Source organism: Drosophila ficusphila, unplaced genomic scaffold, assembly GCF_018152265.1.
Source record: "Drosophila ficusphila isolate 14025-0441.05 unplaced genomic scaffold, ASM1815226v1 contig_758, whole genome shotgun sequence".
NCBI lineage: Eukaryota > Metazoa > Arthropoda > Insecta > Diptera > Drosophilidae > Drosophila > Drosophila ficusphila.
In genome coordinates this window covers 564,026-636,114 of record NW_025064700.1, presented here as the reverse complement: position 1 = coordinate 636,114, position 72,089 = coordinate 564,026, and the positions used below count along the sequence as shown (strand labels likewise).

General features: G+C 39.9%; 1 protein-coding gene across 1 annotated transcript; it reads left to right on the top strand.

The window, feature by feature from the left end:
• Nucleotides 1–19,479: 19,479 nt before the first annotated feature.
• On the top strand, nucleotides 19,480–24,582 carry LOC122320692. The gene has a single exon (XM_043208859.1). It carries the CDS (start codon nucleotides 19,480–19,482, stop codon nucleotides 24,580–24,582), a length of 5,103 nt encoding a protein of 1,700 aa, XP_043064794.1.
• The last annotated feature ends 47,507 nt before the right edge of the window (nucleotides 24,583–72,089 follow it).

Below are 72,089 nucleotides of genomic sequence, written 5' to 3'. Positions count from 1 at the left end.
TTTCTTGGTTTCGGTATGATGATCGAAAATGATCGTACCGAAAAAGACGATCAGGTACAACGAGGCACGAACCGCTCAGACTTCGATCAAGTTGCACTTGAATTAAAAGTGAGTGAACGAATCAGATCGAAAATGTCTGCATAGTTTTTATATAAATATGTTTATTTTAAAGGAAAAAAGTTGCGATGCATTAACTTAACCAAAATACAAAACTTCATTTATTTCTTCATTATTAAAGCTCAAAATTAAAATGGAAGTAATCAACAAAATTAATGCTTCAAATATAAAAGAGCACAAACTTCACTGAGATAAAAAAAAAAAAACTTAAAAATAAAAAAAAATTTTCAATCTTAATCACTTTAAAAACAATAATTAAAAACAATAGATTGACTTACGAAACCAAATTCTTAGCAAGTGCACAAAATAAATAGTTCGATAGCTTGAATCGAATCACCAACCAGCATGGCCAGTTGGTATGATTGTACTCGAACTGAATGTAAGCAAGATTCTCAAACATTCATTGCCGCTCACACAAAACGGTTCGAGCGAACAAAATCAATCGGAACCGAGCCTAAGTGATTGGAACTGAATTTTCGCTTTGAGCACGTTCGCTTACGATCATACGTTTTTGTTGAACCAATGTTTTCAATCACAAAAAATCCGACTAAATGATCGAGTATGATCGAAAAAATTGTGATCGTTGCAGCTCTCTGGTCCCTACCATTGCAAAATAGCCATACCATGGGATTTGAGTTGCTAGCAGAAGCGAAGAGTACATTCGAATAATGTCTTTGCAAGTTTTTTCCCACCTGCTGGCCTGGTGTTTGAGTTACCAAGGCTTGATCCAAATTTTCCATCATCCTACACCTCCTCTCCAAAAACGAATTCATGGCAGTCCATGTTGGAGGCTAAGCAATGGGCAAGACCTCTTCCCATTTTTCCAGCGACCTCTGATCCAGCTTGTGAGCGACGATGTGAATCAAAAGTCCATCCAAAATTTGCTCCGTAGTAGCCAAGGTTCGGATTGCTCGAAGATGAGAATTCAGTAAATCGCTGAGCTCCCGTAGAACCTTGGCAGATCCCTTCTCGACACCCTTCAACCCAAATATGTGCCTGGAAATGTAAGATTTTATTATTAAATCGGTTTATGAGTAAATTTAAAGCCTTCTGGTTATTTGCATTTGACGGTTCGAGCGAGCGTATGGTTCCCAAAGCCACGCCGCCCAAACTAGACCGTATTATTTCCAATCGGAGTAAGATTCATAAAACCGCGTAATCTCCCAAGCTGATAATCGAGGCTTTCGAGACCGCAAAGGAAAATCTGGATTATTTGTGATATCAAAACACGTCGAATTGGCAGCTGTGGCCCCAGCAAATTGCAATTTGCGTTGCGCCGCTAAGCCTCGATTCAGCATAGCCTCCACATCCATTATAACTTCATCTCCTTCATCCATTATAAACTCCATCCGTGTGTCACTCGTCATCTCGGCTAAGTCCAGCCCCTCCAGCGCTGTCTGGCCAGAACCGAGCGAGAAAACAGGCTTCATTAAACTGGCTTATATTGTTCTCCACTAAGTAAATTTTCACCGCGTTGACTTGCCGCAAAATAGATTGCACTTTGGCCCGAAAGAATTCAATTTCACTTGGGCCATTTTGAGGCTGACTCTCGTTAACAGAATTTTGCATTTTATAAATCACAAAAGAAATAAAAAACAAAAGGTAATTTCTGAACGAGTTCACTTGCACGAAACACCCTGTGATTTAAAGCGCGAAAATGTTAAGGCTACAAGCGTCACAAAAAGGTTACGGAGCCTTTGTATAAGTTGTTTTTGTTCTTGCACAGATTTTTCCCGAATAGCAACAGCGAAAGAACTGATAAACACAGCGCGAAATGTACCTTCAAAATGCACAGTGTGTGTACGTTTGTGTGTTTGTGACCGAATGCCAGCAAACGACGACAAATGTTTATCCGATGTTAAATCAAAACGAAAATAAAGTTGCAGACTCCGATTTGAACGAATATCACGTGAACGAATATCACGTCGGGGTCACCAAAATGTTTGTAGGGAAGACAACGAATATGCCACCCTTGTAATTAACTAACGCACGAGTAGGTTAAGTTAATTTAAATGTATGTTTATTTGGAGCTGCAACTCTTCCTTTTTGTGTTTTCATAATTTGTGCGAAGAATGTATGTGAGATAAGTAATTGCTTTGACTGAGGTGGCGGCAGCCGAAAGCGCGGCTTCTTTATACCATCGTTCTTACGAGTAGAGATAACATAGATAAACAAACATAAGAGAAGCTTGAAGAGCGGATTCGAAATATGACTGCAGCGGTACACATATGGGCACCAAATTAGGTGATGGCGGTCTGCTCCGAACACTGCCCTAGGAAAGATCAAAAAATTTATAAGGAAATAATGGAAAAAAAATTTTAACGTCGTTGTTTTTTACGAGCGTGATTTTTGCAACATCGCCTTTTTTAACTACCATTTATTGGAAATGCAATTGGCACGGTATCGCATACCGAACTATCGATAGTAAAGTCTAATGTACCTTCTCTAACGATCGTACTCTGTTCCTCCTTCTTCCTTCAACCTCTATCGCCAACGGATGTGTAAAGCTTAATCTCTGTATCAATTATCTCTGTAATAAAACTATTCTACTCAAGCTAAATTACAACAGGTTATGGGACGCAGCACCCTTCCACTGCGCCAGAAAATAGTTAGCAGAAGATATTGAAGAACGAGTGAGATTAAATGGCAAATTTCAATTTGTGGTGAAATTGCCAACGCGCACATACACACACATACACATGTGCAAAAATTTGAGACTTCTGGAAATGAGACTGAAGGCGTCAAATTGGTGATAGAGAGAAGAACAGTGTTCGTTGCTTGTGTAGCTTCGTGAACTAATTGCTTGTGTAGCTAAAACTAAAAGGAAGTTGCTTGTGTAGCTTCGTGAACTAGTTGCTTGTGTAGCAAAAACTAAAAGGAAGAGTATTCGTTGCTTGTGTAGCAAAACTAAAAGGAAGGGTATTCGTTACTTGTGTAGCTTCGTGAACCAGTTGCTTGTGTAGCTCCGTGAACCAGTTGCTTGTGTAGCTTCGTGAACCAGTTGCTTGTGTAGCATCTTGAACCAGTTGCTTGTGTAGCAAAACTAAACGGAAATTATAAAGAAAAATGAGTATTGCAAGTATACGCATAGAGCCTTTGGGCAAGGATAATTTCGACACGTGGAAAATACAAATGCAGGCCCTGTTAGTCAAGAACGACTCGTGTAAATATGTGAACGGGACTCATTTAAAACCCGAAACAAATTTCACGCAGTGGATAAACGAAGATGCAAAGGCTAAGTCCGATCTCATTTAGGCCATGTCAACATCGGAACTAAGGCACACAAGAAACTGCGAAACTTCAAATGATGTATGGAAGAAGCTGCATAGCACGTACCAGTCAACGGGACCAGCCCGTAAAGCCGCACTGTTGAAATCACTGATCCTACTAAAAATGAATGCAGGCGGAGACATGAGAAGCCACATAGATATGTTTTCCGATTTAGTAGACAAAATAAACGAAGTTGATCTCATGAATATTGACGATCTGTTAACCATTTTGCTACTGTACAGTATACCTGAGGAATATGAACAGTTTCGAATCGCGATTGAAACGCAGGAAAACTTAATCTCAACGGAGGCACTGAAAATAAAGTTATTAGACGAATACGAGGCGAGAAACAGAAATCAAAGCGAGTCGACGCCCGGAGCATTATTGGCACACAAGAAGTATAATAACAGCAATCCGCAAGAATCAGGCACTAATAGAAAATTTAAGTTTAGATGTTACAACTGCGGAAAAGTCGGTCACCGTGCAGCTGAGTGCAGGTCGAAGCCAATAAAGAACCAGAATGATAGCATGTACGTAAACGCAGCTCATCATACAAGCAGTGATTGCAGTAGCTGGTGTCTAGACTCTGGAGCAACGTCACACATGTGCTCACAAGAAAATATGTTCGTGAATCTTGAGCATGCAGAAGGCCCGAAACTCAAACTGGCAAATGATGAGGCCACAGACATAAAAGGATATGGATCCGTACAGTTTTCGCCAAACAAAAAGTTCACCGCCAGCCTGAAGAACACGCTCTATGTGCCGGACTTAAGGACCAATCTCTTATCGGTCTCAAAAATATGTGATCACGGCTACAATATTGTTTTCAAGAAGGAGAAAGCTGAAATAATTAGAGCTACAGGAGGAGAAATAGTGTTCACCGTTCCTCGCAAATTGGACTTATACCAGTTAGAAGAAAAACTCGAATGCAGCCAGATCACTGAAGGTAAGCAAAACAGTATCAAAGAATGGCATGAACGTTTCGGCCACCTCAATGAGCCGGACCTAAAAGAACTAATAAGAAAAGGTAAAGTACAAGGAGCCAAAGTAAACCTCAAGGAGGCTCTTCCAATTTGCGAAGTATGTATCAAGGGGAAGCAGTCCCAAAAGCCGTTCCCAGTATCAAATTCAAGAGCAGGAGACGTACTAGAATTAGTCCACAGCGACGTATGCGGTCCCATGCGTACAAATAGCCATGGCGGCAGCCGCTACTTTTTGACATTCATCGATGATTTCTCAAAATGGTGCGAGCTCTACACGATCAAAAGAAAGTCTGAAGTGTTCCAGAAATTTAAGGAATTCAAAAACTATGTTGAACGGCGAACTGGAAAGAAGATCAAAACAATCAGGTCAGATAACGGTACAGAATACACTAATAATGAGTTCAAAAGTTATCTTGCAGCCCAGGGAATAAAGCACGAGTATTCCGTAGAATATACTCCTCAACAAAATGGTACAGCCGAACGTAAGAACCGGACCCTTGTTGAAATGGCTCGCTGCCTGATGTTGCAGGCCGCACTTCCTCCGAGCTACTGGGCTGAAGCAGTAAACACAGCAAACTACATAAGAAACAGATGTCCTTCAAGAAGCCTATGTGGAGAAACGCCCTTTAAGCTGTGGAACAATCGCATCCCAATTGTAAGGCATATGCAAAAATTTGGTCAAATTGCATATACACTGGACAAACGATCGAAAAGCAAGTTCAGCCCAAAATCCAAGGAATGTGTATTCGTTGGATACTGCACCGATGCCAAAGCTTACAGGCTGTACGATGTGGAAAATCAAATGTGAATCAAAAGCCGAGACGTCGTTTTCACAAATCTATTTGGGCACGAGTATAAGTTCGAAGAGTTCATTGAACCTCAGATCGATGTCAACATTGAGCCGGTAGCAGAAAATCAACCAGAAAGTGACCAAGATGACAACGAAAGCATCCAACCAGAAGATCCCGAGTCAGAGGACAATGAGCCAGACGATAGACAGCCAGTAAAACGTGGTCGTGGAAGGCCAAGGAAGCAGTTAACAGGTAAACCAGGAAGACCCAGATTAATTTACAATCAAATACTTGCAGACCAGATCAACACACCTAATCAGCAGTTTGAGTCCGACCAAGAAGATGTGTTCTACGAAGCTACTTCACTTGCAACGAACCCAAAGGAACTAACTGCGAGCGCAGCACTCAAAGGTACAAATGCCATCGAATGGAAGGAGGCATTAATAAACGAGTACAGGTCATTGAAAATGAACAATACCTGGGAAGTTGTTGATCGCCAGAAAGAACAAAGGGTTATCGAAACGAAATGGGTCCTTCGAACAAAGTATTTACCTGACGGAAGGGTAAATTGCCGTAAAGCTCGCCTGGTTGCTAAAGGATTCACCCAACGCGAAGGAATTGACTACGATGAGACCTACTCCCCAGTGTCCAGAATGAGCTCGATTCGAATTGTAATAGCACTAGCTGCGGAACTCGGACTGGATCTTCATCAATTTGACTTCAACAGCGCCTATTTGAATGGAGAAATTGAGGAAGAACTTTACATCAGCGTTCCACCCGAATTCCAGGAAATCTTGACTGCCAAAGAGAAAGAAATGTATGGACCTAAAAAAGTGTGTAAGCTAAAAAAGGCTTTATATGGTCTAAAGCAGAGTGGTCGTCAGTGGTACAAAAAGCTAGATAGTAAGCTAAAAGAACTGAACCTTAAGCCACTCGCCGCCGACAAATGCGTGTACCTAAAGAACGAACAAAACGGAATCCTGATCGTATCGCTTTATGTAGATGACCTCATAATTGCGACCAATAACACCCAAATGCTTTTACAGTTGAAGCGCGAATTGTCCAACAAGTTCCAGATGAAAGATTTGGGCAAACTATCGTATTGCTTGGGCATCGAATTTAAACAAAACAAGGACAAAACAGAATTTACCATGGGTCAGCCGAAATATGTTGCAGACATTCTCAAACGGTTCAATATGGAGAATTGTAAGCCCGTAAACACACCGATCAACACGAATGAGAAACTGTCAACCGAAATGTGTCCAAAAACCGAAACCGAGAAAGAAGAAGTTTCCAACGTGCCGTATCAGAGTTTAATAGGAGCCCTAATGTGGTTGGCAGTATCAACGCGCCCTGATATTGCATTTGCAGTACCAGGTGTACCGGAAAGTCCTTGCCGGTTTTATTCGGAAAGAAACTCGTTAATTGTTAGAATATGGTAAAAAATATTTTATTCAAAGTATTGCCCATCGCTAGCCACACATTTTTCCCAACGTTCTGGCAATTTATGGATGCCACGCCAATACCACTCTTGGTTCTTCGTGGCGAACCATTCATCAAGCCATTTTCCGACTTCCTCGTAGCTGGCGAAGTGTTGCTCTTTGAGTGCATGCGCCATCGATGAAAACAAGTAGTAATCGGAAGGCGCCACGTCTGGTGAGTAAGGCGGGTGGGCTAGGATCTCCCAGTTTAATGTGTCCAAGTAGTTACGAACCAATAATGAGTTGTGCGCCGGTGCGTTGTCGTGCTGGAAAACTAACTTGTCGTGTCGCAGCCGGAATTCGGGCCTTTTTTCGTTGATGGCCTGGCGTAATTTGATTAGTTGTCGATGATAGCGATGTGCATTAACTGTTTCGCCCGGTTTCAGCAGCTCATAGTACAGCACACCTTGCTGGTCCCACCAAACACACAACATTGCCTTCTTGCCGAATCGATTGGGTCTGGACGTCGAAGTTGATGGTTGGCCGGGGTCAACCCATGATTTTTTTCTTCTTGGGATTCTCGAAATAGATCCACTTTTCATCCCCAGTAACAATTCGATGCAGAAACGACTTCCTTTTGTGTCGTGCGAGCAGCAATTCGCACGTCACCTTTCGTCGCTCTCGCTGCGCCTCGGTCAATTCATGCGGCACCCATTTACCCGACTTCTGGATCTTTCCCATCGCACGCAGACGGTCGCTGATGCTTTGTTGGGATGAATTAAGTTGCTCTGCCATCATTTTTTGTGTTTGCGTATCATCCTCGTCCAAAAGCGCTTGCAAGTCGGTGTCTTCAAACGTCTGCGGCCGTCCAGAGCGTTTTGCATCGTCAGTAGAGAAATCACCATTTTAGAAGCGACGATACCACGTTTCCACAGTGCGGATAGCTAGACCACAGTCACCGTATATCTCGTGAAGAATTCTGTGACATTCAGCCGCTTTTTTCTTTTGATGGAACATGAAAATCATCACTTTCCGCAAATGGCCATTTCCAGGCACGAAATTACTCATTTTCAAAGGCAAAAATTGGCAAGACCACGATAAATTTTCGATTGTTGTTATGCACTGTTTTGACACTTATATCAGTGGCAAACAAAACGTCATAGAGGTTATTAGCAAAAACAACGCGTGTGGGCTGGCGACATCTATTGGGAAAACCGGCAAGGACTTTCCGGTACACCTGGTAAGTGCCCTGAGTCAATACAATACAAACTTTGGAAAACAACATTGGATTGCTGCGAAAAGGGTATTACGTTACCTAAAGGGCACTCAGGACTATTGCCTGGTTTACAAACGAAGTGGCAAAGACCTTGTAGGCTACGCCGATGCTGACTGGGCCGCCAACATTGACGATCGCAGATCTTTTTCAGGTTTTGCTTTTAAGTTCGCAGGTGCAGCAGTATCCTGGGAATGCCGGAAGCAACGGACGGTTGCATTGTCGAGCACGGAAGCAGAGTATATGGCTCTGTCTGACTCCTCAAAGGAAGCTGTTCATCTCAGAAGCTTTCTACAAGAAATTTTGGGCCAACTGAAGACGACCATCATCTACAATGACAACCAAGGAGCTGGCCAACTTACACGCAACCCCGTGTTCCACAAACGCACCAAGCATGTTGACATCCGCCACCATTTCATCCGAGAGCTGGTTGAAGAAGGAACTATTTCAGTAAACTACATTCCAACGACCGAGATGCCAGCAGACATATTGACAAAGGGACTCAGCGCTTCAAAACACAATACCTGCAACACAGCCTTGGGTATGCGTCTAGTCGATCAACACCTTACCAATTGAGAGGAAGTATTGGAAATGCAATTGGCACGGTATCGCATACCGAACTATCGATAGTAAAGTCTAATGTACCTTCTCTAACGATCGTACTCTGTTCCTCCTTCTTCCTTCCACCTCTATCGCCAACGGATGTGTAAAGCTTAATCTCTGTATCAATTATCTCTGTAATAAAACTATTCTACCCAAGCTATATTACAACACCATTGAACTGAGAAAAAAATTTCATAAAAATCGGACAACTATTTCATATAGCTGCCATAGGAAAGATAGAAAAATTTATATAGAAAAAAGTAAATAAAATTATAACATCGTTGTTTTTTTCAGACAAGCACCATTTTAGGAATATAGAGTTTTCTAACGACTCTTGAATTACGAATTAAATTTAAAAAAATTTTTTTTAAATCGGACAACTATATCATATAGCAGCCATATGAACAATAGTCAAAAATATGAAATAATTTATAGAAAAATCGTCATAGCTTTGATGTTGTTTAGCCTTTATGCGCCTTGAAATTTTTCAATTGTTTTTTGCCCTTTATTTCAAATTGATTTAGTGATACAAATTCGACGATCTGTTCACTTGATGAAATATTAAAATTAACAATTTTTTGTAATTTTGTTTTTGAATTAAGCCTTTGAAAAAATTTATCAAAGTCAAATATCTCTTAAGAGTACAAATCATTAATTGGGTAATTGTTTACAAGTGCGGTGCACGGTAAATACAGCTTTAAACAAGAAAGGAAGCTAGCTTCGGCAAGCCGAAGCTTATATACCCTTGCAGTCATCAAATATTTCGAACAGAATACCCAAAGGCTAAACAACATTGAAGCAACGACGACTTTTCTTTTAATTTTTCATATTTTTGACTATTGTTCATATGGCTGCTATATGATATAGTTGTCCGATTTTTATGAAATTTTATTTGTTATTCAAGAGTCGTTAGAAAACTCTATATTCCAAAAATCATGATTTTCTGATGAGAAATAACGATGTTATCATTTTATTTCCGTTAATTCTATATAGATTTTTCGATCTTTCCTATGGCAGCTATATGATATAGTTGTCCGATTTTTATGAAAATTTTTTTATGAAGCAAGGCTAGTTAAAAAACTTGATACTCAAAAAATCATAATCGTGTGATGAAAAACAATCACCTTATCAATTAATTTCCATTAATTCTATATATATTTTTTGATCTCTCCTATGGCAGCTACCTATATGATAGAGTTATCCGATTTCGATAAAATTTAACCCGAAATTCAATAGTAACTAGAAAACGCCATGTGGAAGAAATCAAGTCGATCTGATCAAAAACAACGGCGTTAGAATTTTGTATTTCAATCTCTTGTATGGGAGCTATCCTATATAGTCGCCCGATCCGGTCCGTTCCGACATATATACTGCGTGCAATAGCTACACACCTTTTGGGAAAGTTTCAGCAAGATAGCTTTAAAAATGAGAGACTAGTTTGGGCAGAAACGGACAGGAGGTCAGACGGACAGACAGACAGACGGACAGACGGACAGACGTACAGACGTATTTCGATTCAGATGGTGATGCTGATCAAGAATATATATACCTACTTTATGGGGTCTAAGGTGTCTCCTTCACTGCGTTGCAAACTTCTGGCCAAAATTATAATACCCTTTGCTCTGCAAGGGTATAAAAATAAAGAAAAATATGGAAACGATGTGGTTTTTTCTAAAACTTCGAAATCCGTTGGCGGAGAGTGAAAATTTTGCAACGTGTTTTTGTTATTAACATTTAAAGATGCGATTTGTAGTACAAATTCGGATCTGAGTGACCGAAATTAAATAGTATAATAGTATATGTATATGGGACATTCTTTTACAAATCGTAGGGGAGGGTGGTCCCATACCGACCGGTCGTACCATACCGACCCCCCCATGTTTCTCAGAGATGGCGATGCTAGCCGAATTGTCGGTAACTTCAGTGAAAAGCTGTTATAACACAGACATTTTGGAGATAGATAGCCCCTTTGACTTATTTTGTTTCACTGCAATTTTTCCGTTTGTTTTGTTTCAACGCCTGTGACATTTATTTTTGAGCTTTACTGAACTTGAGCTTAAATTTTTTTTTCTCCGCATAAAAATCGGAGAGTAAATTTTTCTGATCGTTGATAGTCCTAGCTTTCACTCACATAATTAGAATTACATCGCTCTTTGCGTCTTTAGTTAATGCCGAGCAGTTAATCAGAAAAGGTCGTGGTGGTCCGAAACCGACCGCTAGGTGATGGTCCGAAACCGACCCCCATTTATTGGCAGCTTAATATGTCATAGCGTATTTTTGAGGGAAAATATGAAAAAGTAAACAAGATTCAGTAAAGAAAAGTAACAGAAACAGCAAAAAGATCAGAAGAAAGCGAAGAGACAGTCATCAACGAGCAGCTTTCGAAAAACAACGCGAAAACAACGCGAAAACTTACTATGAGAAAGAGGACAACTCAGACTTCGTCAATTGACTACAGTGCCCTTTATTTCATACATTAATTTTTATTTTCTGGAAAGAACCTTCAATATATTTCTTAATAAACGTCAAAATCATTAAATTCTATTTTATGTTATTAAATTTTTCTGTTAAGAAATAGGGGGTCGGTTTCGGACCACTACTTTTGAGTACGACCAAAAAGTAGAGTTTTATATTTGCCTGAATATCTAACGCTTCAAAGCACCTACGCACTTACTAATCATTTAGATGTATAGTAAACTGATCCCTCTACATAGTACATTTTTGAACTGAACTGAAAAATTGATTTTTCTCACCTTTATCGCCTTTGCCTTTTAGGGGGTCGGTATGGGACCACCCTCCCCTACACCTTTTTTGCGTCACAATTCCGATTTTATTCAAAATTTTTTTCCAGGTATAGGAAGCAAAATAAAAAGACACGTGTATCGGTATTTTGCTTAAAAATTTTTTTTTTACAAAGTTATGATTTTTGACAATATTAATGGTTTTCTCTATCCTTGAACACGTTAAATCAATTATCTCTTGTTCTATTAATCGTATCGTTACAATTTTTTTATATTATTTAGTTCAAGAATTCAGCTTTCAAAAAGTAATTTTATTTTTTAATTTAATTTTTTATTTATTTATTAGTAACAAATTAATCATTATATCGACATTTCAATGCCGATCCCCACAACTTATTTAAATGAAAAAAATCAATGTATTATCCCTATGTTTCGCTTAATAAACAGTAAAAGGAATTAGAGTGGGGTCTTCATCAGATCAAGCGAAATTAAATAATTTTCGACTCTTCGCGCAGCGCGCGAGTTATCAATATTATTTAGTAGGTTCCTTGATATTGATCGTAGACCAATCTCCGAGCCAAATAAAAGAGCTTTGTTTCTATATTAAAAGTCAAACCACGAGCCAAATAAAAGAGCTGTGTTTCTTTGTTAAAAGTCAAATCCAGAATGAATGTCTTTATTTTATTTCTCTTGGCTCGAACCTTCTTGCCTAAGTACAAACTGCTGATCAAGCGGAGTGGGACTGTAATTAGACCGGATGCATATCTGGGGCTTGGACTCAGCAGTAGCCGCTATGTTTGTTTGTTTGGCAACTTAGTTGCCAATTCGAGTGTACGGTCTTTAGTTGCTTGGCGACCGAAGGGGTTTAGGTGGGGGACCGCCGATGGACTGTGCTGAGGCGGTAACTCCTCCCCCCTCAGTCTGAACGACCGACCATAACGGAGCGATGGTTGGTGTGAAGGAGACAGGTGAAGCAATGGTTGGTGTGAGGGTCGCAAGTGTTGTATCTGGTGTGAAGGTGGTCGTCCTTTTTGAACAGGCGGCCACGGCCAACACCACTATCAGCAACATGGTTAGCATTGTATACGTCGCTGTTGTGTGTATTGCTGTTCCAGTTTGTATTCTGCTGATTTGCAGTTTTGTTTCGATATCCTCCATCTCCAGCTCGTGTATTCCCAGCTCTTGGGTTGTTCTATTCTTCTTAATGGCTTCGATTTGGGGTATTTCCAATTTTAATTTTGTTGCGTCAAGTCTTTCCACCACCTCATACTGGACGTTGTTGACCATTGTTCTGCATCCTTTAAACGCAATTAATGCCGATCCATTCACCGTTCTCTCTTCTCCGCAGTCCGTTTGCAACTTCACATTCTCTCCATTGAAGATTGCGATATATCCCTCTTCCGGTTCAAAGATCCTGGTCCTGAGCCCAACATCCCTGTTTTCACAGTTCGCTCTTTTTCCGCTGATCAGGTTTTTTAGACAACTCTCATTTATCTGATTTACAATTTTGTTGTTCTTACATGTATATAAACTTCTAATTTTTTGACATTTGTTTTTGTAGTAATACATATCTTCGTTATTCATCACCACGTATTCTGGCGTTATTATAAATTCTGTCTTATTCATCGGTAGAGATATAATCCTATGTAAAGAATACATTTCTTTTTTAAAAATAGGTAATTTTATCGCAAATATTAAATCTGTCTTATTCATAATCGCTTTGAATTCTAGAAATTCGTACATATGTTCTTCCGATATTATGTGTATGCCCTGCTCTTCTAGTTCTTGTACGCATTTAGCTGTTTCCTGTTTATCAAATATGAATTTTGAAATTCATCCGATTTTTGCCAATAGCAAACTTTCGGCTACATCATTTATATTTAGTCCGAGCATGTCTATTGTCACTGAAATTCTATCGATGTATTCTAATCTATAGATTCTCTTATCTTCTTCTAAAAATGTTTTGCTTATTCCATTTTTATAATTGTTTATAAATGTCGTTACTCGACTTTGCTCCTCGTTAATATATCTCGTCAAATTTTTAAACATTATTGTGAATTTAGCTCCTGTCCTCTCTTGTAAATTCAAGCTCTCCTTCAATCTTCTTTCCTCTTCCTGCATCTTCCTTATCTCCTCTTCTAATCTTTCTGCGTCCTCCGCGTCTAAGTTTCCTGTTATGGATTTAACAACGGATCCTAATTTATTGATTAATCCCCTTGCTTTCCTCTTCCTGGGGCATATTGCCTCTAATCTGTTCTTGATCATCTGTAATTTTTTTCTGTAAAATTTTAACAAGGTCTCTGGTTTCCGAGTCTTCAACTACCTCAGTAAGTGTTCGTTCCAATTGTTCTATTGCCTCTTGATATTCTTGTAATTGTACTATGTGTACCAATGTTTTATGAGTTTGTATTATCTTTGCATCGCCTAGATTTATTTGTGCTAGTGGTTATTCTAGGTTTCAGGATTTCTTTTAACCTACGGGCAACTGTTTCCTCATCGAAGTTGTTATCCGTCCAGATTATTCTCAACTTATTCCTGAACGGAATTTGTTTCTGTATTCTCCCTACTCTACCTTCTTGTATGACCACCTGGATGTTGTACTCGTTTAGTGGTTTTTCCGATATTGGGAATCCCAACTGAAGATCTTCTCCAGCAGAGTGGATTGTCTCTCCGTTGGTTGCCCTCTCTGAGGCATCTTCTAGCACATTGAGCTCTGGTTGAATTCTGCTCAGTGCGTCGGCCACTACATTCAGAGACCCTTTCTTGTACACAATCTCGTAATCGTACTCCAACATTTGGAGTCTCCATCTTACAAGTTTGGAATCGGGTTCTTTGACGCTCATTAGCCATGTTAATGGCCTATGGTCCGTGACTATCTTGAACTTTGTGCCAAATACATAATGCCTGAAATGCTTGATCGCCCAAATTATGGCGAGCATTTCCTTTTCTATTGTGGCATAGTTTACTTCTACTCCTGACAGGGTTCTGCTAGCGTATGCTATAGGTCTATCCGTTCCCAAATTTCCTTGGGACAGGACGGCACCAATAGCATAATTACTTGCGTCTGTGGTGAGTATAAAAGGTTTCTCAAAGTCAGGGAACTGCAAGATTGGATCGTTGCACAGTAAGGTTTTGCACACCTCGAATGCATCTTTGTATTCCTGATCCATCTGCACTGCCTTTTTCCCTTTCAACTGTCTTGTCAATGGCTTTGTTATAGCCGCGAAATCCTTGATGAACTTTCTGTAGTACCCCAACAGGCCCAGAAACGATTTTATCTGTTTCCTAGTCCTAGGTATCTCGAATCTTTTTATCGCTTCGATCTTCCCTGGATTCGGTCTGATTCCTTGCTGGGTTACTACGTGTCCTAAATATTCGACTTCTGTCCTTAAAAATTCTGTTTTGTCTAGCTGCAACTTGAAATTTGCCTCCGCAAGCTTTTTGAAGACTTTTTCCAAGTCTGTTATGTGTTCTTGCAGGGATGTCGAGTACACCATAATGTCATCCATATATATAAGACAACACTTCCCCAGCAACTCTCCGAAGATATTGTTCATCAACCTTTGAAAGGTTGCTGGGGCGTTATTTAGCCCGAACGGCATTCTGACATACTCGAAGTGACCTCCTTCTGCCGAGAAAGCAGTTTTCGGGATGTCTTCTTCCTTCACCTCGATCTGGTGGTATCCACTCGCCAGATCTAAGGTTGAGAAATATTTAGCCCTGCCCAGACTATCTAGCACGTCATTAATCAATGGCAAAGGGTATCTGTCTTTAATTACCTTCTCATTAAGCTTCCTGTAATCCACTACCATTCGCCATTTCCTCTCCCCAGAGGCATCCTTCTTCTTGGGCACTAGCCAAACAGGCGCACTCCAAGGAGAGTGGCTATGCCTAATAATCTTTTGATCCAGTAGCTTTCCTAGTTGTCTTCTCACCTCCTGTCTTTCTTTGAATGCATACCTATACGGCCTGGCGTAAACTGGTATGTCATCCTTCGTTCTGATTTGGTGCTTGACCGCATTCGTGAACGACAAATGATCCCCTTCTTTATGGAATACCTTCGGATATTTTTTGCAAATGCGTTGAAGTTTCTTAAGCTCTTCGCTATTTAAGTGTTCTGTTCTGATCTTATCAAATGGTATCTTCGTGTTCCCATTATACATTTCTTCTATATTGTTGAGTTCGAAATGCTTGTCTATTTCGAATTCACAACCTTCTAACGGCTCCTCCAAAAATAGTTCCTGATCCGTTTCCGCGTAATTCGTTACCTCGACCAGGCTCTTTCCAGCCACTGCCCTATAGATTCCTTCTGATATAATTAAATCCTCCTTGACTATCGTTTTGTTTAATAGAAAATCCCCATCGGGTACTCGTACCGGTAAAGGAATAATTGTTCTTGTTCCTGCTTCTATTGAGTGGACCTCGCTGGGCCTATAGTTAGCGAAATGTATCTGCAATTCTGTGTCCACCGTTCGGAACCGACCTTTCTCAATATCGATCACGGCTTTCGCTTGTTGTAGTAAATCTATACCAATTAACCCTTCAAAGAATTGATGGAATTTGAAGAGTAATAATCTCATTTCTCCTATTCCTCCAAATTCTTCGAACATTGGTATGTATGCTTCTTTCGAAATCTTGTGGGATTGTGTAATTGTTTTAATGGCTATGGGGTCTTTCAACTCCTTTACATACTGCGCTTGAGCTAATTCGGGACGAATAAAAGAAAAAGTGGATCCTGTATCAATTAGTACTTTTATTGTTTTTTGTGGAGTGATTTTTATCATTACAAATGGTAGGGTGGAGTGGCCCCTCCTAGTTCCTAAATATCCTGTTGGCTGTTCGAGGCTGATTGCGAAAAATTTGCCTCGTCCTCTTGAATATTATGTAACTGACCACTTGTCGACGGTCGATTTCCGCCCCTCTCCGAGTTGTTAGTCGAATGATATGACCGTTTTGAATTGGCCGAGTTATTTGACTGCCTCGAATTGTTGGAATTGTATGACTGTCCAGAGAAGTTAGAATTCCGAGACATTCTGGTCTGGCCACTACCCTCTACGTCTCCAGCCGCTTGGATGGCTAGCTGGCCCTCTCTAGGCTTGCTGTTGTTATAGTTGTTGTTCCCATACCACTGTCTGCCCCGGTTATTCTGACCATAATTCCACTTATTATTCCTGTTCTGATAGCTTCGGTATGGTCTCTGATAGTTGGAGTTTTCTCCTTGATTGTCATTGTCTGTCCTGAATGGGTTACCCATCATTGGATACGGAAATCCAAATCCTGGCCAACCATTCATATTCGGTACCGGAAATGGCATTGGGAACTGCGGTTGGGCATTCGCTGCCCATCGGCATTGAGACCACATGCCAGTCTGGGACTCCGGCACCAGGTTGTTCTGTTTGTCAAGATCCTGTTTCGGGGCTTCTTTACCCTCTTTGGTCTGGGTTTTATTCAATGCCTGATCCTTCGTCTCTTCCTGAGTCTCTTGTAGGGTGCCCAAGTTCTTTTCTCTACAAGCAATCTCATATGCCTTATCTATATTGGGCACCTCCATGTTCCTGATAGTTCAAAGCTGAAATGAAGGCGTTTAAGGCCATTTCCTCATACCACTTGATCTTCTCGCTCCTCAACAAAATACCTTGCTCGTTGGATTTAGTTAAACTCACTAGGGCTTTCCTGAGGGTCATCACCTTCGTGTAAAGGGCTTCTAAATCCAATTTCTTTTCGTTAATATGCGTTAACTCCATAATCAACTCCTGCTCTGATCTCTTATCTTTGAAATGGGTAATCAATATTTTCTAAATTTGATCCCAATTTAATTCGGACTCGTCTAAGTCAAGGACTTTATCTGCTGGTCCTACAATCTTACTCCTTATCGCTCTAAGAGCGATTATTCCTATATTCGACCTTTCTTCTCCTTTTATGAGGCCCAGTACCTGTTCTACTGCTGCTATAAAACCATGTAACTTCCCTGGCTCTCCCTCATATTTGGGAATAATTCCTACCAGGTCTATTACTGTTCAAACATGAACACGCATATATACAAATGTATATTTAGGTAGCGGAATTGTAGCCGCACCAAATGTATCACATGTGTGCATACCTAAAACAACGAGATAAAAAGGTTGTAAAAGGACCCCCTGCGAGTGGTCACCACATGTTCAGGGATAAGTGCGATCGGAGTAATTGCTATCTCCTCTATCGTCCTTAAAGATAAGAATAGTTGTAAATCTCATGTTAGCTATTTAAGTAGAACATATTCTTAAATAAAATCAGTTTGAAATATCAACTCAACAAAGAAAGACGTATTTATTTGGACGTTCTTTCATTTTGGTCCTTCGAGCCGAAAAAATCTCTTGTTACCCCCCACCCGAGGTAAGGAACAGAGATATAACAAAAAAGCACCTTCTAGTAATAAATGACTAAAGGTAGCTTAAAAATTAACAGTGTCGTGTAAGGCGTGCTTGAGGCCCTTAAACATCAGCGATATTGTGCGGGAAATAAATGCAATTAGGCATTTAACGAAAAGTGAAAAAAAAAAAAAAACCAGCGACGCAGCACCTTCAGCTGCAACGACAGAGCGGTAACAGGACAAGCAGCGGCGACTTCAGCAGCAACAACAGCAACTAAAAATACCACTGCAACGACAGAGCGGCGACAGGACAAGCGGCGGCGACTTCAGCAGCAACAACAGCAACAAAAAATACCGCTGCAACGACAGAGCGGCGACAGGACAAGCGGCGGCGACCTTAGCAGCAACAGCAAAATGCGACTACTCTGGCGACGGCAACGGAAGCAGCTAAGTCACAATAAAATTTTTTTTTTTTTACATATACATATATCCCTAAGAAAATAATAATAATGATTTCGGAAAAAACGATAGATTTGCTAAAGAAGCAGTCCGGGATTATTTTGGAAATAAGACGTTTAGAAGCAAAAATAGGGCTAACAGAGCTAGACGTAGGACGATTAGAAGAGCTTAAAAAACTCTTTATTACTAACCATACTGCCCTTTTAAAGATCGGCGTTGTCGATCATGAGTATTTTAATACCAAGCAGTATGATATCATTATGATGGTGTTGGCTCAGATAAAGTTAAGGGTTGAAAAAGAGTCTCAGACAAATAAGCCAGAGGGACAGGTTATTCCCACGGCAAACGTTTCAAGGACCAAAAATAAGGAAATAGAGATTGAGTTGCCAGGCACTTCAAACGCGTCCAGGATAGAGCAGACATTTCGAAGTAAGGTAGGCATTTTGAAAGCATACTTAGATGAGACGTCTACTCTCATAGACAATAGTCCAGATTTCCTTACGATAAGGAAAAACAAAATTGAGTTTCTGTGGAGTAAGATACAGAACCTAATTAAACAGGGTAATACCTATTTCGAGAGTTCTGTGTTTGACGACATAATAAGCGATATCGAGTTTGATACGCAAAACATATTAACGGCCATTAAAAATCGATCCAGCGTAGTCAATAGGCATGCTGACGTGTCGATGGTGGTGAAGGCAGAGGAATTACCAACCCTGCCTAAAATACAGATTCCCACATTTTTTGGTGATTCCAAAGAGTGGGATCTGTTTTACGAACTTTTCACAGAGCTAATCCACTCAAGAGAGGATTTAAGTCCATCTCTTAAATTTAATTATTTAAAGTCAGCATTAAAAGGTGAAGCCAGGAGTGTTGTCACTCATTTATTGTTAGGCGGGGGCGAAAATTATGAAGCCACTTGGGAATTTTTAACCAAGCGTTTCGAGAATAAAAGAAAGATATTCTCGGAACACATGAATAGGCTTTTGGATATGCCCAATTTAAATTTAGAATCGGATAGGCAAATTAAAAAGTTCATTCACTCTATTAATGAGTCAATATATATTATGAAATTGAAGGCACAATTGTCCGAAGAAGTGGATGCCATTTTCGCCCACATAATCCTTCGGAAATGTTGAGGAACCTCACTACTAATTACAATAATCTGGTATATTTTATAGCATGTAAGATATTCTTTCTTAAGATGGTCTGGTCTGTCTTTGATCTCGCTCTCTTCCTCCTGACCACGAGCTGTCAACATGAAATAAAGCGTAAATTCTTATTGTGAAATAATTGAGTATTATTCTATCAACCAATTTGAAAATGGTCTTACAAACCATTTAGCGTGATCTATTCACCACCATTGTCTGGTCTTACAAATCATCAGCGTGATCTATTCACCATCATTGTCTGGTCCTTCGAGAGCCGGAATACTTCCGCATCTACAAACTGTTTGAGTATATCTACACACCATGGAGCAACAGACGCTTAAACGCCTTACCCAAGCACGTGGTCGGCTAAAGGCTACCATAACTCGCTTGGTCAATTACATTGAGAATCCACCTCCACAGAGCACTTACTCCGGAGTCGATGCCATGCTGGCACGGCTAAATCAAGCCTTCAGAAGCCTTGAGGAGATCACTGACGAAATGCACGTGTACGATAACGTTGAAGGTTTCGAGGATCCTACCGAAGATTTCCAATTGTATGAGGAGAAGTACCTGCGCGCGCTTACCTTATTCGCGTCGTTGAAGAGCGAACTTCAGCCAAGCGCCATACCTCAAGCGGATCACAACATGGCCACATTGCTGCAACAGCAAAGTGAGTTCTTGCAGCGACTTGCTGAGAACGGAGCATCTACCTTGGCCACGCCGCCGCCTGCTGCAGTTTGTTTAAATGAAAACCCGTTGCCGAAAATCCACATCAAACCCTTTGGTGGAGACTACAAGGAATGGCCAGCCTTCAAGGACATTTACGAGAGCACCGTCCACAATAAGACCCACCTGGGAAAGATTCAGAAGTTTCACTACCTTAAGTCTTTCATAGTTGGTGAAGCGGCCAATCTTCTCAGTCACATGTCCATTACGGAATCAGCTTATGATTCAGCATGGGAACGCCTCAATGATCGCTATGATCGCCCAAGACATATCGTGAACTCCTTACTGGACACTTTCATGGCACTGGCTGCTGCCCCCACCGGCGAGGTGTCTAATCTACGCAAACTTACTGATGGCGCCAATGAAATCATTCGTGGGCTAGATGCAGTTGGGGAGACAAGCCGTGATTGCTGGGTGATTCATCTTGTACTAGCTAAAATTGATCCCGACTCTAGAAGGAAGTGGATAGAGGACACCAGAGGCTCTGCGACACCAACCGTTGCAGACTTGTTTAGATTCCTTGATGACCGTTGCGAGGATTTTGAATTAAGCCAAGCTACATCGGCAATTAAACTCGATACTGGCAGCCACACGGACAAGGCTGCCAAAGCGAAGCGCGCACTTATTGCAGTGAACCGTGGCAATTGTAGTAAGTGTGGCTCTGCTGACCATCAGCTGTATAGATGCTCTCAATTTCAAAATCTGAACACCGAACATCGGCGCTCCTTTGTGAAAGGAAAGTCGCTTTGCTTCAATTGTCTACGCCCTGGCCACCGATCTGCACAATGTCAATCGAAACATTCGTGCAAGCACTGCAATGGCCGTCATCATTCTCTTGTACATCCTGAAAACATGGATTCCATGACAGTTCCTCCTGCGGACACTGTACAGGCCAGTCCTCAAACTTCTGGATGTAGCTCAACTTTGGTCGCCCAGACGCAAAACAGCACCTCATTAACACAGTCATCGGGACTCAAAAGAAGCACATTGCCCACAGCTTTGGTGTATGTCCAAAACTCAAAAGGGACTTACACAATTTGTCGTGTGCTTTTGGATAGCGGCTCTGAGCTATCCTACGTTTCTGAACGATGCATCAACGCACTTGGGCTCGCTCGTTCACCCTCAAGAATTCTAGTTTCCGGAATATCTTCCGTCAAGGCCAAAACTACTAGAGGATTGGCAACGCTGCATATCAAGTCAATGGTGTCACTTCATACGATTGTTGTCGCAGCCCATGTGCTGGGCAAAATCACATCATCACTTCAACGGGACGACATTGACGAAACAGCTTTAAGGATCTACGATGGACTCCAGTTAGCCGATACTTCGTTTAACACATCTTCACCTGTAGACATTTTACTGGGAAACGAACAAATTTGGTCCGTTTTGTCAGGTGATAAAAAATATGACACCGATGGAAATATTATTGCCATCAGCTCAATCTTTGGATGGATAATCACTTCAGTTGCAATGCCGCAACCATTAACCGCCAACACGCTCATGACTACTGTTGACATTAACGCCTCTCTTCAACGCTTTTGGGAGATCGAGGATAACACTGAGCATACACAACGAGACCCTGCGCACGAAAAGGTAGAGCAGCATTTTCTGACCACACATTCCCGAGACCCAGACGGCAAATACATCGTTGAATTGCCTTTTAAACACGAATGCCAAGAGTTCGGAGACACCCTGCACGGCGCTGTCTCACGCTTCTATGCTGTGGAACGTCGTCTGCAGCGTGATATGGAGCTACGCAAGCTATATTCAAAATTTATGAGCGAGTATTTAAGCCTAGGTCATATGCGTAAGCTGCCCCCTGAAGAATGCAACACATCAGCAAAAACGTTTTATATGCCACACCATCCAGTTCTAGGAAAGAAGCTGCGCGTGGTATTTGACGGGTCATATGAAGACGTAAACGGGCACGCTCTAAATGACGCCTTACACATCGGACCCAGCATACAACGCAACCTTTTTCATGTATGCCTTCGCTTTCGAATGCACAAGTTTGTGTTTTCGGCGGACATAGTTAAAATGTTTCGCCAGATCTGGGTTGCCCCTAAGCACCGCAACTTTCAACGCATCGTATGGAGAGAGGCTCCGAAAGATCCTCTTCAACACTTTCAACTCTGCACAGTCACCTATGGAACAAGCTGTGCACCGTTTCTTGCTGTCAGAGTACTGGAACAACTAGCGCGAGACCACCAGGATGAGTTTCCCACAGCCTCAAAAATTGTGCTTGAGGACTTTTACGTAGACGACGTCCTCACCGGCGCTGAAACTGAAGACGAATTACTTAGCCGCCGCGACGAACTCATCCAGCTGATGTCCAAGGCTAAGCTTGAGCTTGGCAAATGGGTGTCTAACAGCAGCGTCATCCGCCACACCCGGCAAGACGAGCTCCAAATAACCAGTGCGGTTAAAGTTTTAGGAATGCTATGGAATCCCCAAGACGACGTCCTGTCCTACAAACCTTCGCTTTCTACGGAGCCAGATGCTACTAAACGGCAAGTATTGTCAGATGTCTCACGAATTTTTGATCCTCTAGGTATTCTGGCGCCTGTGGTAGTACAGTTCAAGATCCTTTTCCAAGAACTCTGGCTGCTTGACCTGGACTGGGATTCAAAACTCCCACCGAAACTGGCTGAGTGGTGGCAAACCTGTCGCGACGATATCAACTACATAACCAACCTAAGGATTCCACGTTATGTACACAGCGAACCGGGAAAAATCGAATTACATGGATTTTCAGATGCATCTATAAAGGCATATGCCGCTGTTGTTTACAGCCGTGTAAGCAACGCAGACGGCACCTGCTTGGTGTCACTTATGGCAGCCAAAACACGCGTTGCGCCACTAAAGCAACAAAGTCTTCCTCGGCTGGAACTCTGTGGCGCGCTATTGCTCACTCGCCTTCTCCGAGCTGTTAAAGAAGGATTGCATCACAAGGATATAGTTGTGCATGCTTGGTGCGATTCCACGATTGTCCTTTCGTGGCTGTCGCACACCCCATCGAAGCTGAAGACCTTTATTGCGAACCGTACTTCGGAGATCCTAGATGTCATACCACGCAGCGCATGGCATCACGTTGGCTCAAAGGATAACCCTGCCGATTGCGCATCGAGGGGAATGCTAGCATCCAATCTCATGAACTATGAACTGTGGTGGAAGGGACCACATTGGCTACACCTCGACGATCTGCTTGCTTCAAAGCTGCGTAGTGGCAACAATCTCACAACAATTTTGGACACGCCCATAATGGATGGGCTGAAATCCTCTTCACTATCCAGCCGTGTTGAATCTGAACCTGAAGCGTCCCCGATTGAGTGTCTATCGTTTCGAGTTTCTTCCTGGACCAAGCTAATTCGCTGCACTGCTTATGTTTTACGGTTTATGCATCGAGGAATGAAGAAACGGATTCCGTCAAGCCTCACACTCACGTTTGAGGAAATCAGCGAGGCCCGCATTTATTGTCTAAGGCAGGCTCAAGGAAGCTTCTCATCCGATCTACACCTGTTGCAAAGGGGAAAAGCTGTGGCAAATTCATCAACACTTCGAACACTGTCACCCATGGTTTGCAAGAATGGCCTGCTTCGCGTAGGTGGGCGCCTCTCAAACTCGCTACTACCGGAGGAAGTCAAGCATCCAATTATTCTGCCGAAACATCATCGCATTTCTCTGCTTATTTTGGAACACGAGCACAGGATACATCTTCATCCAGGTGTGACAGCACTTTTCGTCATCGTTCGCCAACAATATTGGATAGTTGGCGCACGCAACATGATTCGTAAGCTTACACATGCTTGTCTCAAATGTTTTCGCCAACGCCACAAAACAACTGACCAATACATGGCGGACTTGCCAGCTGTTCGGGTACGTCAAGCATACCCATTTGAAAATACTGGGTGCGATTACGCCGGACCGCTTCTACTCAAGGTGCACAAGGGACGGAATCCACGAAAGGAAAAGGGATACATTTGTCTATTCGTCTGCCTAGTGACCTCTGCAATTCACTTAGAGTTGGCTACAGATCTCAGCACGGATACATTTCTTGCTGCACTTCGTCGTTTCATCTCCCGTCGCGGCAAGTGTACCCACATCTTCAGCGACAACGGTCGCAACTTTGTGGGAGCAAAGAAGGTGTTAGACGAAATGTATAAGCTCATCCTATCACTGCAGCATAACACTCAAGTAACCCAAGCGTTGGCCAGCGAGGGTATCAAATGGAGTTTTATACCACCGCACGCACCCCACTGGGGCGGAAAATGGGAATCAGCTGTTCGCTCCGTAAAGCTGCATCTGCGTCGTGTCATCGGGAATTCCATCCTCACATTTGAGCAAATGCACACCCTTCTGGCTCAAATTGAGTCCGTCGTCAATTCACGCCCACTCTTCGCTACGTCAGACATCGAGGTTTCCTACTTATCACCCGCACACCTGCTGATTGGACGCCCTTATACATCACTTCCAGAGGGCGATCTTGGCCACATAGCAGTTAACCGACTGGATTACTGGCAAAATGTACAGGCAATGCTACAAGGCTTTTGGAAGAGATGGCATCAGGAGTACCTCACTTCACTTCAACAGCGCCCTAAGTGGAATACGGAGAAGAATAACATTGCTACTGGGGATATGGCGATCATTAAGGATTCAAACACACCCCCCCGCCGCTTGGATTTTAGCGCGCATAATTGAAGTCTACCCAGGCAAGGACGGGCTGGTACGGGCCGTAAAGCTGCGAACTTCATCAGGAGAACTTGTTAGACCCATTTCTAAAATTGCCATCCTGCCTAATTCAGAAACTTAGTTTCAGGGTGGGCCGGGATGTTGAGGAACCTCACTACTAATTACAATAATCTGGTATATTTTATAGCATGTAAGATATTCTTTCTTAAGATGGTCTGGTCTGTCTTTGATCTCGCTCTCTTCCTCCTGACCACGAGCTGTCAACATGAAATAAAGCGTAAATTCTTATTGTGAAATAATTGAGTATTATTCTATCAACCAATTTGAAAATGGTCTTACAAACCATTTAGCGTGATCTATTCACCACCATTGTCTGGTCTTACAAATCATCAGCGTGATCTATTCACCATCAGGAAATTTAATAAAGAATCGTTAAATTTATATGAAAGTCATGTCAAAAAGACAAAAGAAATCCAAGCGCTTTCGGATGTGATGGAATTTTTAGAGCAAAGGCTCAATTCCATATCATCATTGTCACAGGGAGAGAAACCTGTAAAGAAAGTGGTAAATACAACGCAGAATAATAACAGCGAAAATTGTGCGTGTTGTAAATTACCGGGACATTATTTAGTCCAGTGCTTCAAATTTAAAAGAATGAACCCAGCAGAGAGAACTGACTGGGCAAGAAAAAATCAAATTTGTACAAAATGTCTAAAACATAAGAGTTTTAAGAGATGAACAAGCGAGCAGCTTTGCTTGACTTGCAACAAACCTCACCATACGTTACTTCATGTTAAAGTTCCAGAAAAAGTGAACACATGCAGGACAACGGAGAACGTATTATTAGCCACAGCCATAATTGAGGTCAAATCAAGAAATGGAGGCTATGAAAAATTAAGGGCTTTGATTGACAGTGGGTCTCAAAGTACTATAATTTCAGAGGAAGCTTCACAAATTCTCCAATTACCGAAAATTAAAAATTATACGGAGATTAGTGGAGTTTCCTCAGTAAAAACATGCAGTTCAAGGCACAAAGTTAGCTTGCAAATAAAAACAAATCAAGAGAATAAAAATAATTTGAAAGTAGATGCAATTATTCTTCCAAAATTAATGAAGGCACTACCAGTACAAGCGGTTAAGATTGACACGACAAAGTGGGACAAATACCGACTTGCTGATCCCGAATTTCATAAGCCAAGTAGAGTAGACCTAATAATAGGTGCGGATCTAAACGCGCACATTTTTAAAAGAGGAGTTAAGAAAATAGACGGACTCCTAGGTCAAAATACTGAGTTCGGGTGGATAGTGTCGGGCTGCACAAAGTCAAAAGGCAGTAACTCAATAGTGGCAACTGTGATCAAGTGTACGGATTTGGAAAGGTTACGGATACGAAATAAGAACTGCAAAGATAAATTTATTAGACGTAGAACTGACGAAATTTTAAAAGTAAAAGATACAGCATGGAATCATGTAAGATCTGAGGATAACCCAGCAGATATTGCCTCAAGAGGCATCTGTGCTACAAAATTAAAAGATTGTTCGCTGTGGTGGAATGGGCCCAAATGGCTCTCAACACCGGAGGACAACTGGCCCAAGTTACAAATAGATGATAAAGTAAGAGTAAATACGGTGATAGTAAAATCCGAAGACACCATTTCTAAGTTTCTGGATAAATATTCTAGTTTTCAAAAGTCGGAACGGGTCATAGCTTGGATATTACGATTTATCGCCATGAAAGTCAAGAAGATGTCATACCCACATTGGCTGACTGTAAATGAGGCCCGATTATTAATTATTAAAAAACAGCAGGAACGACATTTTATTGCAGAGATATTATGCTTACGAGCCGATAAGGAAATAGAGCAGAAAAGTAAGGTTATAGGGCTGAATCCGTTCTTAGACAAAGATGGTATTCTAAGGGTTGGTGGTAGGTTGCAAAATAGCAAGTTACGATTTGATGTGAAGCACCCGATAATATTAGATAAATGCCACGTGTCACGACTTTTAATTGAAAAGGCTCATAAGGAGACAATGCATGGTGGAATCAATTTAATGAGAAACCAAATCCAAAGGAAGTATTGGATATTTAGGTTAAGGGATTCTCTGAAGAAAGTATTGAGAGAGTGTGTCACTTGTGCGCGATATAGGCAATGTACAGGTAAACAAATAATGGGTAACCTGCCGAAGTGCAGAGTGAATGTAGCATACCCATTTTTAAATACAGGTATAGACTATGCAGGGCCGTATCACCTAAAATGTTCGAAAAATCGAGGTCAAAAAACTTTTAAAGGTTATATTTCAGTGTTTGTATGCATGGCAACTAAGGCAATTCATTTAGAAGTTGTGAGTGATTTAACTTCTGATGCATTTCTAGCAGCATTACAAAGATTTATAGCTAGAAGAGGAAAATGTGCCAATATATATTCGGATAATGGTACTAATTTTAAAGGAGCTGCACGAAAATTAGATGAAGAATTACTAAAAGCCATACAATATAATTCCAGAGTAGCTGCAGAAAAGGAAACCGAAAAAAAAATTCAGTGGCGTTTTATCCCGCCGGCAGGACCTCACTTTGGAGGTATTTGGGAAGCAGGTGTTAAGTCGGTTAAATATCATTTAAAAAGAGTCATTGGAGATAGTATATTGACATACGAAGAAATGTCAACCTTATGATGCCAAATCGAAGCAGTACTAAACTCTAGACCGCTATATACGACGGGAGAAGATGTCGATGATAATGAGGTGCTAACGCCCGGACATTTCTTAATAGGTCGACCTACGTTGGACATAGTGGAGTCAATAGATGATGATGAAAAGGTTCCTAGCCTGGATAGGTGGAGGTTAATTCGCAAAATGAGAAGAGATTTTTGGGTCAAATGGAAGGAGGATTATTTATATACGTTGCAGCAGAGGTATAAATGGAAAAAAGGTAGTCAAAATATAGAAAAGGGGCAGGTAGTGCTCTTAAAAGATGAAAATTGTCACCCAGCTAGATGGCCAATGGCAAAAGTAGAGGAAGTTCATAAAGGTAGAGACGACAAAGTTAGGGTTGTCAAAGTAAAAACCTCAGAAGCATCATTTACAAGACCGATTACCAAGATTTGTCCTTTAATTGGTGTACAGCAAGCAGAGGATGCAACTGCAACTCCGACCATAAAAAGAGTTTCCCCTAGGTTATCTAAGCTTAGTAGCATGGTATCAATCGGAATGTGAAGAGACACTGTCAACACCATACATAGGAGAGGTTATGAAGTTCCGAAAATAATGTGGGATCCGTTAAAGTTAACGCCATTAAATCATACAATTGAAATTGATAAATTAAAGGAAGAAATTAAAGAGCTTAAAGAAAACCATCCACAATTAAAGGATTTACATTTCCATCATATTTCCGGACATGCTGGTCTTATATTGTCATTAATAGTTTTGGGAATTTTTATAATATACCTTGTGAAAAAATGTTTTGTTAGGCAAAGATTACAAGCCATAACTTTCGCAGGCCCGTTGCAAGGAATTTAAAGTAAAATAGTTAAGTTAAAAAAAAAAATGTATTGAAAAATAATAAATTTACAGTCCACTAAACCGTTGTTTGCACAATTGTCAAAAATAATTGTAAAGCTTGCCGGGCCTTTGGCAGAATGTTCATCAGAACACGAAGTATTTTATTATTTAAGAAAAAATAAATCAAACCAATGTTAGAGTTAAGCTATAAGAGAATTACATGTCTAAGCTGAAAAATATATATGCACAAAAAGAGCAAGATTTGAGTTTAAAAAATAAAATTGAATAAATAATTACAGTCCACTAAATCGTTAAATCATAACTATTCATATATTAAAAATATATCATTCTTGCCGGCCTTTGGCAGTATGTTCAAACATGAACACGCATATATACAAATGTATATTTAGGTAGCGGAATTGTAGCCGCACCAAATGTATCACATGTGTGCATACCTAAAACAACGAGATAAAAAGGTTGTAAAATGACCTCCTGCGAGTGGTCACCACATGTTCAGGGATAAGTGCGATCGGAGTAATTGCTATCTCCTCTATCGCCCTTAAAGATAAGAATAGTTGTAAATTTCATGTTAGCTATTTAAGTAGAACATATTCTTAAATAAAATCAGTTTGAAATATCAACTCAACAAAGAAAGACGTATTTATTTGGACGTTCTTTCAATTACCTTGGTAGCTTCTAACACGCTTGTTGTTGCCATTGCTGCAGGCCTTCTTTCTTCTGTCATTATTTGTGGGTTCGGTCTCTTGGGCTTTATCTCTATTTTTTAGCTTGTTTCTGAGTGTATTTACTCTTATGTGTGTATTTCTTAATTAATAGTGTTTAAATGTTAACTATATTAATAGTGTTTAAATGTGTGTATGTGTGCTTGTGTACTTAAGTTATTGTTTTAATTGTATTCTTTATCTTCTCTTGTATTGTGTTGTGGTTCAGGGAGTTTCCGTGTGGTGTAATGGAGTTCTGGAATTAATTTAAAATGAGTACTTTTGCTAAATTGATTTCTTAAAATATCAACAATGGGTAAAAATTTCATTATTTATTTTGTTCTTGTTATCGTTCCCTGTCTCCTACCATCTAATCTCATTGCAACTTGCTGTATTTAATTTCGTTTATTTAGTTATTTTCTTTATATGTTTCTTTATTCATTATTCTTTATTTATTTCGCGTATTTTGTTTTGTTACCCGGCATGCTGAAGCTAGCCGATCGGCTGTGCGATACAGCATCACGACCAAATGCGGACAGACATTGCCATCAGGGTATTTGTTGTTTTGGCCGCCCCCCATGCTAAACGACTACCCTGTTTTCTACAGTGTATCGCTTAATACATGTGGATAGCCTCTTCTGTTGCTTGTCTACCAATGTACCTCCTCATCCACATGCTAAGCGGCCGCCTTGTGCATTACAGTGCGCCGCCCAATACATGTTAATGGGTGTACACAAAATTCTTCTTACTGTCTATCGAATCAATACCTTCCATTTGCTAGGCGGCCACTCTGTTTCCACAGTTCGTCGCCTAATACAAATGAAAAACATCATCCGATATCACTTATTTTCACTGAAATCGTCATTTCTTCGCATTCCTTTACCCTTTCCTCATGCTAAACGGCCGCCCTGTGTAACACAGTGCGCCGCCCAATACATGTTAAAGGGGACAATTAGCTTCTTTGATTATTTCTTTAACTTTGATTTATTCCTTTCTTTCTTCAACTTGATTTAATTATTTTTATTTTATTTATTTTATTTAAATAATTTTATTCCATTATTTATTTATTATTTCTTTATTTAAATTTATTTATTACTTGTTTAATCTACTCTTGCCCTCAATTCCTAGTCTGCCACTCTACATACCACTGTGCCTGCACCGATCGAACCGTTCGATCGTCATCTGTATTGTCTTGAACTTGCCGACAACCGTTGCCAACTCGACCCGAGCTGTCTGCAACCTCCCGGCTGCCGTCGTTTTAACACGAATACCCTCATACCGCAACACTAACTATCTGCAACATGCTCCATCCGTCATTCGTCGACGATCGAACGTTTGCCTGAGTTGTTCGGTTCGCATCGAACCATCGACAACCACGACCACCTGCCGACGCTTGTCAACGGCCGCCCGTTCGATCGAACCGTTCGACGCAACCTCGAACCGTCGGTGCTCTCGACCGTTCGCCGACGTTTGACCACGAGTCATTGTTACAATCGAACTTTTCATTTAATTCGCGAATATGAACACTATTTAATTTAATAAAAATTGGTCTAGTTCTTGTTATTAAATTCTTCTACTATATTTGTTCATTATTTATTCATTTTCCTGCTGTCCTTGCCTTGGCCTACGCTCTTTTTACGTTTGTCTGCGGTTCGAATTACTGCTTTCATTATCACCGTTTATAACTTGTTGCTTGCATGTTTATTAATTAATTCTTTTCTATTTGTCTGGTCGTTGTATTTAGATTTATTTTATTAATTTCCACTTTATTTTCTTTACACTCCATTGCACCCACTTCACTCTACTCACTCTCTTACATAATAATGCTAAACGTAATCCAGAACATCTGTCCTTCTTTTCTGCTTCCTTTCGCCGTCTCAGATCCTTCCTGTCCTTGGTCGAATCCGTCCTTTGACGAAAGCTGCCGACTGCGCCAGTTATCAATATTATTTAGTAGGTTCCTTGATATTGATCGTAGACCAATCTCCGAGCCAAATAAAAGAGCTTTGTTTCTATATTAAAAGTCAAACCACGAGCCAAATAAAAGAGCTGTGTTTCTTTATTAAAGGTCAAATCCAGAATGAATGTCTTTATTTTATTTCTCTTGGCTCGAACCTTCTTGCCTAAGTACAAACTGCTGATCAAGCGGAGTGGGACTGTAATTAGACCGGATGCATATCTGGGGCTTGGACTCAGCAGTAGCCGCTATGTTTGTTTGTTTGGCAACTTAGTTGCCAATTCGAGTGTACGGTCTTTAGTTGCTTGGCGACCGAAGGGGTTTAGGTGGGGGACCGCCGATGGACTGTGCTGAGGCGGTAACTCGCGCTCCACATGCTGCCGCAGCGCGATCAATGTTATTTTATATCTTTTTACCTAATAGAGACCCCACTCTAAATCCAAGTGTTTTTTCTTAGGAATGACGTATAGAATTAAATTGTAATTTTCCTAATTATATATGTTGTGGGGATCAGCTTTAAAACCATTAAATTGTTTATAATTTTTTTTTCTGAACAAATAAAAAAATTGCAAGTAAAAAACTTAAAAATATATAGAATAAAAATATTATATAAAAAAAAAAAACTTTAATACAGTAGAATCCTGTTATAACGACTCCGCTTATAGTGTCCGTCCGGGTTGTGCGTCGAAAACTCGATGGTTTGGTTGGTCCCCATACAAAGTTATATGAAAGGGCCTCCGCTTAGAGCGTTTCCGCTTTTAGCGACAAACCGCTTATAAGAATGAAATTTTGCAAGAAAATTGAAAAATTTAACCGGATATTGCGTCGTGCCGGAAAAAATACAGTGCCATAGTTCCAAATTTAAGCATCAAAACACGCTGTTAGAAATGTATGTATTTGTCAGTGATCGGCACCCTTGCTTGTGTGCGTAGCAGCGACACGAAGGATCTTGCACTGGCACAACTCTCTGTTAGTTTTAGCTGTCGCCTTAACAACACTGCTGCGAGAGAGAGAGAGTCGAAGTGCAATGCCGACGTCACACTGCGTGTGCAGACCTCATAGTCGATTCCATGAGAAGTGCCGTTATATTTCTAGTTTTTTCTACTTTTTTTCCGAGTAAAACTGAATGTTTTATTTTTGCCAAATGCAATATGTGCAATAATAAGCTCATTCAGTTTTCAGTATTTAGAAAAACCTATGTTTTTGAATTTAATTTATTAAATTTTTCGTTTTAATTAAAAAATTAATTTGATTTATTTTAAAAACCTATTACAAACACAGCAACCATAAAATAATCAAAAAAAAAATATTTTTTTCCTCCTTTTGCTTAGTGCGTCTTCCGGTTATAACGACGAAAAATGGTCGGTCCCTTGAAAGTCGTTATAACCGGATTCTACTGTATATAGAAAAAATAAATAAAAAACTTTTTTTTGTTTCTAACGGAGAATGACAACAATTCAATTAAAGAAACGAAAGAATAGAAGACAAATTTGGCCACCATCGGTTGCAAGCAACGAAAACGTATTATAAAATTGAGAAAGAGAGGAAAACTTAGGAATATCCCATTTCTTTTCCTAAACACATATTGTAACGCTTGTATCTGCCAACGCTTATACCGTATAGCGACGCCACCAACCTCCAACATCAAGGGTGGAGGAACTGTGGAATGGCAATAAGGAAAAGGGCAGTGAGAGCAACAGGGCCAAATGTCATCGAGTTCTGGGTCTTTATCCCATCTCGAGAGAGGATCTAGGGGTAGGCGCCAAAAGGGTGGCGTCGGTCGGCACAGTTCAACCAAGTTGATCGAAGGTGCCAGTACATATCTTCTCCAGCCAAAATTGTGATCTTAATCCCTGAAGCTAAGTGGTGTGAACATAATTTTTTTTTGTGAAAGGAGCTCTGAGCCCTCTGGGTAAGTGGGAGAAATATTTTTTTTTTAAATCCAAGGGGAGAAATAATAAAAGGGATCCGAATTCTAGTCGAACTTCACGACGGTCATCAAGCGAGGTTCGGTGAACATATCAGCTCGAACCTAGTTCTAGTTCGCTTGCGACCGCGCTCGACGGTGGTTTTCATCTTTCTGCTCCCCCGGGAAAAATTTCGTTTCTTGCCCAAAATCGGTCGAATTGGCCAAAACCCAAACGCCAAGCGTGGGACGAGTGCGAGGCGTCGGAAATCGTGGTTCCGGTATTCCGCCAGGCCTGGGGAGACGCGCCAAAGGCTTGGCGCTTCTGAAACCGCCTGCAGCGATTGCGCAAGAGGAGAAAGAGGAATAGGATACACTGGACGAAAGCGAGAAGAAGGAAGGACGGAGGACCAAGGACTGGATGAAATTTTTTTTTATAGCTTATAAGTAGTGAATTAGTGTTTTTTTTTAGGTGTCATTTTCAAAGAGAAGAAAATTTTTGTTTGCGCATCGGTAAAAAAAAAAAAAAAGGATGTGAGAAAATTTTGTGCAGTGTGATCGGGTAGTTTTTAGTTCGATTCCGTATTTATTTCTTTCTGCCCCCTTACACCAGATATCCAGGCCACCACAATCCTCGGGAAAGCGCTTTCTTCGATGGAACGCCAAAAAGTGCGGGTGAGTGTGAATTACAGCATTAAATATTAAAGAAGGAAAAGGGAAAGGTAGAGAGAGACAAAGAGGAAGAGAATATCGCCCTTTATATATATTGTCAGAAAAAGAGGAAGCAGGAAAAGCCCACACACTGCGGAACTTAATTCTATGGGCAGAATCAAACCCACTTCTTAAATCAAAACTTAACGTAATGCAATTTAAAGACCAAGAAATCACATTTTAAAATCAATTCGGACGCAGGCGATCGAAGGTCCAAAGAATTTCGTTTGGATGTTCGATAGAGCTTTTATATGTTCGAGTGCGCGTTTGTATGTTCGTTTTGCTTGTTTGACGGTCGTTTGTATGTTCGACAGCCTTTCTCATGTTTGATTTTTGTTTATATGTAATATTATCCGATTTCGTCCGTTGGCCCAAACAAAATTTTGATTCAGGAAAAGTCATACTCTTTCAGGGAATTAAAAGATAATATTAGGCGTCCCTTTTTAAAATATCCCGTCATATTTATTTACCCACTTATAACTATTTTAAATTATATGTATGTTTTCTTGAAGTCTGTAGGTTATTAATCGTCTTTAAATTTAATGTTAAACTTAAAACTAACTTTTTGTCTAGGTATTAAATAAATTTTATAATGTGTTAAAAACCTTTTTGTCGACCTTTAGCAGACTAATGACCCCGTGAGACCCTGACGGGTAGGGGCTGCTGAAAAATATTTGTTTTTGGACAAGAGCAGCCGAAGGTAGGGAGGGCAGATCGGGCTTCATTAACACCGGGAGTTCCGCGCCGCGTCAGAGGAAATCCCCAGATCCAAAGAAGACCCTTACTCTAGCCGTTCTTAGTAATTCTGTTAGATTTTGGCTCGGAGGATTGTGACCCCTTTTCTTATCGCTTGCCTCGGCACGCAGACTTTTTTTTTTAAGGTAAGGAAAACAGGCAACTCGGGAGGAGGCGGCATAAAGACCACCCCATTTGCTGGCGAGCGAGAGGCCGGATGACTTTGTAGTTCTGCGTGCGCCCTCTCCCCCGACCCCAACACCTAGCCTGAGTTAGTGTCCGGGATGTACACGTTACATTTATGATCATAATTAATAATCATTATCCTATAAAATGGCGCCCAACGTGGGGCCACGTAATTTCACGTAGCTCAACGTCACAATCCTCGTTTTAGCCTAATTAGTGCGGACAATCTTAGACTCTTGCGGGAATCAAACGATTTTTTCGTTGGCCTAATCAAGGTTTTGGTCCGCGCTAATCAAACCAGCATCAAACCTCGCTCTAGGTTCGATCAGTCGATTCGGAAATAGTCAGACCAAGGAGTTCATACACTTAGTCGGCTAGCCTCGATTTAATTCGATCTTGGGAGACGGAAAATTTTCTATAGACACCCTAAATTTTTTTTATGTTTCAAATCAATACGTTTGTTTCCATCAGACGCATAGGATCATTAGGCATTTGCATTTTTTTTAAAGCGAAGAGCCAAACCACGTATGATGGTCAAACGATAACTAGTTGACCCTTTCCATAAATCGCATTGGAAAGCAGTAATTTAATACTTTATTAAATTTACTGACCACGATAAATGGGAAAGCGGTACACCCTAATTGCAGTGTGCGTAGCTCGGATGATAGGCAAAAGCGTTTGATCGCAGCCGCCTAACCGCAAGCGCCAGCCGCACCTGTTGCTGTTGTAGTTGTGCAAGCAGCAGACGGGCGTCAGACACGCGCAATAAAATTTTTCTTATCTTCTTATCTTTTTTTTCTTCTCTCTTCTTTGTATTTGGGTCTTGTCTGACGGGGATTAGTCATGCTTGAGGTCGATTTAAGTCTGATAATTTTTTTTGTTTCCGAGTTTGTGATTACTTTGTTCCGAATATCTTCCAGTGTTTGTCTACCTACGCAAATTCTTTGTCATATAACCAAATTTGGTTTGAGTTCGATCTACAATAAATCAGGTTCGATCGAATTCAACACCTTTTTGTTCGTTCTGACTTTCTATACAATTTTTTTTTAGTTTGTCTCTTATTTACATATACCATTACATATAATTTTATATTACTACCAAAACCAATTTATTTTTTTTATTTTTAAATTCTTCCTTTATTTATGCTATTTTATTTTATTGTTAGTCTTATTACCATTTTCTGGTTATTTTTACCATTTTAGCCATTTAAAATTTTACTATATTAGATTTTCAAGTATTTTACTCACAATTAAACATGCCAGATTCTGAGGGAAACATAGCACAAAAGTGCCCTTTGTGTGAGAATAGTCTCGATAGTGGGAAAATCTACAAAACAAAATGTGGGCACGAATTCCACCAATCTTGCATTATTACCTATTCCAAAACCAAGTCTACCTGCCCTACTTGCAACACAGTGTGCTTTGAGAAGCCGTCAACCCCATCTCAAAACACAAGAGGGCAAAAAGGACATATTTTATTGGCCAGCGATCGTACGCCCAGTGGCTCATCAGGGTCAGCAGTTTTGGGGGCGGCTCAGTCTGAGCTAATTCAAAACGCAGTTGCAAGTGCAGTGCAATCAATGCAGAACGACCTTTTAACCCAGCTATCTGAGAAAATGTCCCAACTAATCCAGACTAACTTATCCGCACATTTTCGCTCGGGGGAACCTATATCGGAAAGCCAGTCGAGAAGGAATTCCCTAGGTCCCATAAACTTAGACAATTTTAACGGCCCATCCGGTTCTGGCCGAGATACGCCGCGTAGCAGTCAGTCCGATTTAAGCCATAGGCCCGATAAAGTAGGACACATCATGAATAGTTGGAAACTGCGCTTTAGTGGAAATCCCGATGGGATCAGCATTGACAACTTCATCTACCGGGTAGAAGCTCTCACAAACCAAACACTTGAAGGAAATTTTTCAGTCCTCAGCAGCAATGCAAGTCTTCTTTTCGAAGGAAAAGCTAGGGAATTCTATTGGCAATATCATAAAAACACGCAGGAATTGCGATGGGAATATTTATGCACGGCACTGAGAAGGCAATTCCGCGATGCCCGATCAGGTTTGGATATCCGGGAATCGATTCGAGATCGAAAGCAGCGGGAAAAAGAAGGATTCGATTCGTTTTACGATGCGATCGAAGAGTTGATGGACAATTTGGATATGCCTTTCACCGAGATGGAATTGGTGGAAACTCTAAAAAGAAACTTAAGGCCTGAAATTAGGCATGAGATTCTCAATATTCCAATTCGTTCGGTAGAAAAACTTCGGGAAATATGTCGCCGAAGGGAAAGTTCCGAAAAATCAGTCGTCGAACAAGGATCTGAACCCATAAAGTTCTCCCAAATCGTCCAGACGCCAGATGTTTCGATCACCGATAGTTCGACCGAAGTGTGTTGGCCAAGTTTAGAGACCCATCAAGAAAATAAGTTCAAAGAAATTCCTCAAAATCGCAGGGCATCTAGAAATAAAAATAGAATAAAAGCATATTGGAGAAATGTTAAAACTATCAATACTATAAGGTTTAAAAATAATGATAATCGTCCATACGCCGAAGTTAGACTTTTAGATAGAATAGTCGTTGGTCTGCTGGATACCGGGGCCGCCATCAATGTCATTGGAGGCAAGTTGGCAGAACAAATAATCCGAAGTAGGATTCCTTTTAAGATAGTTCCTACCGTGGCAACAACGGCCGATGGTCGAAAGCAAGATGTTGTGGGAAAATTAAAAACGGAAGTTAAATACAAGGATATGGCCAAGGACTTGGAATTTCATATTATTCCATCGTTAAGTCAAGACTTGTATTTGGCAATTAGTTTTTGGTCCACGTTTAATCTCTTGCCGCCATCCATGCAGATTTCTGAAATCGCAGCTGATTCTCATGCACTATCTGAAGCCCAGCGTGCTTGTCTAACTGAGGTAATAGGGAAATTCCCATCCTTTGCTGTATCAGGGCTGGGGAAAACCTCTCTTATATGCCATGAAATCGATGTCGGCGAAGCAAAGCCAGTGAAGCAACGTCATTTTCCGGTATCGCCCGCAGTCGAAAAGCTTCTTTACCAAGAAGTCGATCGAATGTTAGCGATGGGGGTCATCGAGGAGTCTCAGAGTGCGTGGTCCTCGCCCGTGGTCCTGGTGCAGAAGCCTGGAAAGGTGCGTTTATGTCTGGACAGTCGGAAAGTCAATTCGGTAACAACGAAGGATGCATACCCCTTGCCACAAATTGATGGCATTCTGTCTCGACTTCCCCAAGCCATGTATATCTCAAGTTTGGATCTCAAAGATGCATATTGGCAGATTCCTTTAGATAGAAATTCTCGAGATAAAACTGCCTTTACAATTCCGGGAAAGCCATTGTACCAATATAAGGTGATGCCATTCGGACTAACTAACGCATCCCAAACAATGACCCGGTTGATGGATAAGGTAATCCCGCCCGAACTTAGAAACGAAGTTTTCGTATATTTAGATGATCTTTTGGTGGTCTCAGATACTTTCGAAACTCATATGAAGGTATTAGGCGCAGTGGCTGATCAAATAAAAGCAGCAGGATTAACGCTCAACGTAGAAAAAAGCAAATTCTGCATGCGATCGGTAAAATACTTAGGGCATATCGTGGGTGAAGGTATCATCCGTACTGATCCAGAGAAAATTTCGGCCATGGCCGACTTTCCCCCTACCCAAAAGTTTAAGATCTCTTCGAAGTTTCCTGGGCATGGTGGGGTGGTATCGCAAATTTATTAGTAATTTTGCCTCGGTGGCTGCTCCGCTGACGGATTTGTTGAAGCCAAGAAAAAAATTTCAAATGACCCCAGAAGGCGAGAAGGCATTTGTCGCGTTGAAGGAAATGCTATGTTCGGCCCCAGTCCTGCGAAGCCCCGATTTCACAAGACCTTTCTATGTCCAATGCGACGCAAGCAAGTCAGGAGTTGGAGGGGTATTGGTGCAGAAGTCCGACCAGGGTGATGAATATCCAATTGCGTTTGTGTCCAAAAAATTAAATAAAGCGCAAAGGAACTATTCAGTGACAGAACAGGAATGTCTGGCGGCCATGATTTGCATCAAGCGGTTTCGTCCTTATGTGGAAGGACATGAATTCACTGTATTTACCGATCATGCCTCCCTTAAGTGGTTAATGTCCCAAACTGACCTCCATTCTCGCCTAGCTCGCTGGGCTTTGAAACTCCAAGCATTCAACTTCAAGATCGAGCACAGAAGTGGGAAGATGAATGTCGTACCGGATGCCCTATCCAGAGTAACCGAAGCAGAGACAGCAGCTGTAGACGCGATGCAGGGATTATTAATAGACCTCAATTCCCAGGATCTTAAATCGGAGAAATATGTGGAACTGGCCGAGCGCGTAAAAGCTAATGCTGACAAGTTGCCTGATTTGAAGGTAGTTGATAATTTGGTTTATCGACGGTCCGATCACGCTTCGGGAGACCAACTGCATGACACGTTCATATGGAAACTATGGGTTCCAAGTGGATTGGTCGGAGAGGTCATGAAGAAAAACCATGATGATCCCCTTGCTTCCCATGGGGGCATTCATAAAACGTTGGAAAGGATTCGAAGGTATTATTATTGGCCAGGGTTAGTAAACGATGTAAAGTCTCACATACAGTCATGCGAGGTCTGCAGGTCTACCAAGCCGCCAAATAGGACACAGCGGCCTCCCATGGGCGTGTCACCAGAATCGGAACGATTCTTCCAACGGCTCTATATCGATTTTCTCGGTCCATATTCTCGTTCTCGCAGCGGAAGTATAGGCATCTTCATAGTTTTGGATCATTATTCCAAGTTTGTGTTCCTTAAAGCGGTGAAGAAACTTACGGCGGATGTAGTTATCAAGTATCTGCAACAGGATTTATTCCACACCTTTGGCGTGCCAGAGACCATTGTTTCTGACAATGGCTCGGAGTTCAGGTCTGAAGCTTTTCAGAAATTGTTAAGGGAATATTCAATTTCCCATACTTTGACTGCCGCCTATTCGCCCCAGGCAAATGCTTCGGAAAGAGTTAACCGTTCAGTTGTAGCAGCGATACGTTCCTATGTCAGGGCAGATCAGAAAGATTGGGACGAGCATCTTAGTAGCATTTTCTGCGCTCTCCGAACCGCAGTTCATTCTGCAACAGGTACCAGTCCATATTATATGACGTTCGGGCAGAATTTCGTATCGTCTGGAGCATCATACAAGTTGCTGAGGACCTTGGGACTCCTGGAGGACAGATCAGCAGTTTTCTCTCGGGAAGATTCGTTAGACTTGATCCGGAAGTCTGCCTGCGATGTCTTAAAAAGGCAAAATGAGAAAAATGAGCGGCAATATAATCTGCGATCCAGAGAGGTGGCCTATCGGGAAGGGCAGGAAGTTTTCTTCAAGAATTTCCGGCAGAGTAACTTCGCATCTGGGTATAGTAGCAAACTGGGTCCAGTGTATTTGAAAGCCAGAGTACGGAAGAGATTGGGTAATTCCTGCTACGAATTGGAGGACTTGCAGGGCCGCATTCTTGGGCGATTCCATGCCAAAGATATGAAGCAATAAAGAGAGCAGCTACCAGCTTTGTGGGTGATCCGTCTTCGGGTGTCGAACCCCAAGTCAGATCCTTGGCGGGGGGCTTTGTAACGCTTGTATCTGCCAACGCTTATACCGTATAGCGACGCCACCAACCTCCAACATCAAGGGTGGAGGAACTGTGGAATGGCAATATGGAAAAGGGCAGTGAGAGCAACAGGGCCAAATGTCATCGAGTTCTGGGTCTTTATCCCATCTCGAGAGAGGATCTTGGGGTAGCCGCCAAAAGGGTGGCGTCGGTCGGCACAGTTCAACCAAGTTGATCGAAGGTGCCAGTACATATCTTCTCCAGCCAAAATTGTGATCTTAATCCCTGAAGCTAAGTGGTGTGAACATAATTTTTTTTGTGAAAGGAGCTCTGAGCCCTCTGGGTAAGTGGGAGAAATATTTTTTTTTTAAATCCAAGGGGAGAAATAATAAAAGGGATCCGAATTCTAGTCGAACTTCACGACGGTCATCAAGCGAGGTTCGGTGAACATATCAGCTCGAACCTAGTTCTAGTTCGCTTGCGACCGCGCTCGACGGTGGTTTTCATCTTTCTGCTCCCCCGGGAAAAATTTCGTTTCTTGCCCAAAATCGGTCGAATTGGCCAAAACCCAAACGCCAAGCGTGGGACGAGTGCGAGGCGTCGGAAATCGTGGTTCCGGTATTCCGCCAGGCCTGGGGAGACGCGCCAAAGGCTTGGCGCTTCTGAAACCGCCTGCAGCGATTGCGCAAGAGGAGAAAGAGGAATAGGATACACTGGACGAAAGCGAGAAGAAGGAAGGACGGAGGACCAAGGACTGGATGAAATTTTTTTTTATAGCTTATAAGTAGTGAATTAGTGTTTTTTTTTAGGTGTCATTTTCAAAGAGAAGAAAATTTTTGTTTGCGCATCGGTAAAAAAAAAAAAAAAAGGATGTGAGAAAATTTTGTGCAGTGTGATCGGGTAGTTTTTAGTTCGATTCCGTATTTATTTCTTTCTGCCCCCTTACACCAGATATCCAGGCCACCACAATCCTCGGGAAAGCGCTTTCTTCGATGGAACGCCAAAAAGTGCGGGTGAGTGTGAATTACAACATTAAATATTAAAGAAGGAAAAGGGAAAGGTAGAGAGAGACAAAGAGGAAGAGAATATCGCCCTTTATATATATTGTCAGAAAAAGAGGAAGCAGGAAAAAGCCCACACACTGCGGAACTTAATTCTATGGGCAGAATCAAACCCACTTCTTAAATCAAAACTTAACGTAATGCAATTTAAAGACCAAGAAATCACATTTTAAAATCAATTCGGACGCAGGCGATCGAAGGTCCAAAGAATTTCGTTTGGATGTTCGATAGAGCTTTTATATGTTCGAGTGCGCGTTTGTATGTTCGTTTTGCTTGTTTGACGGTCGTTTGTATGTTCGACAGCCTTTCTCATGTTTGATTTTTGTTTATATGTAATATTATCCGATTTCGTCCGTTGGCCCAAACAAAATTTTGATTCAGGAAAAGTCATACTCTTTCAGGGAATTAAAAGATAATATTAGGCGTCCCTTTTTAAAATATCCCGTCATATTTATTTACCCACTTATAACTATTTTAAATTATATGTATGTTTTCTTGAAGTCTGTAGGTTATTAATCGTCTTTAAATTTAATGTTAAACTTAAAACTAACTTTTTGTCTAGGTATTAAATAAATTTTATAATGTGTTAAAAACCTTTTTGTCGACCTTTAGCAGACTAATGACCCCGTGAGACCCTGACGGGTAGGGGCTGCTGAAAAATATTTGTTTTTGGACAAGAGCAGCCGAAGGTAGGGAGGGCAGATCGGGCTTCATTAACACCGGGAGTTTCGCGCCGCGTCAGAGGAAATCCCCAGATCCAAAGAAGACCCTTACTCTAGCCGTTCTTAGTAATTCTGTTAGATTTTGGCTCGGAGGATTGTGACTCCTTTTCTTATCGCTTGCCTCGGCACGCAGACTTTTTTTTTTAAGGTAAGGACAACAGGCAACTCGGGAGGAGGCGGCATAAATACCACCCCATTTGCTGGCGAGCGAGAGACCGGATGACTTTGTAGTTCTGCGTGCGCCCTCTCCCCCGACCCCAACACCTAGCCTGAGTTAGTGTCCGGGATGTACACGTTACAATATCCTGTTATATTGTTCGATATGGACTTATAGCAGCCCTCTTTTATTATCAATAAAGGTGGTATATGCAGCCAAAGAAAAACTTTAGGATTTGAATACCAAAGGTGACAAGCCGTATATCATACAATAGGGCAGGGGCGTACGCAGGGGGGTGTCCGGACCCCCCCCCCAAAATCTCAGACTTTTTCAAATTCCCTTACAGCACACGGTCTTTCAACCATATAAAATAAAAATTTTTTTGATCGGACCCCCCCCAAAATTTTTTTCTGCGTCCGCCCCTGCAATGGGAGATTAATTAATATTTACTATTGGGGTACCATATTAGATTCCAACAACAGATGATATGCTTATCTATAAAATACCAATCTAGATACATATGGCCTTGAACAATAAGTTGAAATGAAAAAACAGATACAGTCGACTCTCGTTAATTCGAAACTCGAGGGACTCTTGAATAATTTCGAATTATCGAGTGTTTGAAATATCAAATGGTTCGAAATTTTCGAAAGAACTTTGTTATACTGGCTTGCTTTAAAGCACAATTCTGCTGCTCACACTGCTCAATAACTTTTTTTAAGAGAAAAAGTGCATGAAATACTTTTTCATCACTTTCGTTTTGTAGACATAAGCTTTGTAAGGTATCAAATGAGGATCTTGCTTCCTTAACTGACACCTCTGCCAAAGGTTCTTTATACTTTCTAGGGCTCATAGCTAACACTAACTTTTAATATGCATACCAACGAAAGAGTAACAGTAACTGAATAACTACACAAACCAATTCGTAAGAAGTGTGTGCGTCAAAAACTACATAATCAAAACCAAAAAACAAAGGCAAGTTTGAACTTGTCGCAAAATTTTTTTCTCTGAAACTTTGAATTGTCGAGTGTTAGACTCTGATGAGTTCGAATTAACGCGTGGTTTTGTTAAATATCAATGATTTTTTCGTTCGAATTACCAAGTGTATGAAAATGTATTGATTTAGTTCGAAATATAAAGAGATTTCGTAGGGACCTCGTGATAACTTTGAATTATAGAGAGGTTCGAATTATCGCAGGTTTGAAGAGAGTCGACTGTATGTATATAAGTTGTTGTTACAAGAAATTATTTCATTAAATTTTGGATGCTTCGGACACTTATAAGAGATTACGAGAAAAACAATTAATTATCTTGCTGAGGAATAAATCAAACCTTTGAATAATGCAAGACTCTACTGTATTAATAATCCACTTTTGAGGTACCCGGACTTTGCAAAACCAATTTTGCTTTGGGAACAATGGGAAATGACCGATATAATTTTCGATCGACCGATTGCATTTTCAAGCAGAAGATTAAATGACACCGAGGTTAACTTTTCGATAGTGCAGAAAAATATAAATACATACATATATGGTTACAAGTTTGCAATAGTCCCAGATCGCCAAATCAAGAAACCACATATGCTCACATAGAGATACATATGTAATACTGATAATGGAATTATTATTGGTATTCATGTACCTGATTAACCATTTAACTAAATTTCAAAAATTATACCAGAAAAGTTAAAACAGACCAGATTTATACAAGAGAGAATACTTTAGTCGGGTGCCCCGACTGTCGGATACATGTTAGTCACGGTGCCTAAATTGGCTAAGGTTCATACATAATCTCACTTAGTGGCCTCAATTTTCTTAGGTGGTCTACATTGGGTAAGGTAAGGCCACAAGCTGTATGTTACAACAATATGATATATGTACAAATTTGGATTATACTCAATACGGAGCGAATAGCATTTTTTCGTTCAGCTCACTTTTACACACACCACTTTTTGGGAGCTTCCATGTCGATATCCGGTATCCAACCATCCAATGGATTGCAATGCACTCACCTAGGCCAATGAAATCACCTAGAGCAGTGCTTTCCAAACTTGACAGGACCGCGACCCATCTACACGAAAGATTGAAAGATCTATACGACAACTAGAACCCACCCAAAATCTACCCGCGACCCACCAGTGGGTGGCGACCCACACTTAGGGAAATACTGACCTAGAGAAATGACGCCACCTGAAACAATGCAGACACCTAAACCAATTTAGGCACCTAATTCAATGCAGAAACCTTATTCGAGAGCCAAAAATCTGGCACCATATCTATAGCGTTTTCCTTGATTTTTTTGGGTAAATGGAATGTATAAGCAAATTTATTTAAAACAAACTTATTTTTAACTAATTTTCGTAGAAAAGGACAAACTTACATTTCTAGATCCTCTGAGATTTCGATGCTGTTCAAGTATATATGTATGAACTTTCTTAAATTATAATAACCTTTCGAAGAGTATACATATGTATGTATTTTTGGATTATATTATATTATATATATATTTATATTCATATTTATTTATATTTATATTTATATTTATATTTATATTTATATTTATATTTATATTTATATTTATATTTATATTTATATTTATATTTATATTTATATTTATATTTATATTTATATTTATATTTATATTTATATTTATATTTATATTTATATTTATATTTATATTTATATTTATATTTATATTTATATTTATATTTATATTTATATTTATATTTATATTTATATTTATATTTATATTTATATTTATATTTATATTTATATTTATATTTATATTTATATTTATATTTATATTTATATTTATATTTATATTTATATTTATATTTATATTTATATTTATATTTATATTTATATTTATATTTATATTTATATTTATATTTATATTTATATTTATATTTATATTTATATTTATATTTATATTTATATTTATATTTATATTTATATTTATATCTAATTGCAGAGTAGTCTGTATCACCGGTATTCAATCGCAACAATACCTTTTGCACAAAAATTTAAATACTTACCAAATTATTTGGTGAATCGCATCCTTGGAAATCAGCTTGTTATATTTATTATATCTTGTATTTATTTTAATATTCGCAGTAATCAGAAACGTGCAAAATTATCAGACAGCTTTCATCCCAGTATACGGAAAATATTAGGGCGACTGACGATTGAAAACCTGTGAACCAAGAAAAAGCTGTTCTGTGCGCGTACAGAGTGCGCAAAAGCTTAATAAGCTTTTAAATTTCTAAGAAGCTTTCGTAAAAAAAAATTCTTCACGTTAAAAGTAACGGCTAATATGTATAAAATCTTTTTCTTTTTTTTTTGTTATTTATTCTGATTTTACTCAATTAGGTTCCCTTCTCTTTTTTTTAAATCATGTCTTTTTATACCCATGCATAGCAAAAGGGTATTATAATTTCAGTCAGAAGTTTGCAACGCAGTGAAGGAGATACCTCAGACCGCATAAAGTAAATATATATTCTTGATCTGCATCACGATCTGAATCGAAATACGTCTTTACGTCCGTCTGTCCTCCTGTCGGTTTTTATGTACCTAAACTAGTCTCTCAGTTTTGAAGTTATCTTGCTGAAACTTTCCCAAAAGTTGTGTAGTTATTGCACGCAGTATATAAGTCGGAACGAGCCGGATCGGCCGACTATATCAGATAGCTCCCATACGAGAGATTGAAAAAAAATTCTCACTCCGTTTTTTTTGATCAGATCGACTTGATTTCTTCCAGATGGCGTTTTCTAACTACTATTGAATTTCGGTTTAAATTTAATCAAAATCGAATAACTATTGTTTTGTCATGCCGCAGTCCTAAATCAAAACACTAAATTTCAAATCTTAACGTAAATTGATTGCTTGATGTTTGCCTTCGTTTTGCTATTTGCCCTGCGCGGCAACACTGTTTAATTGTCATTGCGCTGCATAGAGTCAGAAGAAGATACTATAGAAAACTGTCTATTATAGTCCAAACAAAGTACCCTGAAAGGCTCATGCACGTCGTAATTAGATCTAAAGGAGCATAATTTCTAGTAAATCTACTTGGTATCGAGAAATTTAGTCTACTCAGCAAGTAAGGACAGTCAATTTCACCACGTATAAGGTTATGAATAAATAAAGTACCAAGCATCGTTCTACGGTTAGTAAGGAAGGGCAAGTTAATGAGGAGCAGTCTATGAGAATAGGAGGGTAGGAATAGGTTTGCATTCCAGTTTAGGCGGCGTTGGGCAAAAATTAAAAAGTTTTTTTGTACTGATTCTATGCGCTCAGCATGTACTCCGTATTGGGGACGCCATACCGGTGCTCAATACTCAAGAATTGGTCGGACCAACGATATAAATAAAGTCTTGGTAACGTAAGGATCCTCAAATTCCTTCGACCATCGTTTAATAAATCCAAGAATTCTCCTAGCTTTATTAACCATGTTCGAATTATGAGCAGAGAATTTAAGTTTGGGGTCCAATTGGACGCCAAGATCGTCAACAAGCGTTATTCTTTCCAAGGTTCGCCCACTTAGCGAATAGGTGACATTATGCGGATTAACCCGACAAAATAAAGCCGTTTATCACAAAGGACGTGAGCTCTTTGGAATTGCTAACAATTTAGAAACACCTCTATAATTGCTAGCATCCGACTTGTTTCCCTTTTTATGAAGGGAATAACAAATGACTTCTTCCAAACATGGGGAAACTGACAAATTTGTAGGGATAGGGTAAACAGCTTGAGAAGGGGTTTACACAATGCATTAGCACAGTGTTTAAGAACACACCCAGGAATTCCGTCAGGACCTGGGGAGTAAACTGGTGTAACACGTTGAAGATCCACAAGAAGGGACGAAAGAGGGACGAAATATTAAGTTCGACTTAGGTATGGCGTATAAATATTGCTCACTTCAATGAGACACTGCGGAGTAAGTTGCTTGAAAGAATTGGGCAAACAGATCGGCTATTGCCTGATCAGTATTTGCCATCATACTTTCAAACGAAAGCGATGGCGGAAAGGAACATGATCTGCGATTAGTGTTAACAAAATTATAAAACCGTTTAGGATCCCGTAAAAACTGGGACTTGCAACGGACTAAATAATTTTTGTAACACTGAGCGTTAGGCACGATAAAGTTTGACGGAGCTCTTATGTATTTTCCAAAAACAGACTGACGACCTGAAACCTTATACTTTGTATAAAGTCTGGACTTTAAATTCCTAAGGCGTGACAACTCCTTGCTAAACCAAGGTGGTTTATTGGATGTTGATGGGATATATAGCGGAACACACGAGCTAAAAAATGATTTGATTGCCGAATAAAAAATTGTAATGGCTTCTTCTATATTATGGCAGGAGTAGAAATCGGACCAGTCATTGCCAGATATAAGTTGATTAAGTCTCAGAAAGTTAGCCCTGCGAAAACAATGAGTACTTGGCTGCCTTTATAGCATTATTTTAAACTGTTATACCAGTGTCGATAGTCACTTCGAAAGCAGGGTGATATGGATCTTCAGGCAGCGTAAGTGGAGTTGCTCTAGAAAGAAAAACATTTTCAGGATTTGAGACAATGCACAAATCAAGTAAACGATCTAATGAATTTCGAACATGGTTTACCTGACATAGAGGTATCTCAAGTAGACCGTCAATGAATTCATTGTGGCCTATAGGTTGTAAGGCATTGGAATTATCATCCGAGGACCACGAAGTTCCAGTTATATTAAAATCACCTAGAACTACTAACTGATCCATATCGGACAAAGAACTCGAAATTGACTTTCCAGCTGATAGGTGCCTAAAATAGTCCTCAAGATCGAACGAGGGAGGTATGTAAGAGCAGGTAATAAAAATTAACCTGCCAGCGACAGACAGTTTTACGCATAAAAATTCTAACTCAAAGATCAAAGGATTTGTCAAAACCTCTTCTGAGGGACGGTCTAGAGGGACGGTCATGCCTATATATTGTGTACTTACCGGGAAAAACTTCGGAGCTAAAGATCTCCGGCTTTAACCAAGTTTCTGTAAACACAATAACTTGGGATGCAAACGAAAAGCTATCAGTATACAATTTTTTTAGCTTGCTACGCAAACCTCTTGTATTCTGATAGCTAATTAGGAGGTTAGTGGTTAGTTTTATTGGGGAAGGAGCTAAAGACGGCGCGTTTTGTTGGTCCTGGCCGGGGAGTTTAATTCCCATAGGACCTTTCTTTTTTTATTTTTGCCACGAACCCCTTAACCACCATTTTTGCCGGCAAAAATCGCTCGAGCATATGGTGTTAAAAAGTTCGTCAGGAACACTTATCTTGAAAGATGAAATGTTCCTAGCATATGCAAAGTTAAATTTTTCCACCTTAACGTTATCGTCATTTATTTTGTCTTTGATATAAGACGAACCATCAAATGATGTGAGATCAGGGTGTATATTTGTTTCGTTTGTGGAATCACAATGAGGGGTTTTGCTACTGCTAGCTGTGGACTTGCAGTGACAATTTGGGCCGGTAGTCCGGTCTCAGAAACCTCTTGTGGGGGTATATTTGGTTGGTTAGGTGGAATTACATTTTGAGAACCACCTTCAGACAAATCGGAACTTTTTATAGGCATTGGTCTCATACAGTCCACTGTGGATTGATCGGGGTCCGAATCTTTTTTAGCAGCCGATCTTAGCAACATTTGAGGTGTTGCTAAAGGCGGCTGCTCATCCGCAGAGGAGTTCTGCTGGTCGCTTTGAAGTTGCGGGACGATTCCCTTAGGCCTACCACCAGCAGCCTTTTTGCGCTTCGGGGACTCCTCTAATAGCTTAAGGCTATTAAACTGCGAGTCCAGCGCTGAGAGTAGATCACTGGCCATGGCAAAACTATCCCTATCCCAATCAGTCCCTTTAGGCCACCTTTAGTTTGGCACATGAATGACTTCATCTCGTTCGCAACTTCGCGACAAGCTTCGCAGCAGAACTGCAAACTAAGGCCTTTACTAATGTCATCACTTGTCCGCCCTGTGAATCCAGCGCACTTAGTGTGCACCATCTTGTCACAAAGCCAACAAGTGAGTTTAGCCTGCTCAGGCTTAATTACCTGAAGGCAGGTAGGAGTCCATGTTTATCATGTTACGGACCACTGTGCCGAGAGAAAATAAAATCGAAATTTGTAAGCGAGCAACTCAAATGTACCGCAAGAGCGTATAAATTACACGCTTAGAACTTTCGAGTTTGTTAGTCCAAAAGAAAAAAGCGGGAGAGCGGGTCAGTTAATATGCATGCACTTCTAACAACAACACTACGGTTGACGGACGAAGCACAAAAGAAAGTAGTCAAAAAGACAAAAATCAGATCGTTAAAGTTTATGATTTTATGATAAAACGCACAAAATTCACTCGCGAAGCGAACGGTTTGGAAATCAAGTGCATTTAAATGTTTAAATATTCAAATTTAGAACAGAACCACCGCTGGTTTGTATCAATAAAAATTAAAAATTTGGAGCGCACAAAAAAACACGACCATTCACTTGAAGAGAGCGAATGAAATAACCGAGATAAAATTATAACATCGTTGTTTTCCATCAGACAAGCATGATTTTTGGAATATAGAGTTTTCTTATGACTCTTGAATAACGAATTAAATTTCATAAAAATCGGACGATTATATCATATAGCTGCCATATGAACAATAATCGAAAATATGGAAAATTAATAGAAAAATCGTCATAACTTCGATGTTGTTTAGCCTTTATGTATTTTATTCGACATATTTGATGACTGCAAGGGTATATAAGCTTCGGCTTGCCGAACCCAACTTCCTTTCTTGTTTTATTTAAAGGATTTGAATTTTCGGTTAAATCGTTCGTATTTTTAACTTATTAATGGTATCTATCGAATTCCTATTTAATTTATTTTTATTGAAATAAATTCCTAGGAAAGTTTGAAACAATTTGCAGATAAATTCTACATCAATTATGAAACTGCATTGCTCCAACATATTATCTAAACATATAAATATAAAAATTTATATATTATATTTTTTACACTTTGGCGTTGCTTCAAGCAACGATTACATTTTTATACCCTTGCAGAGCAAAAGGGTATTATAATTTCAGTCGGAAGTTTGCAACGCAGTGAAGGAGATACCTCAGACCCCATAAAGTAAATATATATTCTTGATCAGCATCACGAGCAGAATCGAAATACGTCTTAAGTCTGTCTGCCCGCCTGTCTGTCTGTCCGTCTGTCCTCCTAAACTAATGTCTCAGTTTTGAAGCTATCTTGCTGAAACTTTCCCAAAAGTTGTGTAGTTATTGCACGCATTATATAAGTCGAAACGGGCCGGATCGGCCGACTATATCGGATAGCTCCTATAGGAGAGAATGAAATAAAAAATTCTCACGCCGTTGATTTTGATCTGATCGACTTGATTTCTTCCAGATGGCGTTTTCTAACTACTATTGAATTTCGCTTTAAATTTGATCAAAATCAGTTGTCATGCCGCAGTCCTAAATCAAAACACTAAATTTCAAATCTTAACGTAAATTGATGTTTGCCTTTGTTTTGCTATTTTCCCTGCGCGGCAACACTGTTTAATTGTCATTGCGAACTCCCTTTTGCACCTGTGCTTATCGCTGGCCCTTTGTCCACGGCAAGCTTTTATATAGTTCGAATTGGTACTCGCTTAAAGAAGGCACGATCGCTGATCGCCTGCCTATACTCTTCGATTTTGTATACTTTCGCTGCGAAAAGGCACGGACAAATCGGTCTGCCTGCCTAATCAACCCTCGCATAAAAAACAACTTTGTAGTTTAAGGCCTTGGTGCCAAGTAAATAAATAAGTACAAAATTATTAAACCATAATTTGTGCAGTTTATTCATTGGGGCACCACCACAGGTTATGGTCTTTGAAAAAGCTCACTGACCCAACATTTTTGGTGACCCCGACGTGATTGTGAAACAATAAAAATTCGAAAAATTTAACAAATAATTTTATTATTTTGTTCCGTTTAAAGTGATAAATTCTGAAAATAATTAAAACCAAAATAATCAAAATGTCAACGGACACAACTCTTTCTGCTCCATTTGCGAGAGCAACATATTACAAATTGAAGGCAGATTCCATGCTTTCTAAAGCCAAAGCGTTTGAGAAGGCCCTGACCGTAGAGAAGCTTAAGGAAATGAGTGAGGAAGAACTGGAACTTCGTGTTCAACGCCTGGACGAGAGCAAGATTGCATTTCTCCAGATCCATGACAGGCTTGAGGAGCTGGATTTTAATGAAATCGGCAGCATGGTTCGCGACGAGTTTGAGGAGCTAACCATATCATAAAAAGTTAGGTTGAATAAAGAATTGGGTAAGCGAAAAGGCCCGCCAATTCATAGCTCTACACTCAGGCCAGATCCCTCCATGGATTTCCATTCCATGTCAGCGGCTAGAAGATCTCATTTTCCCAAATTGAGACTGCCTGATTTTTCACACCGAATTCGCGGACTTTCAGTCGATGCAGCATCTCAAGTCTTGCTTAAAGGCAGGGGCGTAGCTACCGTCGTATTTGCCGTATCAATTATACGGGGCCCCCGGGCCACGGGGGCCCCCAAAGTGTGTAAGAGTGAATACTTAAAATTTGATTTTTATTTGTAAAATGGGTAAATAATGTGATAAATAAATATTTCTTCTCACAATATTTTGTATACCCTTGCAGAGCAAAAGGGTATTATAATTTGAGTCAGAAGTTTGCAACGCAGTGAAGGAGACACCTCAGACCCCATAAAGTAAATATATATTCTTGATCAGCATCACGAGTAGAATCAGAATACGTCTGAACGTCTGTCCGTTTCCGCGCAAACTAGTCTCTCAGTTTTAAAGCTATCTTGCTGAAACTTTCCCAAAAGTTATGTAGTTATTGCACGCAGTATATAAGTCAGAACGGGTCGGATCGGCCGACTATATCGGATAGCTCCCATACGAGAGAATGAAATAAAAAATTCTCACGCCGTTGTTTTTGATCAGATCGACTTGATTTCTTCAAGATGGCGTTTTCGAACTGTTATTGAATTTCGGATTAAATTTGATCAAAATCGGATTACTATATTATATAGCTGCCATATAAGAGATCGAAAAATATATATAGAATTAATGGAAACAAATTGATAACATCGTTGTTTTTTATCCCACGAGCATGATTTTTTGAATATCCAGTTTTTTATATTGAGAAAAAAGATTTGTGAAATTAATTATGCTGTGGCCTAGGATTTATTGAACAACCGGTTCGGCTTATTTTCCAATCCCACATAATGGCAATTTTGAGTCTCTTCAAAGTGGACATGCAGTGTGCCACGAAGCTGAGAGATATGTCCGATAAAATAAATGCTAATTTACGTTCTCTCCAATCAATGGGTTCGGTTGAGAAGATTTCGAACTGCGTTCTCGTCCATGTTCTACTCCAAAAATTAGACAGCAAAACTCAGGCCAAGTGGGAAGAATCTGCCGCGATAGATGAAATCACTTCGATCGATCAGTTCGCTAAATTTTTGTCAAAGCGTTGTCAAAAACATGGAAATGTGTGACAACAGTGGTCATTCGATATATAGCTGTGGTCAATTCGCCAATCTATCAATACAAGAGCACATTCAAAAGGCAAAAGGACTGGCGCTTTGTCTTAATTGCTTGAAGAAAGGGCATCAAATGCACTATTGTTGGTCAGGCTGCTGCCGAATTTGCGGGTCCAAGCATCATAGCCTTTTGCACCTTGGTTCTCAGCCTCCGACCGAGGTTCAGCGAGCTCCCGTGGCGGAACTAAATACGCCAAACGCAATCGCCTCTAGCCCCTCTACCTCTTTGCTGGCTCAGAATGTGATTTCTGATATGGTTCACACAAGACCACATTGTGACTTCCCAATTCGCTCACCAGTTGGAATTGCCAAAAACAAAGAGTACCGTAACAGTTGCTGGTCTTGGAAATGCTCGATTTGACTCTTAAGGAGCGTCCGTTTGCCTCAAGTTAAATACGCAAACCTCCGATTATTCTGCATGCCTATCTGCTCTTGTTGCTCCAGCGATTACTGACAATCAACCCAGTTTTACCGTTAAGCCCGAAGGCTGGAAAATTCCCGCTAATATTTAGTTGGCCGATCCTGAATATTACAAATATCAGCGGATAGATCTTCTCATTGGCGCAAGCATGTCTTTTGATTTGTTATTTGGCTGTTGGGTTACCCCTATTGCAAAAAACGAAGCTTGGTTGGATCGTAACAGAAGGTGGATCGTCTTCTATCAAGGCAACTGGATTACAAGATCAAGCTGTGCATCGTGAATTGGTTGCTGCTCGTATGGATGACGTTGACGAACTGATCACAGGAGGGAAATCAACACACGAGGTCCTCGAAATCAGGTCTCAAACCCCTTACATGGTTTCACGAGGCGGCTTAAAACTCAGGAAATGGTGTTCCAAAGACCGCGACGTCCTTGATCAAATTGCTGACTCGGAAGAGGAAACACTCCTGAAATTTGACGATGGCAGCGACATTACCAAGACACTGGGTCTTGCTGGAACCCTGCAGCGGATGTTTTTCGTTTTTCTTTGTTTTCCACACAGGTCTCTTTAAAGCCATGTAAACGACTGGTGTTGCCCAGAACTGCTCGGGTTAACGATCATCTTCTTGGTCTCATAGGTCCTGTAGCTGCCAAGGCCAAAATCTTCCTGCAACATGCCTGGAGAGAAAAGTTGGAGTGGAATGAGAGCTTTTCTGTTGTCCTGTTGTCATCTGACATGGGTCGTACCCAGCAAATGAAGTTTGATCCAGATGCTGATGGCAAACGAGAGGTGCATCTACTTTACTCAAAGTCTCGTGTGGCGCCTTTTAAGACTCTCACGGTTCCCAAATTGGAGTTCTGCGCTGCCTTGCTACTAGCGCAACTGATGCGGGACGTACGCAACATGAAGCTCTTCGATTCTGCTGAAGCGTTATCATCACATTCACGCTTTTAAGAATTTGTTACTAATCAAATATCTTTAATTCAATATCTTAATTCAATTCAGTGGCATGAATTGGCTACAATCCAGCCGACGTTTTGTCAAGAGGTGCTGCCCAGAGTGTGCTTATGGAATCGGCCCTTTGGCTTAGAGGCCCAGCGTATCTTCTCCAGAATCAGCACTGGCCTGAATCTTGTTTTCCTGTAAAGACTGCTCCCGAGTTCAGAAAGCGCATTTTGGTTGGCATCTCTACCAAAGTGGGTCTACCGTTAAATCGCAAGTTCGTGAATTCCTGTCAAAGGACCCACATTTTTGGGTTCGTATACAAATTCGCACACCGTGTAAGACGTACTGGTCTTGCCGTCAAAGATGTCAAATTGGGCCCACAGATGCTTTTCAGATGCATCCAAATGAGCAACCTGGCTTATGACTACTGGAGGCTGCATTCCGAGCAGCAAATTTCATCATCCAGTCCGTTGTCCTCGCTTTTCCCATTCGACGATAGCTTTGGATCTGATGGAGTTGCTCGTGTGGCAGTGATACGAACTTCAGCTGGAAACACTCGAAGGACTCTTTGCAAGCTGTGCGTGCTGCCGAAGCTGGATCTGGTTGGAAGCCCTGGTCTTCCAACGGGGGGAGAATGTTTGGTCATGCGCAGTCCTAAATTAAAACACTAAATTTCAAATCTTAACGTAAATTGATGTTTGACTTTGTTTGATGTTTGCCTTTGTTTTGCTATTTGCCCTGCGCGGCAACACTGTTTAATTGTCATTGCTAACTCCCTTTTGCACCTTGGCTTATCGCTGCCTGGCCCTTTGTCCACGGCAAGCTTTTATATAGTTCGAATTGGTACTCGCTTACAGAAGGCACGATCGCTGATCGCCTGCCTAATCAACGTACCTTCGCTATCAAAAAGGCACAGACATTTCGGTCTGCCTGCCTAATCAACCCTTGCATAAATAACAACTTTGTAGTTTCAGATAGATAAATTCAAACCCAATCTAACTACATCCTTTTAAACGACATGTCACCAACTCACTTTAGCACACACAACACGCTAACAAACGTTGACATAACTTTCAGGAGCCCAATCCTAAAAATCGACAGCTCATGGCACACTGAAGATAACCTTTTTGGTAGTGATCCCTTCCCAATAATTATTAACCTTTTCACCTCCAACACAACGAGTCGCCAAGTCACTCCACGCAAGCCAACATTCATAACAGACAAAGCAAACTGGCAAAAATTCAGCAAGCTTACTGAAAAATACTCCGCACAAAGACAACCAAGCACAAAGAAAAACAAGGAAGCTGCAACAATAAAAAAAATCATCCTCTCCAGCGCTCACAAGGTAATACCCCAGACACACCCGACAAGAAAGGCTAAAAATGTACCATGGTGGAATAACAATCTTAGCCAATTGAGAGACGACAAAATGAAAAAATGTAACGACCTAAAAAGAAACATATCTACAGAAAACATCCTGTAGCAAAAAAGCAAACGCCCTATTTAGACTAACATTAAAACAAGACAAAACACTTCGCATAAAAAACTTTACTACCCAAATCTCACCCGAAACACCCTCAAAAACAATCTGGAGTAACATCCGACGCTTTTACGGACTCAACCCCCGAAAACATATACTGCATATTTAACCCTAACACAAATCAAAACACCACCCACAAATTAGAAATCGCAGACTTATTTTGTAAACACTTTTCAGAAATCTCATCCGACACAAATTTCACCACAACATTCACAAACCAAAAACAAACTTCACTCAGTAACACACAAAACCTATCTTACATTCCCAGCAAAAGAGCAAATGAAATAGAAAAGCCCATAACTCCGATAGAATTCGCAGCAGCACTAAACACACTAAAAGGAAACACACCCGGACTGGACAGAATTAACTATGCATTGATCAAAAACATAGATACAACTACAAGAAATAGAATTATATGCCATCAAAACTCAATACTCAATAGCTACATCCCACATACCTACAAAAACAGTCTGATTATACCAATCATAAAACCTAACGCAGATAAAACCAACCTCAACTCATACCGGCCAGTCTCCCTAAACTCATGTCTCTCAAAAATTCTGGACAAAATTATAGCTAAACGACTGTGGTGGTTTGTATTAAACGACAAACTTATCCATAACAGTCAAACCGGTTTCAGAAAAGGTAAATCAGCTATGGACAGTCTGCTGCTCGTAGACCATCTACAGGGTGGGCCATTTAAAACAAAAACAAAAAAAGTGGACAATTTTTTTTTTATTCCAAAAATCATTTATTTTGGTCCAAGGAGATTTTTTACAAATTATTATTAAAAATGATATCACGTAAATGGGCACCTTTAGGTCTGACAGCCTTCTTTCTTTTGCATTCTTTTTTCAGCATTTTCCATGACTTTGGTCAATGTTTCAGACGATATGGCGGCTATTTCACGTCTAATGTTGTTTTTTAGTTGACTTAAGGTTTTTGGTTTATTAGCGTAACGAACAATCTTTTGACAAAGCGAAAACGTTTGTTCTTTTTGCGTTTTTAACGATGAATTCATCCATAATTTTCTCCAAATCCATTTTTTCCGCTCGCTCATGATAAATATCTAAAATTGCAACATTGTTTAATCGTTTCTGACCAATAGTAGAGCGCAAATATGTCTTCAGTCTTTTCAAAGTCGAAAAACTTCTCTCGTTCGAACAAGAAGATGCTGGTATTGTTAATAACAACTTCACGAATCGAATGAATTCTGGGACAAGGCTTGTACACCATGTATTTTCTTGCAAAAAAAACTACGATTTCCCCAAGCTTCTTAAGTCGTACTGCCTTTCTGCTTGCCAAATCTAAGAAAGTATTTCTATCACTGACTAAAGCATCTCTTTGGAAATCATTTTGATAAAATGTGATGATTTCATCGATTCGAGTATCGTCGCCCAACGAACTTATCCATGATTTGTGATTGAGATGATGCACTACGCGTTCATCACAAATTACAGATTTTATAAAGGCACACGTTCATGGAATATAATGGTTGGGGACTTTGCGTTCGGAACGCTAGAGGATAGCAGACGATAGAGTTGCCAACACTACAAGAGCATAAGGCACAGTGCGAGAGAGAAAAAAACAGTTACTCTTTTTTATCATTATGGCAGCAGTAGTTACTAGCTATTACGCACTTTTCCCGGTGGTGTTTTCGGGCATTGGGTAAAAGCGCCAGAAATTTCCCGTGGTGAATTCCCCGTGGGGAATTTCTACGCATGTTGAGCAATCAACACACACAACAGGTCTTCCGGCGCCCCTGGACGTACAGACGGATTTCGATTCTGCTCGTGATGCTGATCAAGAATATATATACTTTATGGGGTCTGAGGTGTCTCCTTCACTGCGTTGCAAACTTCTGACTGAAATTATAATACCCTTTTGCTCTGCAAGGGTATAATAACATACCTCAAGGCTCTCCACTTTCCGTGATCCTCTTTGTGATAGCATACAACCAACTTGCAGAAAAACTTACCCTTCATCCCAACATTAGTCTAAGCGCTTATGCGGACGACTTTAATTTGATCATAAAACTAAAAAACAGAAAAAATATCAACATAAATCTTAACCCCATAATAACTACCATTCTAGACTGGGCCGAATACTCAGGCGCCAAGCTCTCGACCACAAAATGCAAACACCTGCATGTTTGCAGAAAACACAACTGCAACTGCATCCTATCCACGGGTAATATACAAATCAAAACGTAACATCACTAAAAATACTCGGCGTACATTTCAACAACAAATACAGGTGGCAAACCCACACAGAACAACTCTCACACAGCCTCAAACAATCAATAAAAATAATAAAATGCCTCTCAATCCTAACATTCAACTGCAACAACAAAAAGTCAAATCAACAATAAACTCTGCCCTCAGAACTGCTCTCGGCGCACTCCGAACGACACCTATCAACAACATTTTATACGAAGCACGCGCAGACCCGCTAGAAGATAGACGGGACCTCCTTACAACAAAAAGTATTAAATTTCTGATTAACGGCAAAAACTTCCCAATAATAAAGCGACCACAATACAAATCGACAATAGACCGCATAATCGAGAACGCCGAAGCCCACAAACTCCCACTTCAACAAGTTACTCAACACACACAGGCCACACCACCCTGGAACACTGTTATGCTAAAAATCGGCACAACGCTAAGTACCTACAACAAAAAAAAACACAACATCACAAACCTTTCGGGCACTATTCACTGAAATTAAGACAAAAGACAATTACAAATTTATCTACATTTACACAGATGGATCTCACACTAACACAATTACTAGTCTCGCAATCACAAACGAAACAGAATGCATAAAAATAGGACTTCTACCACACTACTTCTCAGTGTTCTCTGCCGAGCTACTAGCAATAGTAGAAGGAATCGAACTTTTAAAAAATAAAAGAGGAAAATTTTGCAACCCAAACAATTACGAATATTACACCTCACACGCCCACAACCTGCTCCAAAAATTCCCCAACAAATTAAAACTACTTTGGATACCCGGCCACGTAGGAATTCCAGGTAACGAACTGGCGGACACCCTAGCTAAAAACGCCCTTACACAACCACTTATTACTATCAGAAATCTTAACACAAAAGACATACAAAAATATATTAAAAACACACACCAAGTAAAAACACTACCGTACATAACGAAGACATCAGCCTGGTACCAATCAATTAACCATCTCCAACTCAACAGCTACCACATCACCAAAAACAACCACTTGTCCCGTGCGGACCAAATAAAAATAACAAGACTCACACTTGGACACATCAAATTAACCCACACACATTACATCGATCCAAACCAAAACAATACTTGCCCATTCTGCAACGACATTATATCAAAAATATCTACTTTCCACTTGCAACGCACTTGAAATCCAAAGACAACAAATATTTAAAAACACCAACCCACTGGAAACACTTTCCAACCCCACACCACCAAACATATCAATAATTCTACAATTCCTGAAAAACACAAATTTATACCACATACCATATAAGACTATCTAAGCTAAACTATATAAATAAATACCTATAAGAATGTACATCTCGAGCTGAAGGCCCATGTCGCCATTGCTCAACACCATTGCTAGCTCATAATTTAAATTATCTGTTAGCTCTTTATAAATAAATATCATATAGCTGCCATATGAACGTTGTTAGGCCTTATGTATTTTGTTCGACATATGTAATGACTGCAGTGGCGTAACTACAGGGTGTCAGAGGTGGCTAAATGCCACGGGCCCCCGACCCAAGAGGGCCCCGGCTCAAGAGGCCGCTAGCTCAGTTTTTTTTGTTCTATGTGTTGTAAGTACCTTAGTGTTTTATTGAAGTGAAACTTCTTTAGGCGCGTTATGGATTTTCGGGGACGGAGTAAAACCGATTCATGACCGTCACGAAAAAGCGAGGATCCCCATCCCTTTCTAACCGCTGACGAACGATGTCTCTATCCTCCTCTATCCTTTCTCGACCGTCACGAAAAAGCGAGGATCCCCATCCCTTTCTAACCGTTGACGAACGATGTCTCTATCCTCCTCTATCTTTTCTCGACCGTCACGAAAAAGCGAGGATCCCCATCCCTTTCTAACCGCTGACAAACGATGTCTCTATCCTCCTCTATCCTTTCTCGCTCTCAGCGCGCTCGCAAAAAGTTGAGAGCGTAAAAATCTACAAATAAAATGCGGTTGCAGTTGAACAAGTGGTGAGAGGTGTGACCCAAGAGGGCCCCGGCTCAAGAGGCCGCTAGTTCAGTTTTTTTTGTTCTATGTGTTGTAAGTACCTTAGTGTTTTATTGAAGTGAAACTTCTTTAGGCGCGTTAGGATTTTCGGGGACGGAGTAAAACCGATTCATGACCGTCACGAAAAAGCGAGGATCCCCATCCCTTTCTAACCGCTGACGAACGATGTCTCTATCCTCCTCTATCCTTTCTCGACCGTCACGAAAAAGCGAGGATCCCCATCCCTTTCTAACCGCTGACGAACGATGTCTCTATCCTCCTCTATCTTTTCTCGACCGTCACGAAAAAGCGAGGATCCCCATCCCTTTCTAACCGCTGACAAACGATGTCTCTATCCTCCTCTATCCTTTCTCGCTCTCAGCGCGCTCGCAAAAAGTTGAGAGCGTAAAAATCTACAAATAAAATGCGGTTGCAGTTGAACAAGTGGTGAGAGGTGTGAATGTCAAAAGGAATTCAAATCGAACAGGTTGCATACAGATATTAATTGGCACCATAATTTCTATCCATTTTATTTGACCTAGAAATGAAAACACATATCGATATGTATTTGTCTTCTTCTTCTTCTCAATCGGTTTGTTAACTTTTGAGAGTCGCCAGCACATTTCGAGACCTCTAAAATTAAGCGTCTAAAAAGGCTTTTATTCGGTTTCCTACAGAATTTCAATTTTAAAAATGAGTAGTGATGAAGAAGTTTCACTTCTGTCGTGCGTAGGCTGGACACACCCCTTTTTTATTTTTTAATTGGTAATATATGTACCTATATATATACATATTTTAAGTTCTGCTTAAAATCCATTAAAGTGAGACAACTTCAGTAAAGACCATAACTATACAATAATACGATTTCAAGTTTTTTTTTTTTTTTTTTTTTTTTTTTTATTAACGCGCGTAGTCCCACGGCCCACCACCCGCCCAACCGACCGAGGGGCGACAGCCGTGTATCGTACGGCACGATTCGCGGAAAATTTGACGCGATGTTAATTAAGAAAAAAAATTAAAAACGAAGAAAAATTTTAAATTTAATTTAAGTTTAAATTTAGCAATCTAATTTTGTGCCAGAAATGTTAAAACTAATTGCTTAAGGAGCTGCAGAGAGTCAGAAGAGGATAAAATAGGAAAAAGTCTATTGTAGTCAGAACAAAGTACTCTGAAAGGCTCATGCACGTTATAATTACGTCTACACTGATTTAAAACTAAAGGAACATAATTTCTAGTTAATCTACTTGGTACCGAGAAATTTAGTCTACTCAGCAAATTAGGACAGTCAATATCACCACGTATAAGGTTATGAATAAATACAGTACCAAGCATCGTTCTACGGTTAGTAAGGGAGGGCAGGTTAATGAGGAGCAATCTATGCGAATATGAGTTAATTGTTAAGTATTTCAAGACATCCTAAACAATAATATGTTGATCACTTTCCACATTTTGGCACGTTGGCAGCGCGACGGGTGAGCATTGACAATCGGGGAATTCCCTCATTTTGTTAACCAAAAAAGTAGGTACTTTTTTCGTGGCGCTGCCGTGCCGGACTATTATAGGAGAATCCCGGATTTTATATGTATTTCTATGACGGCTCTACTGACTGCGTAATACTTGTGTGTTTGTTTTGACAATTGATCGCTTATATCTTTGATTTTTCGTGTTTGATGTTTTATACAATCTGTAAATGGTGGCAAAGTAAAGTTAAGTGTGAAAGTTAGATATTAAAATGTCTAGTTCCAGAAAATATTTAAGTGGGAGCGAAAAACAAAAGAGAAAGAGGGAGACTGAAGAAAAAAATAAAAATATACCCAAAATTAGTCAGTACTTGAAGAATGATGACTTTAATAATGAAAACTCGAGTGAACAGTGTCCCAAAAGTGAAGAATTGGACCTCACTAAAAGTTTAGCAGATGCTGCACCTGCACCAAACACTAGTGTCTATCCAGATCCAGAACAACCACAACAAGCTACTAGCAAAAATCAAAGAGAAATAAATTTTACCTACCTTACCTTACCTTAAATACCTATTGTATCTTCCCCATACGTTACTGATAAGGATAATTTTAATGAGCTGACTGATCAAGTGAAAACGTCCGTGATTGCAAATTTCTTAAAAGATAGTAACAATAGATAGATGTGTGAATATTTCTCTTTTCAAGCGAACGGTCGTGTTTTTTTGTGCGCTCCGAATTTTTCATTTTTTTGATACAACCAGCGGTGGTTCTGTTCTCAAATTTGAATATTTATTTGCTTAAATACCCTTGTGTTCGAAACCGTTCGCTTCGCGAGTGAATTTTTGTGCATTTAACTATTTATTTAACGATTTAATTTTTGTCTTACTAACTTTCCTTTGTGCTTCGTCCGTCAACAGTAGTGTTGTTGTAACAAGTGCATGCACATTAACTGTCCCCGCTCTCTCGCTTTCACGCTCTTCTTTTTTTTGGACTAACAAACTCGACAGTTCTAAGCGTGCAATTCTTGCGGTACATTTGAGTTGCTCGCTTAAAAATTTCGATTTCAATTTCTCTTGGCACAGTGGTCCATGATTTAATAAACATGGAATCTTGCAATTTCTGTTTAAAAAAAAACCTGCCTTCAGGTAATAAAGCCTGAGCAGGGTAAACTCACTTGTTGGCTTTGTGACATGATGGTGCACACTAAGTGCGCTGGATTCACAGGGCGGACAAGTGACGATCTAAGTAAAGGCCTTGGTTTACAGTTCTGCTGCGAAGCTTGTCGCGAAGTTGCGAAGGAAATGAAGTCCTTCATGAGCCAAACTAAAGGCGGCCTAAAGGGACTGATTGCTAGTTTTGGCACAGCTAGGGATAGTTTTGCACAGGCTCATGATCTACTCTCAGCGCTGGACTCGCAGTTTAATAGCCTTAAGCTATTAGAGGAGTCCCCGAAGCGCAAAAAGGCTGCTGGTGGTAGGCCTAAAGGAATCGTCCCGCAACTTCAAAGCGACCAGCAGAACTCCTCTGCGGATGAGCAGCCGCCTTTAGCAACCCCTCAAATGTTGCTAAGATCGGCTGCTAAAAAAGATTCGGACCCCGATCAATCCACAGTGGACTGTATGAGACCAATGCCTATAAAAAGTTCCGATTTGTCTGAAGGTGGTTCTCAAAATGTAATTCCACCTAACCAACCAAATATACCCCCACAAGAGGCTTCTGAGACCTGACTACCGGCCCAAATTGTCACCGCAGGCCCACAGCTAGCAGTAGCAAAACCCCTCACAGTGGTTCCACAAATGAGACAAATATTTGTTTCTCGGCTAGCCCCTGATCTCACATCATTTGATGTCTCGTCTTACATTAAAGACAAAATTAATGCCGATAAAGTGAAGGTGGAAAAATTCAACTTTTCATACGCTAGGAACATTTCTTCTTTCAAGATAAGTGTTCCTGTCGAGCGACTTTTGGCCGGCAAAAATGTTGGTTAAGGAGTTCGTAGCGAAAATAAAAAGAAAGGCCCTACGGGAATTAAACTCCCCGGCCGGGACCAACAAACTGCGCCGTCCTTAGCTCCTTCCTCAAAAAACTAATCACTAATCACGGTCAAACTTTACCGTGCTTAACGCTCAGTGTTACAAGAATTATTTAGTCCGTTGCAGGTCCCAGTTTTTACGGGATCCCAAACAGTTCTATAATTTTGTCAACACTAAGCGCAGATCATGTTCCTTTTCGCCTTCGGTTTCGTTTAAAAGTAGGACGGCTAACACTGATCAGGCAATAGCAGATCTGTTTGCCCAATTCTTTCAAACAACTTACTCAACAGTGTCTTATTCAAATGAGCAATATTTATACGCAATACCTAAGTCGAACCTAATATTTCGTCCCACCTTAAACGAAAGCTCCCTACTTTTGGATCTTCAACGTGTTACACCAGTTTACTCCCCAGGTCCTGACGGGATTCCTGGGTGTGTTCTTAAACACTGTGCAAATGCATTGTGTAAACCCCTTCTCAAGCTGTTTACCCTATCCCTACAAACTTGTCAGTTTCCCCTTGTTTGGAAGGAGTCATTTGTTATTCCCCTTCTTAAAAAGGGAAGCAAGTCGGATGCTTGCAATTATAGAGGTATTTCTAAATTGTCAGCAATTCCAAAGCTTTTCGAACGTGCAGTAACCCCCCACTTGCAGCACCTTTGTAGATCAATCATATCTCCATGCCAACACGGATTTATGAAACGCAGGTCTACCACAACAAATTTTTTAGAGCTTACATCCTTCGTGATAGATGGCTTTAAAAATAATTTCCAAACTGATGTCATTTACACAAACTTCAGTAAAGCATTTGACTCTGTAAATCACTTCCTAATGATTCGCAAACTTGACATGATGGGGTTTCCAGCAGATCTTTTAAGTTGGATCTTTAGTTATCTCAGTGGCCGAACGCAAAGAGTCCTTTTCAAAAATTCCTTAAGTAGTATCCTCAGAGTTACCTCTGGTGTACCACAAGGAAGCCATCTGGGACCATTACTTTTTATCTTGTTTATCAATGATCTTCCATCGATCATTGCGCATTCCCGCGTATTTATGTACGCGGACGATGTAAAACTGTGTCTGCAGTATAATGATTACTCCCGTCACTTAAACCTTCAAGCAGACCTAAACAATTTTCAAAACTGGTGTCACGAAAACTTACTGAAATTAAACAGCTCTAAATGCAAGCTGATGACGTTTTGTCGGGTCAATCCACAAAATGTCACCTATTCACTAAGTGGTGGTGCCTTGGAAAGAATAGCGCTTGTTGACGATCTTGGCGTCCAATTGGACCCCAAACTTAAATTCTCTGCTTATATTTCGAACATGGTTAATAAAGCTAGGAGAATTCTTGGATTTATTAAACGATGGTCGAAGGAATTTGAGGATCCTTACGTTACCAAGGCTTTATTTATATCGTTGGTCCGGCCAATCCTTGAGTATGGGGCACCCGTTTGAAGTCCTCAATACGGAGTACATGCTGATCGCATAGAATCAGTACAAAAAAACTTTTTAATTTTTGGCCTTCGCCGCCTAAACTGGAATGCAAACCTATTCCTACCCTCATATTCTCATAGATTGCTCCTCATTAACTTGCCCTCCCTTACTAACCGTAGAACGATGCTTGGTACTTTATTTATTCATAACCTTATACGTGGTGAAATTGACTGTCCTTACTTGCTGAGTAGACTAAATTTCTCGATACCAAGTAGATTTACAGAAATTATGCTCCTTTAGTTTTAAATATTTGTAGATCTAATAACGACGTGCATGAGCCTTTCAGGGTACTTTGTTCGGACTATAATAGACTGTATTCTATAGTATCTTCTTCTGACTCTCTGGAACTCCTAAAAAGATCAATACTAACATTTCTGGCACAAAATTAGATCGTTAAATTTAAAATTAAAATAACATTTAACTTTCTTTCTTACCTTTCGTTTTTTAATTTTTTTTTCTTTTTCTTTTAAAATCGCGTCAAAATTTATCGCGAATCGTGCCGTACGTTACACGGCGGTCGCCCCTCGATCGGGCGGGATTGTGGGCCGTGGGACTACAAAAAAAAAAAAAAAGATATTTTCTAGAAAAACATTACCATATTGTTTCCAAGACTGGCGTGAAACTTGAACGTCTTGGGTATCTTATTCTTTTTTACTTCACAAGGCGTATTGTGAACCATGTTGGTTATTCACAAATCGGGCATCTACAAGAATACAAAATGTTGGGATTGAGGGATATGGCGATTGGAAACATATTGTAGATGCTATGTAAAGACACCAGACATCGAAAATTCATCTGGATTCTTGTCTCACGTATCAACAGTGGCGGTTATATGGGACACTCGATGAAGAACAAGAGTCCATGATCAAAAAAGAAAAATCTTTTTGGGGCCAAGTACTTTTTAGACTCCTTGATGTTACTCTAACGCTTTCAACGTGTAACTTGGCATTTCGTGGCCAAAGAGGAAACGCAGATAGCAGTGATCCAAACTCCAAAGGAAAATTTTTGAGTATTGTCCAGTTATTAGGAAAATACGATGCGAATTTACAAGAGTTGTTAAGTAAACCAAAGGGCCAGATAAAATGTTTAAGTCCAAAAATACAAAATGAGTTAATTTCTGTACTGGTTCTAAAAGTAGAAAATGCACTCATAAACGAAAGCAATGCCGCACCATTCTATCATATTCGATACAACTCAAGATATTTCAAAAATTGACCAAATATTAGAATTTTACCGCTATTGTAGGATTGAAAAAAATGATAATGGGATCCCAAAGGTACTTGTCAATAAAGAGACGTTTTTAGGATTCCATGAAGTTAAGGATCAATTTGCCGTAGCACTGTTCAAGCAAATTATTGAATCAATAATGACAAAAATATTCCGCTAAATAAGTGTCGAAGCCATGGATATGATGGTGCTAACACAATGAAAGGGATTTATGGTCGAGTTCAAAAACTCATAAAAGATGTCAAGCCAAATGCCGTATATGTTCATTGTGCTGCTCATAACTTAAGGGGTTATCCTACCCCTGACCTTTTAAAAAATTCATTTTTTCAAAATTTTTTATATAAATGTAAAAAGTGACAACATTCCGTCCGAAAATTTCAAGTCGATCGGAGAAAAACTGTAGGAATGGGGGAAATTTAAAGTGCGGGTTTACCAGAGTGTTTCAAAGGGTTTAAAACTTTGAACGCGTTTTTTCTCGAAACCACTTTTTCAAAGTCGGTAGTCAAATTTTTCGAAAACTATTGCATCGATCGACTTTCCTTTTGCACACTTCTTTTAGACATGTTTTTCTCGTATTTGATTTTCAAATAGAACTTATTTTATAGGACGAAATAGGGTCAAAATGTATGCAAAAAATGTCATTTTTTATAAAAAACGTTATAAAAAATTTAATTTTTAATAAAAAAAAATCCTTCGTTCAAACACGAGTCAGACACATACACTTAAAGAAAAATTTTGAATTTTTGATTTCAGATGAAAATTGGCGGAGAAAATTTGACTACCGCCAGGGCACTATTTTTGATGGGGTCAAAATTCAGGCATTCTCACTCGCTCATTTTTTTAATATTTTCTTTTCAAGATTTTACAGATTATAGTTGAAGCATTATTTATTCATATTCAATAAACAAAAATTGTAAGAATATCCCAGGAGCTTTGAAAAAATTCACGAAAATAGGGCTTTTTTGGGCCTCCAGGGTAGGATAACCCCTTAAATCTTGTACTCAATGATGCAGTGAAAGAGGTTATTGATATGCATCAATTGAAAATGCTATGTCCCGATTATTAAACTTTGATGATGTTATCGACACTTTTGCAGAACAGAAAGCTCGAAGAAAAGATTTTTCTTAATAAATAATTTGTTTTTGTTTCATTGTAAATATTTGCAAGCTTCTTCACGATGTAGTTCCCTCACTAAAAAGCTTGAAATGTGAAGCCTCCAATCAGCATAGATCTGGCCTATAAGGCTAGCGTGGGGCTATGGCCTCTCGCCTATGAGAGCCCTATGCCCAGCAGTTGAACGTATATAGACTGGATAATGTGGATCTATATAAATGTATAAAGTGTCGGATAACTACTTAAGCGGTTTGTTAAAATTAAACAATTTATATGACAAGAAAAAGAATTACGCCTCTGAATGACTGCAAGGGTATATAAGATTCAGCTTGCCGAAGCTAGCTTCATTTCTTCTTTTTTTTTTTAATTCAAGGCAATCTTTTGGAATAAAGAGGTAATAATAGGTTTGCAATTTTGTTTAGGCGGACTAAAGCAATTAGCAGACAAAATTTTATATCATCCGCGTACATTAATAAGAAGGCTTGAAGAGCGGAGGATAGATCTGTGAGTGCAGGGGTACACCTACCCGTTGGAAGAGGTACGGCTCCAACTTTATGGGAACCGATGGGCAGAACAGCTAGTTTGGCGATGGCTCTCTTAATGATGCCCGTAGCTGTACGGACCATAGTGTAGCGAGCGGAGTATATAATTTTAATTATATTTTAATTACATAAATATATCCGTTGTATGGGCACATGCAAATGATTTCAATTCATATTTTAATTACATAAATACATACATTGTATATGCCCATACAAACTAACACATTCCTTCTCAAGTGTCCGGCCAGCGAGCCGGCCCTAAAATGCTGACCATGCATTCCCATGGAGGCGACTGGCCTTCACACCAACTAACACTTATAGCCAGCCGTCTCGTGGTATATATAAACATAAGGAAAATATGCCAATGCAAGTATATACTCCTATCGCTGCTCACTTCAGCTTTTAGCTTTTAAAAATATATGTTAGAGAATAAAGATCAGTCTAGAGACACTACTCACAACGACAACGCGTTATTATTTTTCCCGATATTATATGGCGACCGTGACAGGACACGGAAACATTTTTTTAACGTTGAGTGAAATTAAAGTTGGCTCCAATTAGATCCGACGATTTTCGTATGTTTTATGGATACCGAATGAGAAGAATTTAAAAACAATACACGATTTTTTTTAGACTAAACAAACAATTCATGTTGGAATTAATCGGAATCGGAATTAATATAAAACAGAACAATTTTCAATTGGTTTAACAACTCCTTATCAAATTACTGGTTAAACCATTAAAGTGGGATTACGAACATTTTGGAGGTGATAAAAGTCTGTCATCGCCACGAAGAGTGCATCAGTTTACAACGCATGGTAGGCAGGACCGCCCACTATGCCAACGGTCAGGGATCCAAAACAGGAGTACTAGTACGGCAAGCAATATCCGCTGGCTGTGACACCGTTGGATAGGTATGGATGGTACACCCGTACCACAAAAAAACAAGCCCTCACTTCAAGAGGCACTAGAGACGCAACCGAAGGATGGACCAAGGCCTTTGACCATTGCCGAATATAAAGCAAGGCAAGCAGCGAGGGAGCGTCAGCGAGCCCAGGCCAGGGACGACCAGTTAACGCAAATACCAAAAACTGCTCCCATAAAAAAACAAAGGGGCGGCAAGCGAGCCAAATTACTGAAGGAGAGAGCGGTGATCATCGGGGACCTGAAGGAAGGAAGACCCCAAACTAACCAGGAAAAGTTGAAACTGCGGCTTAAGGAAATAAATTGCCTTCTCCACCGGGAGAAGAAGAAGCGGACTAAATAATTAGTTCACCGCTTGATTTTTTTAGCACTTGCAACGCGTTTACGCGGGGTGCGCTAATTAAGTTCATTAACAACTTATTTTTTTCACATAAACTCATGCACTACCACACAACTTTTGGTGTAAACTTAATATAAGTAAAGCTATTGTAACTTGAATATTGCCGATATGTAAACTAAAAGTTGTGCACTTAATAACCTCATCATTTATAGGTTTACTAAACAGCTTATTCCCCCTACATAAAAAAAAAAAAAAAATAATTAATCGCATTATAAAGCAAAAATGGGTCTGTGGAGCTCAAAAGAGGAAGAAATAAAAGACAATACGGCTAATGTCGTGAATAATGTCATAGTCGACAACACTCTTCTTTTTAAATCCACGTATATTCTTCTAATAATAATAACTGTAGCTCTGTTAATACAAGTAGTGCTTAAAGTGCATTACATTTATAAAAAATGTATCAAAAGAGAATATTTGTATAAAGAACACATGAGCCGAGCACAAGACCTCGACAAAATTTAAAAAAAAGAGAGAACAACCCAAATATATTTTTCATGAAAATTAATAAAACGACTATATATGCATATATAAATATTTAAAAAAAAAAAAAATTATATACATATATAACATATAACATTCCATATCTTTGCTTACATAAGGAAATGAAATACAAACTTTTAAAACTAAGGGAAATATTTTATCATAGCGGTATAGGGAAATGTCTACAACTAAGGAGGCTTTATAGAGGGTAATTATAGAACACCCAGAGTTCGTTAACAGAAGTAAGTTAATTTTAGGAAAACATAATAAGCCAATTACAATATATGATTTTGAATATAAGTACATGGAAGAGTTTGGCTTACGGTTTTCACCATTGATAAGCTGCGCAAGCACACAAAAGGCAATAATACTATCAACTATTCCTCAAGTGAAAGTTGAATCTGTCCTAGACCGCAACGAAATGCTGGCAGGAAATATACAATTCAAAATCAGCTTAAATATTACTAATCAGGCTAATGAGTAATGGTTAAGACTAGAAAAATTCTTGGCTAATAAAAAAGACCGAGATTTTGAGAAGTTATAAGTGTGTTAATAAAAATACACACATAAGGAAAGAAACGCTCGAAAAACATTTGGGCGAAATTCTCATTAACGCCAACAAAGTAAGAAGAGCGATAGCAGTAAGTCGAGAATCAGTATCTACTTGTCATGAAAGTCAAGTAATACTTATACATAATCAGATTATATCTATTGTAAGAAAAGCTCTCGAAAAGTATGAGATTGTTTTCCATATACCAGAGAACTTTAAAGAACCAATAGAGGCAAATATAACAATTGCCTACACAGACGTCCACGATAGTTCGTTGCCTGATATTTTTAAGGAAGATACCTGTGAAGATTTCTTAGGGCTCGAAAGCCCATTAAAAGTCTGCAAAACAGAAGTAAAGGTGGATCCAGCTAACATTAATAACATAGCTGAGGACTTGGAAGAGACAACAATGGCCCAAACCAATGTCCAATTCTTAAAAACTGCGGCTTCACTCATTCCTGAGTTTGATGGCAAAGCAGAAAATCTACGAAGTTTCATAGATGCCTTGGAGCTTGTAGATGGAATAAAGGAATCATATGAAAACACGGTAGTCCAATTAATAAAGACAAAATTAAAAGGACATGCTCGCAACCTTATTGGAGAGGAAAACACAATAGCAACAATTGTGGCAAAGCTGAGTAAATCAGTCAAAGGGGAGTCGGTTGAAGTTTTATCAGCCAAACTTATGAATTTACACCAGAAAAACAAAACGGCAAATGCATATGCCAAAGAAGTAGAAGATTTGACCAGAGCATTACAAGGGGCTTATATAAACGATGGTTTATCATTAGAATTAGCATCTAAATATAGCACCCAAAATGCAGTAAAAGCAATGACAACAAACTGCTCAATCGATAAGGTAAAACTTATCATGCAGGCGGGAACGTTCACAAACATGAACGAAGCCGTAACTAAATTTGTCAACAGTTATACCGAAGCAACAGGACAGTCAAACGCCGTATTATTTTATAATAATCGGTATTACCATAACAATTCCCGAGGAAATAATACATACCGGGGCAGAGGAAATCGTGGTGGTGGACGTGGTAATTACAATAACCGTGGCTATTATCACAACAACACCACGCCGCAAGGAGTCCAAAACTCCTCAAACCGCGGAAATAACTCTAATCGGAGTGTTAGGGTCACACAGGAAAACGAGGAGGACCCCTTGACGGTAGAAGAAGAACAGTAAAAATATATAAAATCAATATCAGCCTCAGTTTTTTCATAAAAGTTAAAAATGAAAAAACCAACACAAATTTAACATTGTTAGTAGATACAGGAGCCGAGATTTCATTACTCAAACAACGTAATCAAGAGTACCCCGAATTAGACAGTTCTAAAATTTCGAATATAACGGGAATTGGACAAGGTTCTATAAAATCCTTGGGTTTAGCGCTAGTGGAGCTTAAAACAAAAAATGTCATTATACCACACGATTTTCAAATAGTTCCACCTGATTTTCCGATTCCATGCGATGGCATTCTGGGGATAGATTTCATTAAAGAGTTCAATTGCATTTTAGATTTTCAAGACTCACAGGGTTCTTTAGTATTAAGACCTAATAACCTGACTTTTCCAATACAAATTCCAATGCACAATTCGGTTTCCGAAAATACTGTCTTACTGCCATCTAGAGCAGAAGTAATTAGAACAGTGAAAATTAACTCAACAGAATCGTCCGTTTTTATTCCGAGTCAAGAACCATTTAAAGGTGTGCTGGTTCCGTGCACATTAGTTAACACGGGTTGTGCAACAGTCCGATTTTTAAATACAAACTCCGAAACAATTAGTTTAAATGTTAACACAATAAAATTCGAGTCGTTAGAAAACTATGATATACAAAAGCCCATGGTACTCAAACCCAAGAACAGTAATGATAGAACAAAAGAAGTATTGAAAAAACTAAGTTTCCCCTCTCAATTCCAAACAAAATTATCAGAACTGTGTACTACTTATAGTGATATATTCGGTCTTGAATCGGAACCGATATTAGCTAACAATTTTTATAAACAACAACTTCGTTTAAGAGATAAAACACCAGTATATATAAAAAATTATAGAAATGCAGAAAGTGAAAAGCCAGAAATAAACAAACAGGTTGACAAATTAATAAGGGATGGTATAGTCGAACCTTCAATTTCAGAATATGACAGTCCATTATTGTTGGTTCCAAAAAAATGTCTACCAAATTCAACAGAAAAACGATGGAGACTAGTGGTTGACTATAGACAAATAAACAAAAAATTATTAGCTTAGACAAATTTGCTTTACCACGCATAGAAGATATATTAGATCAGTTA

What these genes read in the sequence shown, in the direction of transcription:
- LOC122320692 (XM_043208859.1), top strand. Translation starts at nt 19,480, where the DNA reads ATGGAGCAACAGACGCTTAAACGCCTTACCCAAGCACGTGGTCGGCTA.